The sequence below is a fragment of the Arachis hypogaea genome, chromosome 13 (assembly GCF_003086295.3).
Source record: "Arachis hypogaea cultivar Tifrunner chromosome 13, arahy.Tifrunner.gnm2.J5K5, whole genome shotgun sequence".
Taxonomy (NCBI): Eukaryota; Viridiplantae; Streptophyta; class Magnoliopsida; order Fabales; family Fabaceae; genus Arachis; species Arachis hypogaea.
This window is the reverse complement of record NC_092048.1, coordinates 101,173,529-101,245,617: the sequence shown is the minus strand read 5'-3', so window position 1 is coordinate 101,245,617 and position 72,089 is coordinate 101,173,529. Positions and strand designations below refer to the sequence as shown.

The 72,089-nt window shown below is 36.1% G+C and overlaps 3 protein-coding genes and 1 non-coding gene across 4 annotated transcripts; 3 read left to right on the top strand and 1 right to left on the bottom strand.

Annotated features, from left to right (window-relative positions):
• The first annotated feature begins 22,873 nt into the window (after positions 1 to 22,873).
• Positions 22,874 to 22,981, top strand: LOC112738450 (small nucleolar RNA R71). The gene has a single exon (XR_003169410.1). It is a non-coding gene; the product is annotated as a small nucleolar RNA R71 (small nucleolar RNA).
• A 7,869-nt stretch (positions 22,982 to 30,850) lies between these two features.
• Positions 30,851 to 31,849, top strand: LOC140177656 (uncharacterized). The gene is made up of 2 exons (XM_072210803.1): positions 30,851 to 31,075; positions 31,388 to 31,849. The coding sequence occupies exons 1-2, from the start codon at positions 30,851 to 30,853 to the stop codon at positions 31,847 to 31,849; spliced, it is 687 nt and encodes a 228-aa protein (XP_072066904.1).
• Positions 31,850 to 44,364: 12,515 nt separating this feature from the next.
• On the top strand, positions 44,365 to 45,488 carry LOC112732441 (sm-like protein LSM36B). Its single transcript, XM_025781161.3, has 3 exons — positions 44,365 to 44,594; positions 45,048 to 45,161; positions 45,263 to 45,488. Exons 1-3 carry the CDS (start codon positions 44,468 to 44,470, stop codon positions 45,307 to 45,309), a joined length of 288 nt encoding a protein of 95 aa, XP_025636946.1. The 5' UTR covers positions 44,365 to 44,467; the 3' UTR covers positions 45,310 to 45,488.
• A 328-nt stretch (positions 45,489 to 45,816) lies between these two features.
• LOC112732439 (nucleoside diphosphate kinase III, chloroplastic/mitochondrial) lies at positions 45,817 to 48,488 on the bottom strand. The gene is made up of 7 exons (XM_025781160.2): positions 48,210 to 48,488; positions 47,631 to 47,774; positions 46,972 to 47,009; positions 46,802 to 46,852; positions 46,539 to 46,706; positions 46,317 to 46,429; positions 45,817 to 46,222 (listed from the first exon to the last, which is right to left on the bottom strand). The coding sequence occupies exons 1-7, from the start codon at positions 48,289 to 48,291 to the stop codon at positions 46,099 to 46,101; spliced, it is 720 nt and encodes a 239-aa protein (XP_025636945.1). The 5' UTR covers positions 48,292 to 48,488; the 3' UTR covers positions 45,817 to 46,098.
• Between the last annotated feature and the right edge of the window lie 23,601 nt (positions 48,489 to 72,089).

Here is a 72,089-nt window from a genome sequence, read left to right as displayed (position 1 = left end):
CATATATATAGGATTGCATTACATTGCAGGAGTTTCTACATGTTCATACTTATTTATTTTATCCCCTTCAATTAAGCATGAGGACATGCTAATGTTTAAGTGTGGGGAGGTTGATAAACCACTATTTTATGGTTTATATTGTGTTTAATTGTGTGATTTTATTATGATCCTTACCCACTTATTCATTAATTTAGCATGCATTTATATTTCCTTCCTGAAATTATTACATGATTGAAAACTGCTTCCTAGGGACTTTTAATTATGCATTTTAATTCTCCTTTATTCCATTCGATGCCGTGATCTGTGTGTTAAGCGTTTCAGGCTTTATAGGGCATGAATGAGTTGGAGATTGGAAAGGAAGCTAGCAAAAATGGAAGGAACACAAGAAATTGAAGAGATAACCAGCGAGAAGTGACGCGGCCGCATGGCTCACGCGACCGCGCGGAAGAGGAGAAATCGCAGTCACGCGGCCGCATGGCTTACGCGACCGCGCGAAATGGAAAAGCATAAGCGACGCGGAGGCGTGGACGACGCAAGTGCGTGGCAGGAAAAAAGCGAATGACGCGTTCGCATGGATGACGCGATCGCGTGACATGCGCGATTTGCATAATCTGCAGAATTCGCTGGGGGCGATTTTGGACCCTATTTTGACCCAGTTTTCGGCCCAGAACAGCAGACTAGAGCCAGAGAACATGCAGAAACCAAACACAACATTCATTCTACAGAGTTTTAGTTTTAGATCTAGTTTCTTCTCCTCCCCTAGGTTTTCTCTAAACACATTCATAGTTCTTAGGATTTCAATTTTCTCTTGCTTTTGCATTGGGATATTGAGAAGAGTTATTACCTCATCAAGACTTCGTCATTCTAGTTCGTTTTCTTTACTTGGCTTTACTCTTCCATGTCCTTTGCTTTGTTTAATTTTACCATTGGAATATTTTTAGGATTATTTAATACAAGGATCACTTTTTATTTTTAATTGACTATTTTGATTTTTATTTACAATGTCTTTCTTTAATTCCTTTTCATATGCTATGAATTTTACATTCACAATGAGCGAGTAGTTCCCTAACTTGATGGGGAGTTGATTGAAAGGAACCCTTGAGTTGGAAAGCTTAAAAGACAGATTGTAATTGGATTTATGGTTGGATTGTCTTCTAGTCACTAATACCAATCTCTTTTAATTAAGTGGATTGCAACTTGTAAACAGACATAGCATTCCAACTTGTTTGACTTTCTCTTACCTAGTAAAAGATAACTAAACAGGACAACCTTTAATTGTCAATTAATCCTGAGAGTATTCCAACAATAATAGGGATTCCAACTAATCAACTCCCAGTCAAGGCTTTTATTTACATTATTCAAATTCTCCAATTTAATTCCCTGTTTACTCAACTCAAACCTTTTTGAAAACATCTGATTAATAAAATAGCACACTTTTCTGCAACTCGTTGGGAGACGACCTGGGATTTATACTCCCAGTATTTTAATTTTAATTTTCTGTGACACCTTTTTAAATTGATAAGCGGATTTCTGGCGAATTAAGAACTATACTTACAACGTTTATATTTTAACAATTTTTAATTTGCTAATTTCTGGTGCCATCAGACCCCAGCATAACCAACAACAAGTCCCACAGATCACTTATCCTACTTCCTCATCAAATGACGAGATGCTTCGTTCTCTTGCATAAGGACAACAAGACATGCAGACTACACTGACCTCTACTTTAAATGGTCTGAATGCCACTTTACAAGCTCTCGCCGCCCAGATAGATTCATTACCTACTTCTACTAACCAACCTTTATGCTCCAGTGGAATTCCTTCTCAACCCTTACCTAACCCCAAGGGTGGCATCAATGCCATCATTTTGAGGTTCAGAACCAGACTGCCAAAGAGGAATCAGGAGGAGCCAAACCCAATAGAACACGCCCTAATTGAAGGGTCAGTAGACGTGGAAGATGCTAAAATGAGAGATGTTGAAGAGGAAGATAAAGTACAAGACAAGGTTAAAGAAGAAGTAGCTCAGCCAAGGAATGGAGCACCAAAGGATGCAGAGGCTGCAAGTGACGCCATTCCTATCCCATTTCCACATCTTGCAAGGAAGTCCAAAAAGCAGATGGAACTTGATCCCAAAATGGTAAAAATTTTCAAAAAGGTTGAGGTAACTGTTCCCCTTTTTTATGTTATTCAGCAGGTACCTAAATATGCAAAGTTTCTGAAAGATTTATGCATACATAAAGACAAAATTAATGAATTAGAAACTATTCCTTTAGGTAGTTCTATATCTGCTTTAATGGGAGGTATACCTAAAAAATGTAGTGATCCAGGTCCGTGTATGGTAAACTATACCATTGGAGGTGTAATATTTTCTGATTGTATGTGTGACTTAGGAGCGTGTGTTAGTATAATGTCATTGTCTATATATGATACCTTAAGGCTTCCCCCCTTAAAAAGGTTGGCAGCTCGTTTTGTGTTAGCAGATAAAAGTATTATTACAGTAGTTAGAATTGCTGAAGATGTATTAGTGAGCATTAAGGGGCTCACATTTCCCATTGACTTCTATATCCTGGAAATGCCCCCTAATGACTCAGGAAGACCATCATCAATCCTGCTTGGAAGACCATTCCTGAAGACTTCGAAGTTCAAGCTAGATGCATTCTCAGGAACTTACTCCTTTGAGATAGATGGCAGAACAGTGAGTTTCAGTTTAAATAAAGCTATGAAGCACCCTCCGGAAGATCATTCTATCTTCCAATGTGACATTATTGATGAAACTGTAGCTGAAGTTCACCAAGAAAAAGAAGAAGAGAAGCACATGGAGCAAGGTCCAAGTGTGGGGACACCCTCTGAACAGAATGAAGACACTTTACCATTATCACTAGCCCCGGATGATCCAGAGCCTAGCCAAGAACAGAAATTGGAATTGAAGCCCCTTCCTCCACACCTCAAGTATGCTTACCTTAAGGATAATCAGAAGTTTCCAGTTATCATTGCAAGGGAACTCACTTCTCAACAGGAGGAGCAGCTACTTAGTGTGCTAAGGAAATATAAGAAAGCAATTGGATGGAGCTTGGCAAATATAGTAGGCATCAGCCCTCAAGTTTGTGAGCACAGAATATATTTAGAAGAGGAATCAAAACCCGTCCGTCAACCCCAAAGAAGATTGAATCCCACCATCTTAGAAGTTGTCAAGAAAGAAGTGACCAGGCTACTTGAAGCAGATATCATTTACCCCATCTCAGACTGTGAATGGGTCAGTCCAGTACAAGTGGTGCCCAAGAAGTCTGGAGTCACAACAGTGAAAAATGAGCATGAAGAGCTCCTGACAACTAGAGTGCAGAATTCATGGAGGGTTTGCATTGACTATAGGCGTCTCAACCAAGCTACTCGCAAGGATCACTACCCCTTGCCATTTATTGATCAGATGCCCGATCACCTGTCAGGTAAATCCCATTACTATTTTTTAGATGGTTATACAGGCTATTTTCAAATTGATATAGCTCCTGAAGATCAGGAGAAGACTACTTTTACATGTCCCTTTGGAACGTATGCATACAAAAGGATGCCTTTTGGCTTATGTAATGCACTGGCTACTTTCCAAAGATTCATTATGAGTATCTTTTCAGATCTTATTGAGAACTGTATGGAAGTATTTATGGATGATTTTAGCATATATGGCGATTCGTTTAACCTTTGCTTGGATAGTTTGGCTAGAGTATTATACAGGTGTTTTAGTTCAAACCTTGTATTGAATTTTGAAAAATGTCACTTTATGGTAAAACAAGGGATTGTTCTAGGACATGTTGTTTCTAATACTGGTATTTCTGTAGATCCAGCAAAGGTGGATGTCATTTCTAGTTTACCTTACCCCTCCTCCGTGAGGGAAGTCCGTTCATTCCTTGGCCATGCAGGTTTTTACAGGAGATTTATTAAGGACTTCAGTAAGGTAGCATTACCTTTATCCAGACTGTTGCAGAAAGATATTGAGTTCGAGTTCAGTGAAGATTGCATGCAAGCATTTGATAAGCTGAAGATCGCCCTGACTCAAGCTCCAATTGTAAGAGGACCAGACTGGAGCTAGCCATTTGAGATTATGTGTGATGCCTCCAACCATGCAGTAGGAGTGGCGCTGGCTCAGCGCGAAGGTAAGGATCCTTCCGTAATTGCTTATGCATCTAAGACCTTCGACGCTGCTCAGTCTAATTACACTACTGCTGAAAAAGAGCTTCTAGCTATTGTTTTTGCTCTGGATAAATTCCGAGCCTATTTACTTGGTACTAAGGTAGTAGTGTACTCAGACCATGCAGCTCTAAAGTATTTATTAGCTAAAAATGAGTCCAAACCAAGGTTGATACGTTGGATACTGCTGCTGCAAGAATTTGATTTAGAAATTAAGGATAGGAGTGGTAACCAGAATTTAGTGGCAGACCACTTCAGTCGCCTTGAGCACATTAAGGATGACTCCACTCCTATAAATGATGCTTTTCTATTTGATAGCTTGCATGCAGTATCTGAAGTAGTTCCTTGGTATGCACCTGTAACTAATTATCTAGTTAGCCATACTTTCCCTCCAAATTTTACTAAGCATCAGAGGAACAAGCTGAAAAAGCGAGTCTAAATATTATATATGGGATGACCCATATTTGTGGAGGTGTGGTGCTGACCAGGTAATTAGAAGATGTGTGCCCCAATCAGAATTCCAGTCCATTTTAGAGGCCTGCCACTCTTCTGAGAGTGGAGGACATTTTGGCCCTCAAAGAACAGCTAGAAAAATTTTAGACTGTGGATTCTAGTGGCCTACTCTTTTTAAAAATGCTGCTGCATTTTGTAAATCTTGTTTCCCATGCCAAAGGTTTGGTAATATATCCAAGAGGGATGAGATGCCTCAACAGATTATGCTTTTCTGTGAAATTTTTTATGTTTAGGGCATTGAATTCATGGGTCCATTTCCAAATTCTAATGGTTACCTTTATATACTGTTAGCTGTAGATTATGTTTCTAAATGGGCGGAAGCAATTCCTACCCGTACTGATGATGCTAACACTGTTGTTTCCTTTGTTAGAAACCATATTATTTGCTGCTTTGGATTACCACGAGCAATCGTGAGTGATCAAGGCACTCACTTTTGTAACAGGAGACTAACAGGATTACTGAAGAAGCATGGGATTGTCCATAAAGTAGCAATAGCTTATCATCCCCAAACTAATGGACAAGCAGAAGTGTATAACAGGGAGATTAAACGCATTCTGGAGAAGATAGTAAAGCCTCAAAGAAAGGACTGGAGTGCAAGGCTACAAGATGCACTCTGGGCATATAGAACAGCATACAAGACACCCATTGGGATGAGCCCCTTCCGCTTAGTGTATGGAAAGGCTTGCCACCTCCCAGTAGAGGTGGAACACAAGGCTTTTTGGGCTGTGAGGGAGTGCAACATGAATTTTGAAGAAGCTGGTGCTGAAAGGAAGCTGCAACTAGCAGAATTGGAGAATCTTCGCCTAGAAGCATATGACAACTCCAGGCGATACAAGGAGAAGATGAAGGTTGTCCATAACAAGCACATTAAAAGGAGAGAATTTAGACCAGGGGAGTTAGTTCTTCTTTATAACTCCAGACTGAGGCTTATGCCAAGTAAACTGAGATCAAGATGGGAAGGTCCTTAAAGAGTGGAAAAGGCAGAGCCATACGGAGTTTTCCACCTACGTCATCCTTCTAGCTCCAAATTCATGAAGGTCAATGAACATCGCCTAAAGCTTTATCATGGAGAAAAGATTAAGGATCACAAAGAACTAGAGGTCTTCCTCTTGGAAGACCCACCAACAGAAGCAGAATAAGCCCGAAGACCGTCCAACTTAAGGACGTAAAAGCAAAGTGCTAGGTGGGAGACAACCCACCATGGTATGATCCTTCCATTTCAGTCTTAGTTTTATTTTACTTTATTCTATTTTTTTTTTTGTTAATGACTCTTCTCATATTCTTTGCATATAGCCTGCATTTGCATTTGCATTCTGCATATAAAAAAAATAATGCACGCGACGTGCAAGCGTCGCTGACGCGTCCGCGTCATATGTGCATTCGAAACAAGGAAGAAAAGAAATAGAGAGTCACGCGGGAGCGTGGCTAGAGGCGTGCCTTAGGCACAAGCATGCCCATGCGAACGCGTGCCCTACGCGTCCGTGTCATTTGAAAACTCAGCCTCCCACGCGTGTTCGTCGCCCATGCGCACGTGTGACCCTGCAATATCGACGTAAAGAGGTAAATGGCAGAGAGTTATAATGGAGTGGGGCTGGAATGATGCTAGAAGCACAAGCCTATCACGCAAACGCGTGCCCCACGCGTCCGCGTCATTTTTCAAAAAGAGGTCATTCACGTGAGCGCGTCACCCACGCTCACGCGTCACCCAAAATTTTTGCAATACGCGAACGAAACAGAGAGTTGTGCATACGCAAGGCTGCTCTCGCGCCAATGGCACAATTTATTTCACGCAAACACGTGACCCACGGGTTCGCGTCACTGGAACATAGTGCTAATCATGCGAATGCGTGCACCACACGCCCGCATCACATGTGTCGCACATGTTATCCAAATCAGCGCCAGATATCTTATCTTTTCTTCCCCAAATCCTAATTTTTCCTTCTCCCTTCTTATTCCTTTCTTCTTCCTTCTTTCTTCTTTATCCCTTCTTACTTTTTACTTTTTTTCTCCCCTCTTTTTCACATCCATTCTCAAGGTTCTTTTCTTTTCTTCTTCTCTTTTTACTTTTCCATTATTACTTTGATTTATGTTTTCTTCTTTTTTTTTTCTTTTTATCTTCATTATCTATGTTTTCTTTTCTTTTTTTTTTGCATTATTTTAATTGGTGTTAGAAATTTATTTGGGTGATTATTTTCTTCTATAATTGCTTGTGGATTATTAAGGAATTGATTGACAATTAATATTATTTCTTAAGGGTTGTTTGCATGTTTAAATTTACTACTTCCAACAATATATTCACCATGCATGCTAAGTGTTTGTGAAAAGCCTGTATGGCATTGTGCATTATTTCTAAATTATTCTACTACTCTAATGCCTGTTTTTCACAAAACTCTTTTATTATTTTATTAATTGAATATAATTTTCAATACAAATGTGATGGTTAGTTTGTTACGAGTGATAATACAATTTAGCATTTGATGCTTGATCTATGCTACTCATGCCTTTGCCAGCATGCCAATAAACATCTTGCATCTTCTTGCCATCACATGCACTTGCTATATTTCCATTGATGAACTTCTCACATGTAGTCGCGACCATGTGTTAACGACATCCTTCTTTACTGTGCATTGATTATCACTTGTACCATCCTCTTCCTTGCTCTAACCCTTACCTTTAAAAGTTACTTATCTTTTCTCTTTTCAGGATGGCCACCAAGAAGGGTAAAGAGAAAGCTACTCCCAAACAACCAGCAAGGAAAGGAACAAAAAGAGCACTAGTGGCAGAGCCATCTTCAACAGCAGTAAGGCCCTCAACAAAGCGAATCAAGAGGATCATCAAGGTCGATGAAAAAGAAAAAGCCTTTCCATCAAAGGACACTGTGCGGTTCACTAACCGCTACTGTGAGCAGATGTTCCCTATCCTAGCTGAGAGGAATTATAATAATGAATACCTTCTCATCCTCCCGACCAACATTGTTGAATTTGTTGAGCCCCGAATTGAACGAAGACAAAGGGGATTCCTACGGAGACAGCCACGGCAGGTTAATCTATCATGGGTAGTTGAATTCTACTCCAATTTTTACATGCCAACCATGCAATCTGTCTATGTCCGTCAGAAGCAAGTTCCCATAACTGAAGAGGCCATTCAGAAAGCTTTAGATCTTCCCCCTGCTCCAGAAGGATTGGACGCATTCCAAGAAGCCTCTTTCAAACGCCAGACATACCAATTTGACTGGGACGCCGTTCTCAGAGTTATAGCACAACCTGGCAGCAGATGGATCTATGGATACCATCGATCCCGACCTAAGAGCATATTGGCTTCAGCACTCACCTTGGAGGCTCGAGTATGAGTACAGAGCATGTCCCATTACGTCTTTTCGAGCACTCACGAGTCCTCCTTCACAGCAGACATGGCTGTTCTACTCTGGTGTATCCTTACAGACCAACACCTCAATTTACCAAGACACATTCGGCATGCTATGGGACATGTACAGATTGCGGGCAACCTACCTTTTCCTGCCTTGGTTTCAGATCTAGTCTCAGCAGCCGGAGTCTCCTACAAAGCTGGGGACACTGGTGCACAAAATCGTGATCGTTCATTCCTTGATAACGGCGCCAAAAACTTAATACGCACGTTCATAATCTAAGTTCTTTGTCACAACTTCGAACAACTAACCAGCAAGTGCACTGGATCGTCCAAGTAATAAACCTTACGTGAGTAAGGGTCGATCCCACGGAGATTGTCAGCTTAAAGCAAGCTATGGTCACCTTGTAAATCTCAGTCAGGCGGATTCAAATGGTTATAGAGTTTTAATAATTAAAAGATAAATAAAACATAAAATGAAGATAGAGATACTTATGTAATTCATTGGTGAGAATTTCAGATAAGCATATGGAGATGCTTTGTTCCTTCTGAATCTCTGCTTTCCTACTGCCTTCATCCAATCCTTCATACTCCTTTCCATGGCAAGCTGTATGTTGGGCATCACCGTTGTTAATGGCTACATCCTGTCCTCTCAGTGAAAATGGTCCAAATGCGCTGTCACCGCACGGCTAATCATCTGTCGGTTCTCGATCATGCTAGAATAGGATTCAGTAATCCTTTTGCATCTATCACTACGCCCAGCACTCGCGAGTTTGAAGCTCGTCACAGCCATCCCTTCCCAGATCCTACTCGAAATACCACAGACAAGGTTTAGACTTTCCGGATCTCAAAAATGGCTGCCAATAATTCTAGCCTATACCACGAAGACTCTGATCGTAGATCAGGAGGCTAAGAGATATGCATTCAAGCTTGTTTTCATGTAGAACGAAAGTGTTTGTCAGGCACGCGTTCATAGGTGAGAATGGTGATAAGCGTCACATAATCATCACATTCATCATATTCTTATGTGCGAATGAATATCTTAGAGAAAAAATAGGCTTGAGTTGAATAGAAAAATAATAGTACTTTGCATTAATTCATAAGGAACAGCAGGGTTCCACACCTTAATCTATGGTGTGTAGAAACTCCACTGTTGAAAATACATAAGTGATAATAGTGTTCATTGGCTTAGGCCCCAGAGAGGGAACCAGAATAACTAAGACCCTAAAGGTGGTCAAAAGACTCTGAATACAATAGTAAAAAGTTCTATTTATACTAAACTAGTTACTAGAGTTTACAGAAATGAGTAAATGATGCAGAAATCCACTTTCGGGCCCACTTGGTGTGTGCTTGGGCTGAGCGTTGAAGCTTTCACGTGTAGAAGTCTTCCTTGGAGTTGAACGCCAATTTGTAACTTGTTTCTGGCCCTTAACTCTGCTTTGCAACTTGTTTCTGGCGTTTAACGCCAAAATAGGGTAGAAAGCTGGTGTTAAACGCCAGTTTGTATCGTCTAAACTTGGGCAAAGTTTGGACTATTATAAATTGCTGGAAAGCCCTGGATGTCTACTTTCCAACTCAATTGAGAGCGCACCATTTGGGTTTTTTTAGCTCCAGAAAATCAACTTTGAGTGCAGGGAGGTCAGAATCCAACAGCATCTGTAGTCCTTCTTCAGCCTCTGAATCAGATTTTTGCTCAAGTCCTTCAATTTCAGTCAGAAAATACCTGAAATCATAGAAAAACACACGAACTCGTAGTAAAATCTAGAAATGTGATTTTTAATTAAAAACTAATAAAAATATACTAAAAACTAATCAAATCATACTAAAAAAACTATGTAAAAACAATGCCAAAAAGCGTATAAATTATCTGCTCATCACAACACCAAACTTAAATTGTTGCTTGTCCCCAAGCAACTGAAAATCAAATAGGATAACAAGAAGAGAATATACTATAAATTCCAAATATCAATGAAACTTATCTCCAATTAGATGAGCGGGATTAGTAGCTTTTTGCCTCTGAACAGTTTTGGCATGTCACTTTATCCCTTGAAGTTCAGAATGATTGGTATCTATAGGAACTCAGAATTCAGATAGTGTTACTAATTCTCCTAGTTCAGTATGTTGATTCTTGAACACAGCTACTTTATGAGTCTTGGTCGTGGCCCTAAGCACTTTGTTTTCCAGTATTACCACCGGATACATAAATGCCACAGACACATAATTGGGTGAACCTTTTCAGATTGTGACTCAGCTTTGCTAAAGTCCCCAATTAGAGGTGTCCAGGGTTCTTAAGCACATTCTGTTTTTGCTTTGGACCTCGACTTTAACCGCTCAGTCTCAAGCTTTTCACTTGACACCTTCACGCCACAAGTACATGGTTAGGGACAGCTTGGTTTAGCCGCTTAGGCCAGGATTTTATTCCTTTGGGCCCTCCTATCCACTGATGCTCAAAGCCTTGGATCCTTTTTACCCTTGCCTTTTGGTTTTAAGGGCTATTGGCTTTTTCTGCTTGCTTTTCTTTCTTTTTCTTTCTTTTTTTCGCCTTCTTTTTTTTCTTTTTTTGTAAGCTTTGTTCTTCACTGCTTTTTCTTGCTTCAAGAATCAATTATATGATTTTTCAGATTATCAAATAACATTTCTCCTTTTTCATTATTCTTCAAGAGCCAACAATTTTAACATTCATAAACAACAAATTCAAAAGACATATGCACTGTTCAAGCATTCATTCAGAAAACAAAAAGTATTGTCACCACATCAAAATAATTAAACTAATTTCAAAGATGAATTCGAAATCATGTACTTCTTGTTCTTTTGTAATTAAAACATTTTTTATTTAAGAGGGGTGATGGATTCATAGGACATTCATAGCTTTAAGATATGGACACTTAAACACTAATGATCATATAGTAGAGACACAAACATAAATAAAACCTAAGGCTCAAAAACTGAAAAACAGGAAAATAAGAACAAGGTGATTAAGGAACGGGTCCACCTTAGTGAGAGTGGCGTCTTCCTCTTCTTGAAGAACCAATGGTGTTCTTAAGCTCCTCTATGTCTCTTCCTTGCCTTTGTTGCTCCTCCCTCATAGCTCTTTGATCTTCTCTAATCTCATGGAGAATGATGGAGTGCTCTTGGTGCTCCATCCTTAGTTGTCCCATGTTGGAACTTAATTCTCCTAGGGAAGTGTTGATTTGCTCCCAAAAGTTTTATGGAGAGAAGTGCATCCCTTGAGGCATCTCAGGGATTTCATGGTGAGAAATTTCCTCATGCTCTTGTTGAGGTCCATGATCTCTTGTTTGCTCCATCCTTTTCTTAGTGATGGGCTTATCCTCATCAATGAGGATGTCTCCCTTTATATCAATTCCATCTGAATTGCAGAGGTGACAAATGAGGTGAGGAAAGGCTAACCTTGCCAAAGTGGAGGACTTGTCAGCCACCTTGTAGAATTCTTGAGGTATAATCTCATGAACTTCCACTTCCTCCCTAATCATGATACTGTGGATCATGATGGGCCGGTCTACAGTAACTTCAGACCGGTTGCTAGTAGGAATAATTGAGTGTTGGATGAACTCCAACCATCCTATAGCTACAGGCTTAAGGTCCGGTCTTCTCAATTGAACCGCCTTGCCTCTTGAGTCAACTTTCCATTGAGCCCCTTCCACACATATGTCCATGAGAACTTGGTCCAACCTTTGATCAAAGTTGACCCTTCTAGTGTAGGGCCGTGCATTTTCTTGCATCATTGGCAAGTTGAACGCCAACCTTACATTTTCCGGACTGAAATTTAAGTATTTCCCCCGAACCATTGTAAGCCAGATCTTTGGGTTTGGGTTCATACTTTGATCATGGTTCCTAGTAATCCATGCGTTTGCATAGAACTCTTGAACCATTAAGATTCTGACTTGTTGAATAGGATTAGAGAGAACTTCCCATCCTCTTCTTCTAATCTCTTGTCGGATCTCCGGATACTCGCTCTTTCTGAGCTTAAAAGGGACCTCAGGGATCACCTTTTTCTTGGCCACAACTTCATAGAAGTGGTCTTGATGGACCTTTGAGATGAATCTCTCCATCTCCCATGACTCAGAGGTGGAAGCAATTGCCTTCCCTTTCCTCTTTCTTGAGGTTTCTCTGGCCTTAGGTGCCATTGATGGTTATGGAAAAATAAAAAGCAATACTTTTACCACACCAAACTTAAAAGGGTTGCTTGTCCCCGAGCAAAAGAAGAAAGAAAGTAGTAGAAGAAGAAGAAGATGGAGGAGATGGAGGGAGAAGGTGTATTCGGCCAAGGGGGAGAAGTGGTGGTTGTAATGTGTGAAAATGGAGTAGTATTGAGGGGTTTATATAGGGTGGGGGAAGGGTAGGTTTCGGCCATTAGGGTTGGGTTTGGGAGGGAAAAGAATTTGAATTTAGGAGGTAGGTGGGGTTTATGGGGAAGTGTGGATGGATGTGAGTGGTTAAGGGTATTTGGGGAAGAGGTATGGAGGTGATTGGTGAAGGGTATTTGGGGAAGAGAGTTATGAAAAGGTGTGAAGAGGAGAGAAGAAGAGGTGGGATAGGTGGAGATCCTGTGGGGTCCACAGATCCAGAGGGGTCAAGGACTTAGCATCCCTGCTCCATTTAGGCGTGCAAACGCCCTTAGAATGAATGTCTGACATTAAACGCCAGCTTGCAGCTTGTTTCTGGCGTTAAACGCCAACTCCATGCTCTGTTCTGGCGTTAAACGCCAGTCTGGTGCTTTTTTTGGCGTTTAACGCCAGCTTGATGCGTCTTTCTGGCGTTAAACGCCTGTTTGATGCTTCTTACTGGCGTTTAAATGCCAGTACGCTCTTCCTCTAGGGTGAGTGGAGAACTGAAGATTGATGGTTTAGAAGTTATAGTAAAATATCGTTGCAAGTATAGTTACTAAACCAAGCAATCAACCTTTCTTACAAACGTTTGGTTGTCACAAGTAACAAACCCCTTTAAAATTGATAACCGAGTATTTAAACCTTGGGTCGTCTTCTCAAGGAATTGCAGGGAGGTGTTCTTAATATTGGTTATGAAGATTGTAAATTGAGGGTTTTGAAAGTAAGAAAGCAGTATGTTGAATGATAATAAGAATAAAATAAATAAATATAAAATAGACTCTTGGCAAGGTATGAAAACTGGAAGTCCTATCTTAGTTATCCTTATCAATTGTGATGAGAATTGGATTTTTTCTCCCACCTTGTTAACCTTTAACTATGAAGGTAAGTTAAGTGGATGAATTAATTCTTATTCCTCAAGTCCTAGTCTTTCCTTGGGAAAAGTTAGAGTTATTGGAACTCGAATTAATTTTTGAAGAATTCCAATTTTCAATCAACAATGAGTTTGATAACTCAAGAGTCTCCAATGACTCAACCAAAGCCAAAAGGGAAAAATCTAAATTATTTATATAAATAAAGGAAAGCAATCATAATTCTGAAATACCTCAAATAGCACTAATAAAGATATCAAATATAACATGGAAAATTTCATAAATTAAATTGGAAAAATAAATAACAGGAACATTGAACCTATGACTGAAGATGAAATGAATTAAACTAATAGAAATCCTAAAATCCTAAATCCTAAGAGAGAGGAGAGAACCTCTCTCTCTAAAAACTACATCTAAAACTAAAATTATGAATTATGAGCTTATGATTATGAATGAATAGTTTCTCCCACTTTATAGCCTCTAATCTGTGTTTTCTGGGCCGAAAACTGGGTCGAAAACAGCCCAGAAATCGCTGGAGAGAAAAACTGCCACGCTGATTTTCGGAACTGCGACGCGTCCGCGTGGAGTGCGCGTTCGTGTTGCCTAGCGTCAGAGCAACTATGGCATATTATATATCAAATCGAAGCCCCGGACGTTAGCTTTCCAACGCAACTAGAACCGCATCGTTTGGACCTATGTAGCTAAAGTTATAGCTGTTTGAGTGCGAAGAGGTCAGGCTGGACAGCTTAGCAATTTCTCCAACTTCTTGTATTCCTTCCACTTTTGCATGCTTCCTTTCCATCCTCTGAGCCATTCCTGCCATGTAATCTTTGAAATCACTTAACACACATATCAAGACATCTAATGGTAATAAGAGAGGATTTAAACATAGAGAACTTAAGGCCAAACAAGCATGTTTTCAATCAAAGCACATAATTAGGAAGGCGAATGTAAAACCATGCAAATAGTATGAATAAGTGGGTAAAGAGTTGATAAAATCTACTCAATTAAGCACAAGATAAACCATAAAATAGTAGTTTATCAACCTCCCCACACTTAAACATTAGCATGTCCTCATGCTAAGCTCAAGAGAAACTATAAAGGTGAAGAGGGGTAGTAGAATGTATGAAATGCAACCTATAAATGCAACTACATGCTAAATGCTTTTATTTACTTGGTTAAGAGTAAATAAGTTCTTCAAGACAAAAGTAATTCAAATTCCACTAATTCAAATCATACAATAAAAAGCAAGTAAACTTGTAAGAAGATAGCTCATGAAAGCAGGGAACATAGAATTAAGCACTGAACCCTCACTGGTAGTGTATATCACTCTAGTCTCTCAAGTGTATAGGGTAATTCACTCTACTCTTCTATAGTCATGCTTTCTAAACTTTATTCTTCATCTAACCAATCAACAAATATTTAATATATCAATGCAAACATCATGAGGTCATTTCAAGGTTGTAATGGGGCTAAGGTAAGGGTGAGGATATATGTATGGCCAAGTGAGCTATAATATGAATCTTTGACTAACCTAAGCTCTCACCTAATATACATATACTCTATATAACTCTAGAATCATGCTTAGCTACCCTAAATTCTCACTTTTGCATCACATACTCATGTATCAACTTTTCTTTAATTTTATCACATATGCATTGATTTCATTAACTTAACATTGGGGTAATTTTGTCCCCTTATTTATTTACTTATTGAATATATTTTTTTCTTTTTCTTTTTCTTTTTCTTTTCTTTTCTTTTTCTTTTTTTTTATTTTTATTTATTTATTTTTTTTAAAATAGAAAAATAAACATAACTTATCAATGCACATAGATTTTTTATTTTTCTAGTCTCACATGAGTAGGTACCCAAATTCCCAATATTTTATCAAAGTAAAAACATAACACATTCCCTTATTAACCCATGTTCCCACAGTTTTCCCACACTTAATTGTTACACAATCCCTATCTTAAGCTAACCAAAGATTCAATTGGGATATTTAATTATTTTTCTGCTTAAGGCTAGTGATGTGGTAAAATACAGAATAAATAGGGATTAAAAGGCTCAAGGTGGCTGACAAGGGTGATTTAAAGGGTAGGCTTATTTTGGATAAGTGAGCTAAAATCAAATAATGGCCTCAATCATATGCAAGCATGTAACACATTAAACATTGGACATATAGAATGGAACAAAATAAAGATTACAATTATAGAGAAGTAAACACACAAGAATAAAATATTTATGGTTAAATAATGTAACCATATAAATAAGCTCAAAATCTCACAGGTTGTGTGTTCTTTAGCTTAAAAATCATGTTCCAAATACAACTTCAAACAAGTTTTAACACAAAAAATTTTTCAATTTAAATTAGTGAAATTTTTCAAAGATAGGGTCTTAAAAGAATTTTATTACTTTAACCAAGTAGTAACTAGATGCATAAAATCAAACAAATATGCAAATGCAACAACTAATTTAACAAAGAAAATTAAACATTGGTGCTAAAATATGAAGTGACTAACCCATGGAAGTCGGTATCGACCTCCCCACACTTAAAGATTGCACTGTCCTCGGTGCATGCTAAGATGTGCAGGTGGACGGGCTATTCCAACTGGCGCTTTTCTCTGAAGATTTTGCAGATGGACTTGTCTGTCTCCCTATGTAAACGTCTTTCGGTTCTCTTCCTGGTGGCCATCCTGAAAGAAAAAGGGAAGAAAGGTAACCCAATAATAAAGATAAGAAAATAAATAAAGTATGGTTGGGTTAATGCCAAATGATAAGGGTCTCATTTACATGGAAGCTTCAACATGTACGTGAGAAAACAATATAAGCACATGGCATACTAGTGGTGCAAAATTTACAACAAAGGAGAGGAAATGTGGGTAATGCAAGATAGTATAAGTTCATATCAATGCAAGAGAAGTACAAGTATCATAAAAGATTAGCATTGATTTAAATAATGTTACCCAATCAGAATAAAACAAGTCATAAGCACTAAGATAATACCAGAAAAGATATAACAGTTGAATAAGAACATTTGAACACCAATGGTAAAATAATAAATTTAGAAAAGAAAATAAAAATATACAAAATTAAAATGCAATGAATGAAAGTATGGAAATAAATAAAATAAAATAAAAGATAAGAAGAATGAGAAGGGAAAGAAATAAAGTAAGAAAGAAAGAAGAAAGAAGAAAAGATAGAAGAAATTAGGATTGGGGAAGAAAAGATAAGATAATTGGCTGATCTGGATAAGCTGTGTAGCGCAAGCGACGCGGACGCGTGGGGGACGCGGTCGCGCGACTTGCGCTTAAATTAATCGACGCGGTCGCGTCGGTCACGCGGACGCGTGACACATTTTGTGCTACTGGCGCGAGGGCAACCTCGCGCTTGTACAACTCTCTGTTCAAAATGCATTATTGCCAAATATCAGGGTGACGCGATCGCGTGGTCGACGCGATCACGTGAGTGGTCATGACAGGGATGTGACGCGGACGCGTGAGCCATGCGTCCGCGTGGTAAGGCTGGGCGTTCAGTACCAGTCCAACATAACTTTCGGCTATGCACCCTTTTCACGTCGATTTTCATGTCATGCGGCCGCGTGGGTGACGCGGTCGCGTGGGAGGCCAAAGTTCTCACATGACGCGGATGCGTCAGCGACGCGGTCACGTGGATTAATTTGTGCCAAAGACACGCCTCCAGCCACGTTATCGCGTGACTCTCTGTTCGATTTTTTTGCTTCCCAATGCACTGGTGACGCGGACGCGTCAGCGACGCTGCCGCGTCGCGTGCGTGCTTCTTTTTTTTTTAAATAATGCAGTATGCTGAATGCAATACTAATATGAATGTTATGCAAAACTCCAGGTTCAATACAATAAAATAAAATAAAACTCGAAAACAAATAAAACTAAATAAAAAATGAAAAAGGAACGGTCATACCATGGTGGGTTGTCTTCCACCTAGCACTTTTAGTTAAAGTCCTTAAGTTGGACATTTGGTGAGCTCCCTGTTATGGTGGCTTGTGCTTGAACTCATCCAGGAATCTCCACCAATGTTTGTAATTCCAATGGCCTCCGGGATTCCAAACTAGGCACGTAAAGCCTTTGAGCAGCTTCAAACAGATTCTTAGGCTCCCGGGGTGTTGGATGTCAGAACAGATTCCAGGATCCCAAATCTTGCTTTTACACCCATTTTTGTCGGGATCTGTATTTTTCCAGCCGGGTGATAAGTAATTTGAATTCTCACTGCAGCTACCAAACAGCTTCCTAGACCCATTCAATTGAGTTTTATACCAATCTTTGCGTTTAAACTTAAAGCTTCCAACCATAATGAACCTTGCAGGACAATTCTTACCACTGACCATTTTTCTCTTACTCTTAATGCCACAAAGAGCTCTAAGTTGACCATCCATCTCCAGTAGCCCATATTCAAGTGGGATTAGAAAGCTAAGGGATATGAATTTTACCCACTTGAATGTTGTGAAGGATGATGGCAACTTAGGGGGAGGAGTCTCCAATAACTTTGGCAAAGTGATTTCAAGCTCCACTCCCTTGTGCTCTTTGACAACTTCCACCTCTTTGCAAACTTCTTTAATTTCAACCTCTTCCTCTTGGTAGCTTTCTTCCAATTCAATCTCTTCTTCATTACTTATCAAGGGCATGGGAGGTAGTGCTTTTTATTCTTGAATTTCCATCTCTTGATCAACCTCTTCAAAGTCTTTAGCCATGATATGCCTTGGAGGTTGTACACCCTCCTCAACATCAATTTCAAACGTCTTTGAAGGAGGTTCTATGGCTGGAGTTTCCCATGGAGGTTCTGCATCTCCTAAGTCTTCAACCACTTCTTCCTCCTCAATGGCAGGCGTAGCTTCTTCCAATTGTTTCAATATAAAATCGTGCTGCTCACTGTCCACTGGAGTTTCTAATATCTCCTTCCTGCTACGTTCTTCATTAGATTGCCCACATGAGGCCATGGGGGTTCCTTGAGTGTCCGAACATTGTGAAGGTAATCGATTTATCGCTTGATCCAGTTGGCGAAGGGTTGCTTGAAGTTTTTCACATGTTTCCGTGAGACGATCCCTTGATTCTTGTTGCGCTCGGCTATCATAAGTAGGATCATAGTGCTCTTGGATTGATGGATATGGAGATGGCAAATATTGAGGTGGTGGTTCTTGGGAGTAATTGGGTTGGAATTGGGGTGGTTCTATATATGGTTCATATGGCTCATAAAGTGGTTGGTGTGGTGGATACGGGTTAGAATCATGTGATGATGTCTGGTAGTAGGGGACTTGTAAGTATGGTGGTCCAAAGCCATGTTAAGGAGGTGGTTCATTGGCATATGATGGGGCTTGTTGGTAACTACAAGGGGGTCCACCGTATCTATTGTCTTGACATGCATTCTGGAATGGTCGTGGTCCATGGTATCTTGGAGGGGGTTGTTGCCTAAAGGGTTGATCAGATCCTCATGGCTCCTTCCATCTCTGATTATTTTGACCTTCATGCATGTTCCTGTTATAATTTCCATTCCTTGCAACAACATTGGAACCAAACTCAAAGCGAGAGGGGTGAGAATTCATAATAGTAAATAAAAATTAAAAACAAAAATAAAAACAAATTTTAAATTAAAAGGTTATCGAAATTTAAATTTTGAAAATTAAATTTTTGAATTTTAAATATTGAAATTTGAAATTTTGAAATTTGAATTTTTAAATTTTGAAATTTGAAATTTGAAAAAGTGAACAGTATAAGATAAAAATTTGAAAAAGATTTAAATTTTGAAAAGGTTTGATTTTTAAAATTTTAAATCTAAAATTTTAAATTTGGATTTTGAATTTTGGAATTTAAAGATTGAAAATTGAAATTTGATTTTGAAATAAGATAAGATAAGATTTTAAAAAAAAATTGAATTTTGAAATTTTGAAATTTTAAAATTTGAAATTCGAGATTTGAATTTTAAATTTTTAAATTTGAATTTTGAAAATTGAAATTTGAAATTTTGAAATTTTGAATTTTAAATTTTGAATTTTTGAATTTAATGAGGAAAGAGAAAAACAATAAAATGATACCAAACTTAAAATTTTCAGATCAAAACGAAGAAAACAACTAAAGAACAACTTGAAGGTCAAGATGAACACGAAGAACAACTTGAAGGTCAAGATGAACACCAAGAACAAATTTTTTGAAAAATTTTTAATAACTAAATAAAAAACCAATAACCTCTGAAATTACGAAAAAGCAAAAATAAAAACAAAAATAAAAACAAATAAACAAGCAAAAAGCAAATATTTACAATAACCAATAATAAGGCACACGTTTGCAATTTTCCGGCAACAGCGCCATTTTGAAGAATTGAAGATTGATGGTTTAGAAGTTATAGTAAACTTTCGTTGCAAGTATAGTTACTAAACCAAGCAATCAACCTTTCTTACAAACGTTTGATTGTCACAAGTAACAAACTCCTTTAAAATTGATAACCGAGTATTTAAACCTCGGATCGTCTTCTCAAGGAATTGCAGGGAGGTGTTCTTAATATTGGTTATGAAGATTGTAAATTGAGGGTTTTGAAAGTAAGAAAGCAGTATGTTGAATGCTAATAAGAACAAAATAAATAACTATAAAATAGACTCTTGGCAAGGTATGAAAACTGGAAGTCCTATCCTAGTTATCCTTATCAATTGTGATGAGAATTGGATTTTTTCTCCCACCTTGTTAACCTCTAACTATGAAGGTAAGTTAAGTGGATGAATTAATTATGATTCCTCAAGTCCTAGTCTTTCCTTGGGAAAAGTTAGAGTTATTGAAACTCGAATTAATTCTTGAAGAATTCCAATTTTCAATCAACAATGAGTTTAATAACTCAAGAGTCTCCAATGACTCAACCAAAGCCAAAAGGGAAAAATCCAAATTATTTATATAAATAAAGGAAAGCAATCATAATTCTGAAATACCTCAAATAGCACTAATAAAGATATCAAATGTAACATAGAAAAGTTCATAAATTAAATTGGAAAAATAAATAAAAAGAAAATTGAACCTGTGACTGAAGATAAAATGAACTAAACTAATAGAAATCCTAAAATCCAAAATCCTAAGAGAGAGGAGAGAACCTCTCTCTCTAAAAACTACATCTAAAACTAAAATTATAAATTATAAGCTTATGATTATGAATGAATGGATTCTCCCACTTTATAGCCTCTAGTCTGTGTTTTTTGGGCCGAAAACTGGGTAGAAAATAGCCCAGAAATCGCTGGAGAGAAAAACTGCCACGCTGATTTTCGGAACTGCGACGCATCCGCGTGGAGTGCGCGTTTGTGTTGCCTAGCGTCGGAGCAACTATGGCATATTATATACCAAATCGAAACCCAGGACGTTAGCTTTCCAACGCAACTGAAACCGCGTCGTTTGGACCTCTGTAGCTAAAGTTATAGCCGTTTGAGTGCGAAGAGGTCAGGCTGGACAGCTTCGCAATTTCTCCAACTTCTTGTATTCCTTCCACTTTTGCATGCTTTCTTTCCATCCTCTGAGCCATTCCTGCCCTGTAATCTCTGAAATCACTTAACACATATATCAAGGCATCTAATGGTAATAAGAGAGGATTTAAACATAGGGAACTTAAGGCCAAAGAAGCATATTTTCAATCAAAGCACATAATTAGGAAGGCGAATGTAAAACCATGCACATAGTCTGAATAAGTGCGAGTTGATAAAATCCACTCAATTAAGCACAAGATAAACCATAAAATAGTGGTTTATCAGTGAGCTGTTTTTAATGCTATTTTTCATTCTGTTTTTGATTTTTCAGTAGTTTTTGTGACTTCACATGATCATCAACCTAAAAATAACATAAAATAGCAATGGAAAATAAATAAATATGATTAAATAACATTGAGTTGCCTCCCAACAAGCGCTTATTTAATGTCAATAGCTTGACAGTGAGCTCTCATGGAGCCTGACAGATGTTTAGAGCATTGTTGGGACCTCCCAACACCAAACTTAGAGTTTGAATGTGGGGGTTCAACACCAAACTTAGAGTTTGACTGTGGGGGCTTTGGTTGACTCTGCAGTGAGAGAAGCTTTTCATGCTTCCTCTCCATGGTTATAGAAGGAGAACCTTGAGTCTTAAATACAAGGTAGTCCTCATTCAGTTGAAGGACCAACTCTCCTCTGTCCACATCAATCACAGCTTTTGTTGTTGCTAGGAAGGGTCTTCCAAGGATGATGGATTCATCCTCATCCTTCCCAGTGTCTAGGATTATGAAATCAGCAGGGATGTAAAGGTGTTCAACCTTTACTAACAAGTCTTCTACTAATTCATAAGCCAGTTTCATTGATTTGTCTACCATCTCTAGTGAGATTCTTGCAGCTTGTACTTCATAGATTTCCAGTTTTTCTATTACAGAGAGTGGCATGAGGTTTATCCCTGACCCAAGGTCACACAGAGCCTTCTCAAAGGTCATGGTGCCTATGGTACAAGGTATGAAGAACTTTCCGGGATCCGATTTCTTCTGAGACAATGTCTGCCTTATCAATGCACTTAGTTCATTGGTGAACAAGGGGGGTTCATCCTCCCAAATCTCATTACCAAATAAACTGGCATTCAACTTTATGATGGATCCTAGATATTTAGCAACCTACTCTTCAATGATGTCTTCATCCTCTTCAGAGGAAGAATAGTCATCAGAGCTCATTAATGGTAAAAGGAGGTTCAATGGAATCTCTATGGTCTCTAGATGAGCCTCAGATTCCTTTGGTTCCTCAAAGGGAAACTCCTTATTGGTCAGTGAACATCCCAGGAGGTCTTCCTCACTAGGATTCACGTCCTCCTCCTCCTCTTTGGGTTCGGCCACACTAAGTAAGGTTATGGCCTTGTACTCTCTTTTTGGATTCTCTTCTGTATTGCTTGGGAGAGTACTAGGAGGAGTTTCAGTGACTCTTTTACTCAGCTGGCCCACTTGTGCCTCCAAATTTCTAATGGAGGACCTTGTTTCATTCATGAAACTTAGAGTGGCCTTAGATAGATCAGAGACTATATTTGCTAAGCTAGATGGATTCTGCTCAGAATTCTCTGTCTGTTGCTGAGAGGATGATGGAAAAGGCTTGCTATTGTTAAACCTGTTTCTTCCACCATTATTAAAGCCTTGTTGAGGCTTTTGTTGATCCTTCCATGAGAAATTTGGATGATTTCTCCATGAGGGATTATAGGTGTTTCCATAGGGTTCTCCCATGTAATTCACCTCTGCTATTGCAGGGTTCTCAGGATCATAAGCTTCTTCTTCAGAAGATGCTTCTTTAGTACTGTTGGATGCAGCTTGTAATCCATTCAGACTCTGAGAAATCATATTGACTTGCTAAGTCAATATTTTATTCTGAGCCAATATGGCATTCAGAGTATCAATTTCAAGAACTCCCTTCCTCTGAGGCGTCCCATTACTCATAGGATTCCTTTCGAAAGTGTACATGAACTGGTTATTTGCAACCATGTCAATGAGTTCCTGAGCTTCTGCAGGCGTTTTCTTTAGGTGAATAGATCCACCTGCAGAATGGTCCAATGACATCTTAGATAATTCAGACAGACGATCATAGAATATATCCAGGATGGTCCATTCTGAAAGCATATCAGAAGGAAACTTTTTGGTCAGTTTCTTGTATCTCTCCCAAGCTTCATAGAGGGATTCACCTTCTTTCTGTTTGAATGTTCGAACATCCACTCTAAGCTTACTAAGCTTTTGAGGAGGAAAGAACTTGGCTAAGAAAGCCGTGACTAGCTTATCCCAAGAGTTTAGGCTATCTTTAGGTTGAGAGTCTAACCATATTCTAGCTCTGTCTCTTACAGCAAACGGGAAAAGTATAAGCCTGTAGACCTCGGGATCAACCCTATTGGTCTTAACAGTATCACAGATTTGCAAGAATTCAGTTAAGAACTGAAAAGGATCTTCTGATGGAAGTCCATGAAAATTGCAATTCTGTTGCATCAGAGAAACTAATTGAGGCTTTAGCTCAAAATTGTTTGCTCCAATGGCAGGGATTGAGATGCTTCTTCCATGTAAGTTGGAATTTGGTGCAGTGAAGTCACCAAGCATCTTCCATGCATTGTTGTTGGGTTCGGCCATGTCTCCTTCTTTTTCGAAAATTTCTGTCAGATTTTCTCCAGAGAGTTGTGATTTAGCTTCCCTTAGCTTCCTCTTCAGAGTCCTTTTAGGTTCAGGATCAGCTTCAACAAGAATGTTCTTATCCTTGTTCCTGCTTATATGAAAAAGAAGAGAATAGAAAAGAAAATATAGAATCCTCTATGTCACAGTATAGAGATTCCTTATATGAGTATAAGAAGAGAAGAATAGAAGAAGGAAAAGATAAGAATTCGAACACAGAGGAGAAGAGTGGGTTCAAATTTTTAAGTGAAAGAAAGGTATTAGTAGATAAATAAATAAATAGAAGAAGATGAGAGGGAGAAGAATTCGAAAATTAAATAAAATAAAATAAAAATATTTTTGTTTTTATTTTAAATATTAGTTATAATTCGAAAATACGAAAAGGAATAAAATTAAAATTAAAATTTCAAATAATTAGTTAATGAAAAAAAATTTTTAAAAAGAGGTTAGTGATTTTCGAAAATTAGAGAGAGAAAATTAGTTAGGTAGTTTTGAAAAAGATAAGAATCAAACAAAAAGATAGGATTAATTGAAAAAGATTTGAAAATCAATTTTGAAAAGATAAGAGGTTAGAAAAGATTTTGAAATTGATTTTGAAAAAGATGTGATTGAAATTTATTTTGAAAAATATTTGAAAAAGAAATTTAAAAAGATTTGATTTTGAAAATTAAAGTTGATTACTTGATTAACAAGAAACAAAAAGATATGACTTTAAAATTTAAAGATTGAACATTTCTTACTAGGCAAGTAACAAACTTAAAATTTTTGAATCAATCACATTAATTGTTAGCATTAATTTCAAAAAATATGAAATAGAAATAAGAAAAAGATTTTGAAAATAAATTTTGAAAATTTCGAAATTATGAAAGAAAAAATGAAAAAGATTTGATTTTTGAAAAATATTTGAAAAAGATAGAATTTTTAAATTCAAAATTTGATTTGACTCATAAGAAACAATTAAATTTAAAAACTTTTTGACTAAATCAAACCAAATTTTCGAAAATTTATGAGAGAATAAGGAAAAGATAATTTTTTTTATTTTTGAATTTTTAATGAAGAAAGAGAAAAACAACCAAAAGACTCAAAACATGAAAATTATGAATCAAAACACATGATGCATGCAAGAACACTTTGAATGTCAAGATGAACACCAAGAACTTATTTTTGAAAATTTTTAAGAAAAAGAAAAACATGCAAGACACCAAACTTAGAAATTTTCAAACTTTAGACACTAAAACAAATTGAAACTGCATATGAAAAACAAGAAAAGACACAAAACATAAAAATGCAAAGATCAAACAAAGCAAATCATCAAGAACAACTTGAAGATTATGAAGAACACCATGCATGAGTTTTCAAAAATTTTAATGAAATTAAAAAGATGCAATTGACACCAAACTTAAAAATTGACACAAGACTCAAACAAGAAACATCAAAAATTTTTTTAGTTTTTATGATTTTATTAATTTTTTTGGATTTTTCGAAAATTAATTGAAAAAGGAAAAATAAGGACTTCAAAATTTCTAATGAGAATTCCAAGAATTATGCAATGTTAGTCTAAAGCTCCGGTCCAGGAATTAGACATGGCTTACTAGCCAGCCAAGCTTTCAGTGAAAGCTCCAGTCCAAAACACTAGACATGGCCAATGGCCAGCCAAGCTTTAGCAGATCATTACATACAAAAGCTAAATTGCTGAGAAAGACAAAGAAGCTCTTCTCTAATGATAGTTGAAACCTCGGTCCAAAGGATTAGACATGGCTTTACAGCCAGCCAGACTTCAACAGATCATCATGAAACTCTAGAATTCATTCTTAAAATTTCTGAAGCCATAGAATAATTTATTTATTTTATAAAAATATTTTTTTTTTGAAAATTTTTCGAAAATAAAAATAAAAATAATAAAAATAAAAAGCTTAAAATTAAAATAAAATTACCTAATCTGAGCAACAAGATGAACCGTCAGTTGTCCAAACTCGAACAATCCCCAGCAACGGTGCCAAAAACTTGGTGCACGAAATCGTGATCGTTCATTCCTTGATAACAGTGCCAAAAACTTAATACGCACGTTCATAATCTTAGTTCTTTGTCACAACTTCGCACAACTAACCAGCAAGTGCACTGGGTCGTCCAAGTAATAAACCTTACGTGAGTAAGGGTCGATCCCACGGAGATTGTCGACTTGAAGCAAGCTATGGTCACCTTGTAAATCTCAGTCAGGCGGATTCAAATGGTTATAGAGTTTTAATAATTAAAAGATAAATAAAATGTAAAATGAAGATAGAGATACTTATGTAATTCATTGGTGAGAATTTCAGATAAGCGTATGGAGATGCTTTGTTCCTTCTGAATCTCTTCTTATCTACTGCCTTCATCCAATCCTTCATACTCTTTTCCATGGCAAGCTGTATGTTGGGCATCACCGTTGTCAATGGCTACATCCCGTCCTCTCAGTGAAAATGGTCCAAATGCGCTGTCACCACACGGCTAATCATCTGTCGGTTCTCGATCATGCTAGAATAGGATTCAGTAATCCTTTTGCGTCTGTCACTACGCCCAGCACTCGCGAGTTTGAAGCTCGTCACAGCCATCCCTTCCTAGATCCTACTCGGAATACTACAGACAAGGTTTAGACTTTCCGGATCTCAAGAATGGCCGCCAATAATTCTAGCCTATACCACGAAGACTCTGATCGTAGATCAGGAGGCTAAGAGATATGCATTCAAGCTTGTTTTCATGTAGAACGGAAGTGTTTGTCAGGCACGCGTTCATAGGTGAGAATGGTGATGAGCGTCACATAATCATCACATTCATCATATTCTTGTGTGCGAATGAATATCTTAGAGAATAAATAGGCTTAAGTTGAATAGAAAAATAATAGTACTTTGCATTAATTCATGAGGAACAGCAGAGCTCCACACCTTAATCTATGGTGTGTAGAAACTCCACCGTTGAAAATATATAAGTGATAATAGTGTTCATTGGCTTCGGCCCCAGAGAGGGAACCAGAATAACCAAGACCCTAAAGGTGGTCAAAAGACTCTGAATACAATAGTAAAAAGTCCTATTTATACTAAACTAGTTACTAGGGTTTACAGAAATGAGTAAATGATGCAGAAATCCACTTCCGGGCCCACTTGGTGTGTTCTTGGGTTGAGCATTGAAAATTTCACGTGTAGAAGTCTTCCTTGGAGTTGAAAGCCAGTTTGTAACTTGTTTCTGGCGTTTAACTCTGCTTTGCAACTTGTTTCTGGCGTTTAACGCCAGAATAGGGCAGAAAGCTGGCGTTAAACGCCAGTTTGCGTCGTCTAAACTTAGGCAAAGTATGGACTATTATAAATTGCTGGAAAGCCCTGGATGTCTACTTTCCAACTCAATTGAGAGCGCTCCATTTGGGTTTCTGTAGCTCTAGAAAATCAACTTTGAGTGCAGGGAGGTCAGAATCCAACAGCATCTGCAGTCCTTCTTCAGCCTCTGAATCAGATTTTTGCTCAAGTCCTTCAATTTCATTCAGAAAATATATGAAATCACAGAAAAACACACGAACTCCTAGTAAAGTCCAGAAATGTGATTTTTAATTAAAAACTAATAAAAATATACTAAAAACTAATCAAATCATACTAAAAACTATGTAAAAATAATGCCAAAAAGCGTATAAATTATCCGCTCATCAGACACCAAGGCCATGCTTCCACGGGATGATCAGTACGTCCCTAACGAGAAGTATATCAGACCTCCAGCAGCTACTATTAACCGGAGCACAGAACCAGCAGAAGATATCCCTTCTCCTACTACATCACAAGCACCTTCAACAAACCAACTGCTCCTTCAGATAATTGAGAAGTTAGACCGGCTTGACCGGCAAGGAAAGCGAAGAGAGCGCCGTAACAAGCGTAGATTTACATATCTCAAGGAGCTACTTGTTGGTAACCACACACCTGGAGAAAACCCAGACACCCCGGACTCTACTTCATTTACCAGCACAGGCAACCATGATGGTCCCGATTGTGGAGATGCTGCTACCAGCCTCCCCCCCCCCTTTGTTCCTGACTGATGGCACCGAGGACGGTGCCAAGCTTTAAGTGTGGGGAGGTCAGTCAGTACTTGACTTCCGGAGGTAATTTCTCTTTTTTAACACCAATAAAATAAGATATTTATTTATTTTTCTTTTATTAGGATAGGATAGATAGCATAGTAATAGGTAATTGCATGCATGTTCTATGTGGTTGAAAAATAATAAGTTTCTTTTCAAGACCCTATTTTTGAAAAATTTCACTAATTTAAAGCAAAAATTTTTGTGTTAAATTTGTTTGAAGACAGTAAATTGGAACATAAATGATAGCTAAGAACACACAACCTGTGAGATTTGAGCTTAATTACATGGTTACATTATTTAACCATAATATTTTATTCTTGGGTGTTTGCTTCTCTATGATTGTAATCTTTATTTTGTTCTATCCTATATGTCTAATGTTTAATGTGTTATATGCATGCATATGATTGAGGCCATTATTTTATTAGCTCACTTATCCCAAATAGCCTACCCTTCCATTTACCTTTGTTAGCCACTTTGAGCCTTTTAATCCCATTTGTTCTATATTTTACCACATTACTAGCCTTAAGCAGAAAAATAAATTAACTACCCCAAATTGAATCTTTTGTTAGCTTAAGATAGAGATTGTGTGTCAATAAAGAGTGGGAATATTGTGGGAACATGGGTTAATAAGGGAATGTATCATGATAAAATATTAGAAATTTGGGTACCTACTCATGTGAAACTAGAAAAATTAAAAGTCCATGTGCATTGGTAATGCTATGTTTATTTTTATGCTTTAAAAAAATCCAAAAATATTCAAGTAATTAAGTGATTAAATAAATGAATAAGGGGAAAAAATTACCCCAATGCTAAGCAAGTTAATGAAAAGATCAATGCATGTGTGATACAAAGTTAAGAGAAAAGTTGATGCATGAGTATGTAATACAAAAGTGGGAAAACCTTGGGTAGTTAGGCATGAATTTAAAAGTATAGAGTGTATGTATAGGTAAGAGCTTAGGTTAATCAAGGATTCAATTTATATCTCACTTAGCCATATATATACCATCACCTTTACCTTGGCCCCATTACAACCTTGAAAAGACCTCATGATGTTTGCAATTGGTACATTAAATACTTGTTGATTGGTTAGGTGAAGAACAAGGTTTAGAAAGCATGATTAGAGAATAGTAGAGTAATTACCCTATACACTTGAGAGATTTGAGTGCATATACACCATCAGTGAGGGTTCAATGCTTAATTATATGTTCCCTGCTTTCATGAGCTGTCTTCTTACAAGTTTAATTGTTTTTACTGTATGATTTTAATTAGTGATATTCGATTTATGTTTGTCTTGAAGAACTTATTTACTTTTAACCAAGTAGGCAAAATTATTTTAGCATATAGTTGCATTCATATACATAGGTTGCATTGCATTACATGAGTCTTACTTTTTCCTACTCATTTATTTTATCTCCTTAAGCTAAGCATGAGGACATGCTAATGTTTAAGTATGGGGAGGTTGATAAACCACTATTTTATGGTTTATCTTGTGTTTAATTGGGTGGTTTCATCAAGTCTTCACCCACTTATTCATACTAATTGCATGATTTTATATTTCCCTTCCTAGTTTTATTCTATGGTTGAAAACTTGCTTCCTAGAGATCTTTAATTTGTATATTTTAAATTCTCCTTTATACCATTCGATGCCGTGATCCGTGTTTTAAGAGTTTCAGGCTTTATAGGGCAAGAATGGCTTAGAAAATGGAGAGGAAGCTTGCAAAAATGGAAGGAACACAAGAAACTAAGGAGATGACCAGCGAGCACTGACGCGCACGCATGGCTCACGCGAGCGCGCGGAACGGAGAAATTTGCAGCGACGCGTGCGCGTGCCTGACGCGTACGCGTGGATTGGAGTCTGCACAAAAGACGCGCACACGTGGACAACGCCTATGCGTGACAAGGAAAAAACGCCAAATGACGCGCACGCGTGACTGATGCGTATGCGTGACCTGCGTGATCTGCAAAATTAACAGAAAATGCTGGGGGTGATTTTGGGCCGCGTTTTGACCCGGTTTTCGGCCCAGAAACATAGAATAAAGCTAGGGAACAAGCAGAGACTCAACACACAGAGACATACACATTCACATATTCTCATTATGATAGTTTTTAGGTTTTTAGATCTGAATCTAGAGAGAATTACTCTTCCTCTAGGTTCTGTTTACATTCATAGTTTATTGCTTTTGCTTTTGGATACTGAAGAGTCATCACCTCCGTTGAAGATACTATTCTAGTTTGTTTTCTTACTTACTCTTTTATTTATTCCATATTCTTAATTCTTGTTTAGAGTGGTAATTGGATTATTTTCATGGATTGTTAATGCAAAGGATTACTTTTACTTTTAATTAATTTTGAATCCTTATTATATTTAAATTATCATGTCTTCTTCTTATATTTCTACAAGCGTTATATTCATGTCAATGGAGTAGATTCCCTACTTGACATGGGGTTAATTAAAAGGAGACACTTGAGTTGGAAGGCTTAAGTGATGGTTAAATTGGAAGTTGTTGGCTAGTTCTGTATTTACTAACGGTAGACCTTCCCAAGGGAGAGGACTAGGATTTGCGAATAAGAGTTAGCTCAATCATTTGACTTTTCTTTATTTAGTAAGGGTTAACTAAGTGAAAACAACAACCTTTTTGATACTACACTTAAGAGATCCCAACAAGGATAGAACTTCCGATTAATCATTCCCCCAGTCAAAGCTTTTTAATTTGAATAATATAAATTTCTTTTAATTTTCATTGCACTAAATTACAATTGTTTATTTTCTGTTAATTAATTCTCAAAACTCTCGGAAAACTCCTGATTAATAAATTAGCACCCTTTCTAGCAACTCGTTGGGAGACGACTTGGGATTCATACTCCCAGTATTTTTATTCTAAATTTTTGTGACAACCTTTCTAAATTGATGAGGCAGATTTTTGCTGGTTAAGAGCTATACTTGCAACGCTGTTCTATTATATTATAATCTCTTAATTGGTCTAACTTATGCCGCTTGTCAAACTCTCCCTGTTAAATACCTTGGAGTCCCCTTAGGAGCTAATCTGAGGTTGGTTAAGACCTGGAAGCCTATCATTGATAAGGTGGAGGAGAAACTAAGCCTCTGGAAAGCTAAGGTGCTAAACAAAGCGGGGAAGCTGGTGCTTATAAAATCTGTCTTGAGTAGCTAACCAGTGTATTACCTAAGCCTATACAAGATGCCGAAGGCGGTTGCAGAGAAGCTGATTTCCCTACAAAGAAGATTCCTGTGGAGTAAGGAGGACGGGAGACAGGGCATGGCGTTGGTGAAATGGGAGTTGATGTAGGCCCCTAAAAAATTCATTGCGCTGAGAGTTGGAGATACTATGATTCGGAACACTGCACTGTTGTTTAAGTGGTGGTGGCGTTTTGCGAAGGAAGAGTGCCCATTGTGGAAGAAGGTGGTCTGTTCATGTAATAACTTGAGGCTGAATGAGTTACTATCTACACAAGTGTTCCCTACTAGAGGAGGCCCTTGGAAGGATATTTGCCATATAGAATTTAAGGAGCAGACTCTGAGGGATAAGATTATTACAGGTCTGGCCATGGAGGTTGGTGACGGACGAAGGACTTGGTTTTGGGAGGATTTGTGGTTGCATTGTGGTTCCTTGAAAGATCGATTTTCCAGACTTTTCTCTGTTTCAAACCAATGTGGGTCGGTTATTGGGGATTGTGGAGTTTGGGATGGGCTAGAGTGGGTTTGGAATTTCCAGTGGAGGCGTGAGCTTTTTTAGTGGGAGTTAGAACTCCTGAGTCAATTACATGAGGTGTTGAGACATGTGAGGCTAGTGAATAATAGGGAGGATAGAGTCGTGTGGAAATATGATAGACTATGTATTTTTTTTATTAACTCCTTAGTGCAGGTGCTACAAGAAGGAATGCTATCAGAGGATGTTGCCAGATACAGCTTCAGGAATACCATCTGGAAAGGGCTGGCTCCACCAAGAGTGGAGCTATTTGTGTGGTTTGTCCTGGTTGGCAAGGTGAATACAAAGGAACGGCTAAGCCGTCTCAGGATTATTAGCCAGGATGATAAGCGTTGTGTCTTGTGTAATAAGGATGATGAACAGGTCCATCACTTGTTTCTTGACTGTGATTTTGCTTGGCATGTGTGGAGTGCATGGATATCTGCGTTTGGCCGACCCTGTGTCTTTCCAGAGCTAGTGAAGGACCATTTTCTGAGTTGGACAGATGAGTCGAGAAGAAAGGAAGACCGAAAGCAGCGCCTGAGGTGCTTCTGCGCGATTATCTGGCATATTTGGATGGAGCGAAATAGAAGGATTTTTCAGAATGAAGTAAAGGCGTTGACGAGATCATCTCAATGACTGTCCTGAGTTGTGACGAGTGGAGGGGTATGCATCCCTAGGGTTGTTGATGGCTATGCCAAAGATGACGTGGGGATGTTGGTTCTTTGGGGTAGGATCCTTCGAAAGTGGTCTATCTTCTAGCTTGGCTTGATCCTGTATGCTTCACCTTAGTGTGTTGAGCTCTTTTCCTTTTAAAAAAAAAGTAGTAACTAACTTTATACCATTACTAAATCCTCAAATTTTAACTCTATCTCAAAATGCTCTATAATGCATAAATCCTTAATAAATAAGTGATTCTATAATATTATAAGTTTAATTACAAAAAAATTCTTTTATATAAATCCAACGAATATATATATATATATATATATATATATATATATATATATATATATATATATATATATATATATATATATATATATATATAATAATATAACGTTACACCTAAACCTTTAACCCTAATCATAAGTCTTTCACATTTACATTTATCTTATGAATAATTAATTAAATAATATTATGAACAATTTACAAAATATATCAAAATAAATACGATAACTATGTCATAGTGTATTATAATAAAAAATAGTAATCATAATTATATATACATTGAATATTGTTAGAAAGGTACGTAAAAATATAATAATCAATATATCTATTACTTACTATGTAATTATCTAAACAATATAAACAATACATTTATTTTATTTATTAATTAAAAAGCTTACAAAGGACTAATTTTTATATCTGTTTATTAATATAATTAACAAAAAATATTAACTGTTTCATTTAATAATATTATAACTCAAATAAAATTAATTCACTATAACATACCTACGTCATACAAGTATGGCCTGGCTTCTCTATTGTTAGCATATGAAAAATTCATAACATCATTACTCAATACATTATTTCTTCTAAACTAGCGAGAATAAAATTTTTTTTCAACTATTTTTCTAACAATCAGAATTTTCCTTTCCTGATCCACTACTCTCTCACTCACCAACTTTACCCAATAAGCCAACACTTCTTTTTATGGCTTCAGTCCTTCTACCAAAAGAAAGAAGTTTGTTATTATCCAAGAGATAGAAGCCCATCACTTAGTTATTATTTTAAAAACTTGGGTCGGCTATACATATTAGCCACGTAACCATGCCTTGGCTCTGGTTTCGCAGCCTCCAACAATTCAGCTGCACTCTATGTCTCTATGCGTCACGGACCAAGTATTCTCTCAGTACAAGGGTACTGCAGGTTGCAAGCTCTCCAACAATAAATAGAACTAGAGAGCATTCTAATATTCTTAAACAAATCACAACCATTCATATTATTTTATTTTACATCCCAACGGATCACATTATTAAAATTTCAGACTTCCAATAAAGTAACTGCCATACCTAAAAGTTTTCCTATACTTTAATGGTTATATTAAGCTTAGTGAAAGAAAGGAATAACATATGTTATAATGTGAGTTCTACCGTGTAGAAAAAATATTCTTTCTACACCTATAGAAAGACACATGTTGATATTGAAAGAAAATAAGGAACTATGCACACAAAATTAGACAGTATATTCTACAAAATTGAGTTTTACTAATCTATAAGTTTGCAGTTTGGTTAGTTTTATAATAAAATGTTCTATGTGTTAAGTAGATGTTGATCCATATAATTATCATATTAATTATTCAATTGTATTTATCAATTTATTTATGCATTTTTTTTCTTAATAGGTGTAGATATTTATTATATCTTTTTTAAGTCATAAAAAAAAGAAATATTTTAAAAAAGCTATTAAAAAAAATACAAGAATAATACGACAGATTCAATTCACATTCACATGTATATTGGTTATTGAATAGCCCTTGTTAATTTTTATTAGGTCAAAATCACTTAAATATTTTTAACACTCAACATAAATGTATCTTAAATTCAACAAAAATATGAAGCTTATACCTATTCGGCTTTTCCTTTCACAAAATTAAAAATTAAAATTAAAAGTAACAAATGCCTCCTAAACAAGGAGTAAAATAGGAACTTATCAGAGTCATACTTTCATGTACTTGTAGATAAATTTAAATCTCAAACATCAAAATTTAAATAATTTAATGCATTTAAATTATGATTTTTTAAATATAAATGTCATGGGAATGTAAATTTTTTTTATTTTTTTTGTACATGACAAAATAAAAGTATGCATTTTCTGTCATAGTCCTGCAAACAGTGATAGACCCAGAAAATTTTAAGAGCGAGGACAAAAATATATATCTTAAAATAAATTTTGTTGAACATTGTTAATTATATTAAAAATATAATAGAGATATAAAATTTAAAAAGAGTTAGTAAGGAACAAACATGTTTTAAGTTTAAATTTTAGAAATAAAAAAAATATTTTTTTATAAATTATATATAATAAATAGTATTTTAAATAATAAAAAATGTTTTAAGTTTAAATTTTAGAAATAAAAAAATATTTTTTTATAAATTATATATAATAAATAGTATTTTAAAAATAAAAGTGTTCACTATTATATTTCTATTATATTTTTAATATAATTAACAATGTTCAACAAAATTTATTTTAAGACATGTCTGTTTCTCATTAACTCTTTTTAAATTTTATATCTCTATTATATTTTTAATATAATTAACAATGTTCAATAAAATTTATTTTAAGATATATATTTTTGTCCTCGCTCTTAAAATTTTTTGGGTCCATCACTGTTGCAGGACTATGACAGAAAATGCATATTTTTATTTTGTCATGTACAAAAAAATAAAAAAGAATTTACATTTTCATGATATTCATATTTAAAAAATCATAATTTAAATGCATTAAGTTATTTAAATTTTGATGTTTGATGATTTAAATTTATCTACAAATACATGAAAGCATGATTGTGATAAGTTCCTATTTTACTCCTTGCTTAGGAGGCATTTGTTACTTTTTATTTTTAATTTTTAATTTTGTGAAAGGAATAGCCTAATAGGTATAAGCTTTATATTTTTGTTGAATTTAAGATACATTTATGTTGAGTGTTAAAAATATTTAAGTGATTTTGATCTAATAAAAATTAACAAGGGCTATTCAATAACGAGTTAATACTCAAAATCGTCCCTGAAAGATACCCCGATCTCCATATGAGTCCCTGAAAGATAAAGTTAATCAAAAGAGTCCCCGAAAGTTACGCGAGTTAATCAGGTTCGTCCTTCCGTTAACTCCGCTGGTGACCTGGCTAACGGTTGCTGATGTGTGTGGTTAGCTTCCAACGTGGAAGAGGCACACGTGTCATGAGCTATTGCTGACAAGGTAAGTTTAAGAAAACAGTTCAAATAAGTCCCTAAGTGTTTGAAACCTAATCCTAAATTCCACGATAAATAGGTCGCCTTCATCAATCAGGTGGCCATATGCCTAGGTTCGTGTTCAAATTGGTGGTTTCGGGCGACGATGGATGCCGAAAATGGAGGCCGTGGTGGCAGTGTGTCGTTGTTCTTGAACGGCAGTAATGGTTCCAGCGCCTCAATGCGAAGCAGGAGGAAACCCCATGAGGAATCATGTTTCTGTGGGTTGAAGGCTGCGATAAGAAAGTCTGGGACAGCGGAGAACCCAGATAGACTATTCCGTGCATGTCCAAGGTACCGGGTGAGTGTTGTGTAAGATTTTAATGGTTTTTTTATGTTGTTTTGTGTGTTGGGATTTTGTTTAATTTTTTATTTTTTGATTTCTGAATTTTCAGAAGGGCAGTCACTGCAACTACTTTAAGTGGGTTGAGGATGATGAGTATGAAGGGATGGGCCAAGGTGGAACGAAGAAAGATTATGGGGCTGAGCTGCAGGTTGATAGTGACTGTGATGAATGGAGGTTGAAGGTGGCATGGAGACTGGGCAGCTTGGAAGCTGAAGTAAAAGCATTGAAAATGTTAATAGTTTTCCTGTTTGTGGTAGTTGTGCTTAATGTGATTGTTTGTAGTTTGTTGTGTCGTTCCAAGTAAAGCAAATTCGAAACACTTGATGGTGTAATGAGATGAATCCATTGAATGAGAATAGATGTTTCATTTGGTGTTTTTATATGAAGACAACACAATCCAATTCAAAGGTTCCAAACTAATTTGGATGACTATTAAAGTAACATGTACTAAGGAATGGACACAATCAGTAGTGAAAGTAGTGTTAAACATTGAGTAGTCAAAGTACTATTAAATATTGAGTTGCCATAGAAGGCTAGATGTCACATTTCCTTAAGGACCAAAAGGTTTAACATAGGAAACAGACCACATCAAAGTCATAAGCTTTTACATAAAGATACATAACCTAAAAAGTATCCTAGACCAAAATAAAAGGGCATAGTACAACTTTCAGTGACATAGATAACCAAAATGTACATAATGTAACTCCAGTTGTCCTGTGCAAAAAAACATAAAAGCATCCTCACACAAAAAAAAATAGAACCACAATACATTTCAACACTAATCAAAGTCATTTATCAGTCTTTCTTGGGGGCTTGAAGGTGGGAGTAGGAACGAAGGTCATAAAGTCGGCCAGTTTTTTAGCAGTGGCTGAACTAGTCCCCTTGATTGTCTCAGCAGAGATAGCGACTGGTGCGGCTACAGTAGGTTTAGGAGACGACTGAAGTCTGGCTTTCCCTTTAATGACCTTTAACTTGGATGGCCTAGCAGTGACTTGTTCCTACACAAATTAATGGTACATCTAGATTTAGATTTAGCTTATTAAAGAAATGAGATTAAATAACAAAATAACAAATGTTTAAAATGAATCACGTATGGCAGATTACCTGTTGTGTTTCTTGGGTTGGTGGTATACTGTCACACTGGCTAATATCAATTACTGTTTGTGATGGAGCTGGATTAGGTTCAGCTGGGACAGTGCTTGCTTCAGGGGCAGCCCCTTATGCAGCAGGGGCAACCAGAGCTAGTTGCAGCTGCAGCTGCCTAGCATGCTCCTCAGCTTCGGTAACTTTCTTCTTTGCACAGCTTCGCTTGTTGTGTCCTATCTCATTGCAATACATGCATCTGATAGGGTTATACTTCCTCTTCATCTTTGTTTTTGACCCAGTGGGTTGTTCCTCTTTGTCTCTTCTCCTTTTCTTCGTTGGTCTTCCAGGCTTTGCCTTAAATGGTGGTGGGATGGGAGCTAGGTGTGGAGTTTTTTTCCACAGATCCTGACCTTTCACTGGATTCACATTGAAGCAATAAGTTTTCCTGTACGCTTCCATTTTCAACCAATCGTGACAATAGTCTTCAGCACGTTTATCATTCTTATCCTGTATAGCTGAGATTGCATGCATACACGGCATCCCTTACATAGAGAAACCAATCATTATTTTGAAGTCGTGCATAAAAGAAAATTACAGTAACTAAATGGTGAAATTTTTACCTGTTAGTTGCCAAAAACGACAACTGCATGTATGCTTTCCCAGGTCAACCACCATATTGGTTGGCCAGCCATGAACTTCATAAAGTTCTTCTTTTTCATCACCAGACCATTGAGGAGCCCAGTGGCTAGACAACGCTGTCATGGCTTCAAGTCTGCTCTGCTGAACAGGGGGGAGAATCCCTTGATAATTCTCTAGCTTCTTCCGATTGTCAACAATACTCTTCATGATGATTCTTCTTACTTCCTCAGCTAATGTCAGAATCGGCTTGCCCCTATCATGCTTGATTTTTGCATTGAAAGACTCGCAAGCATTGTTGCATATGTTATCCACCTTTGGCAGTTCACTGAAGTGGGCCTTTGTCCATGCATCTTTTGGCCATTTGTCGAGATATTCCCATGCTTTTTGATTAATTACCTTCACTCTGTTCATGTTTCTGTTGAATTCAACTGTTGTCCTAGACCGAGCACATTCCCAAACCATGTCCTTCAGTTCAGTACTAGACCACTGTTTTGAGAAATTGCGCCATAAATACCAGACGCAGAATCGATGGTGTACCCTGGGAAATACTTCCTGAACAGCTGGTATTAACCCCTGCAAGTTAACACAGACACGACAAGATAACATGTCAAATTCGTCCCTACGATAACTTCATTAAATCAAATACATCCCTCAATGTTACTTCATTAAATCAAAATAGTCCCAGTTTTGTCCTATCAAAATCAATAAAGTGCTCACCTTCTGCATGTCTGAAATAAAGCACCATTTGTTCTCTCTGTAGTCTCCCAAGTTATTGTGCAGTAACTCAAGGAACCACTTCCAGTTGTCCTTGTTTTCAACGCTGACTATGGCATAAGCAATCACAAGTATGTGATTGTTAGCATCCTGGCCACAAGCTGTTAAAATCTGACCCCCATGTAGTGTTTTCAGAAACGCTCCATCAAGACCAATTAAGGGTCTGCAACCAGCCTTAAAACCCCTCTTGCAGGCATCAAGGCAAACATAAAAGCGATCAAACAGGGGAGGACTCTCAGGCATGGGGATGACAGACACTTGAACTGTGGAGCCGGGGTTACTAGTCAGCAACTCATTGGCATAGTCCCACACCAACCCATATTGAGCTATCTCATCACCCTCGACTATTTTCCTAGCGGCTTTCAAAGCTCTTGTAATGCATGTGCTATTGAGATAGACGTTGCACTTTCTAACAAACCAGTCATAAACCTCTCGATGCTTCATGGTTGGGTGTTTTCTAAGCTTAGGTACTAGTTTACTCAGAGTCCAGGTTTGGGTTGCAGCTCTGTTTTTCCTCCTTCTAGGACAAGTGTGATTATCTACTAGTGTCTTAATTTGCCAAGAACCATCTTGCTTATTACATGCACAGTAAACTACCCAGGGACAATCTTCAGACTTACAGACAGCCCTAACTCTAACTTTGTCATTTTTTGAAAACAGAATATTTCTACCCCACTGGATTGTATAATCCATAGTTGCTTGCATGAATTCAGACTTGGACTTAAATACCATACTGACCTCGAATTTCAACTCTCTAAACTTTGTCTTGTCATTGAACTGAGGGTACACAGCTGGTGATTCTTCATCAGACTCCAACACCTTATCAGAATCCTCTGAATGCCAGGAGTCAGCATCTGAGGCAGCATCACTATCATCTAAATCTGGTAACAATAAACATTAACACATTAGAAACCCTAACATTTGCATAATAATTTACGAAACAACTAACCCTAATGGAATTAACATACCAGACTCAGAACTTTCTTCTTCTTCAGACCCCTCATAGTTGGAATCATCAGTGTCTATCTCTTTATCAGCTAGTCTTTTCTTAGGGGGCTTCTGCTTTTCTCTGACTTTAGACCTGCTGTCCCTTTTTTCACTTCTTTTTCCCTTCCCAGAGTCACTGTCACTCTCACTGCTATAGAGCTTGTCTCCTACAACTTTTGGAGGCCTATACAGTTCATCTTCAGTACTCTCATAAGAGTCATGAGAGTCAGTGTCATCTTCCTAGAGGGGAGCTTCCTTCACTTGTCTTCCACATCTTGTGACTCTGCAGCCACTACTATTTTGTTTGTCCTTTGCCCCTTGTGAGTTATTGCCTGCCTCTGATGATGACTTTGATTGAGGTGGGACTGATTTGGCCTGATAATTGGTCTTCTTGGCCTGAGAAACAGGCTTCATGGGCTGAGCAGTTGTCTTCTTGGGCTGAGATGTTGTCTTCTTGGGCTGGTGGGCTGCTTTATTGGGCTGAGACATGGGCTTCACATTTGGTTGATTGGGCTCAGATATGGGCTTCATTGTTGGATTGGGCTGTGACTTGGGCTGTGAGGTTGATCTGTTGGGGTGAGAGGTTTGCTTCTGGGACTGAGGATCAATTGTTGTGGGTTTCTTCACAGGTTGGTCACTGCACTTCCCCTGTTTCAACCCTTCTGCTTCCACATTCACTACTTCATCCTCAATCTGGCCTACTATACAAGGCTGAGAGATACAATGCTCAAGGTAGATATTGATCAGATTGTGGTTTCTCCTGCAATCCTTGCACATGGCAACCAAGTCTGCGTCTGTGACTAAGCTTCTTAACCCTGATGAAAGAGGAACTCCAGGATCTTTCCACCAACAATTTCCAGCTTCAATGTAACCCAACTCCCTATAATAACCCCTTACATAGAAGACGTCAAGTGTGTCTCCGTCAACCCCCATCAACACCTCTGTATTATCGGGTTCGTATACCATATCTCCTTCCGCATTCTTCTTAAACAGCCCCCATGGTGAAACACAAAGGTCATCGGAGGACCTTCCATCTACAAGCAGAAACAACAAAACCTCCTTAGCCCACACAGATTGCAACTGCCTATTTTCAATCATAACATAAGAAACCCTAACCCCAAAACAAACATGCAACAACGAAAACTAACTACCATTAACATCAAACATCCATAACACAATATCATCACAACGGCATTCAAAGCAATGCATTCTGACTTTACACAACAGTCACACAAACCCCTACCCCTAATCAGACAGAGATATACAGAACGCCACCCCTAAGACATCAGGCTACAAACTGACTTCAAAAAAAAAGAAAAAACTTTAATGCTTACCTCTAACCGTCACGCTTGCTTCTTCCACAATCAATGTTGCTAACAGCTGACGACCGCTCTTCTCAGTACCAACAGCTACTCGGCTTTGATCGTCAACCAACGACGACAAACATGGCTGGCGATGTTCGAATGCAACTTGAAGGGGTTAGGGCATGGCTTGAGGGAGACGAAACAATTTGGAGCCAGACGTGGAGATACTCGTTAAGGAAGAGGGTGAATCCACTCTGCAACGTTTTGAATCCAATATCTCCACAAAACGACGCCGAATCATGTCTATCTGGACATTTCCTCAAAACGGCGTCGTATTCCTTCTCTGCCAGCATGGAAGTTAACGTGCCACGTGAGCAGACGTTAGCCATGTCATCAAGCAAATTAACGGAAGGACGAACCTGATTAACTCGCGTAACTTTCGGGGACTCTTTTGATTAACTTTATCTTTTAGGGACTAATATGGAGATCGGGGTATCTTTCAGGGACGATTTTGAGTATTAACTCATTCAATAACTAATATGCATGTGAATGTGCATTGAACCTGTTGTATTATTCTTGTATTTTTTTAATGGCTTTTTTAAAATATTCCTTTTTTATGACTTAAAAAAGATATAATAAATATCTACACCTACTAAGAATAAAATGCATAAATAAATTGATAAATACAATTGGATAATTAATATGGTAATTAATATGGATCAACATCTACTTAGCACATAGAATATTTTATTGTAAGACTAACCAAACTGCAAATCTATAGATTAGTGGGACCCAACTTTATAGAACATGCTATCCAGTTTTGCGTGCATAGTTTCTTACCCTCTTCCAATGTCGACATGTGTCTTTCTATAGGTGTAGAAAGAATTTTTTTTTTTACATGGTAGAACTCACCATGTTATAAAAGTATTTTAATAGATTACATATTGTTAATTTTTTTTAAAAAAATTGAACCTATTTTAATAAATTGCATTTACTATCATTAAAATCTAAAAAAATATATATAAAAAGTTGATAGTAAATTTATTACTTTGCGAAAGTGTTTATTTGGCTGTCATTAAATTGATAGAAAAAAAAATTTTAATAAAAAAATTTATTTATTTTTTATGTGATTGACAAATTTCTAATAATAAAAACAAAAATACTAAAAACAAATAAAAATATCCTTTTTGAGAAGTTATAATTTATATTTATTTTAAAAAATCTTAAAAAAAGATATTTTCACTTAATAAATAAAAAAAAATTATATTATTATACTCAAATATAATTAATAAATAAAAAATTTTTTATATAAAATATCTAAAAAAAATTACTTTTATTCTTTTAGAAATTCACCAAAATAAATCTTGAATATTAATAGGATTATAAATTTAAATATTTTATTCTCACTAAATTATTAAAAAGATAACTAAATTTTAAAAAATTTTAAAATTTTAAAATTAGTTTTTAAAAAATTTAAGTCAAATATATTAATCCCCGTAAATATTAAATTCTGTTTATTGTATATAGAAGCCGTATTATTTAACAAAAATAATATGAAAACTTATGTTAGTAAATAAATTTTTTTCAAACTAAAATGTCCGACCAAAATATTCTTAAAGTTAGACTCAAATAGTTTTTGATATTAGCGTCATACATTAAAATTGTTATTGAAATTCTAATTGCACCAATTACATCCATAAAATTGACAAAAGTGTTTTACGTTAGTCCCGGATCCATTATTTTTCATTAAAGACATGATAACATGGTTTAATGACGTGGATTATTAATGACACATGTCACTCCATGATTTGACCATGTGTAATGGTATGATGATGTGTTCACCAGTGACACGTGGCAGGCTGATGTGAACGGTTGTGCCACGTGTCACAATGCTATTTAACCACGTGTTCGTTTGTGCCACGTGTCACAACAGTATTCGTCCACGTGTCATCCGCTATGTCATCATTGTAGATGCACTAAATTAGTCTCTCACTTTGTATTAAGTAACTCATTTTAGTCATTGAAATTGAATGTCTTGGACCAAATTAAATGTCGTGCACCAAACTAGTCACTTTACTAATTTTTTCTATAAATTTAAAATTCTCAATATCTTTAAATGCATTAATTTCAATTCTATTTTTTACATGTTATTTAAATACAAGTGCTTTTATAAAATAATTTTTCTCTTGCGAGTACTCCTAACCGCTGTCTTGGAGTTGACGTGAAGACATTTCGAGTATTCCCACTACCATCTCCGACCTCTTTCGTCTAGACTGAAAGTCTGAAGAGGTCGGAGATGGTAGTGACGGTACTTGAATTACCTTCAGTTTAGCCCATTTACACACAACAAAAATGTGTATTTCATAAGAACTGAAAAAAAAAGGCATTTTAATTTTTTATTTCTTGTTAAAAACACATATTTTTTTATAAAAAAATGTGTCTAATCAATCATATAATTCTTTTTTTATAATAACATACTTATATATTACAAATTTAACAATGTTAAATTATTATAAAAAAATTATATATTTAAAACTAAAATCTTAAAAATTTTTATAAAAGCACTTGTATTTAAACGATATATGAAAAAATAGAATTAAAATTAGTGCATCTAAAATATTAAAAATTTTAAATTTTTTAAAAAAATGAGAAAAAAAACTAGTGAAGGAACTATTTGGTATACGACATTCAATTTCAAGGACTAAAATGAGTCACTTAATGCAAAGTGAGGGACTAATTTGGTATATCTACAATGATGACACGTAGACGGATACTGTTGCGGCACGTGGCACAAACAGATACGGGGCCAAATAGAATTATGAGACGTGGCACAACTATCCACATCAACATGCCACGTGTCACCGGTCACATCATCATACCATTACACGTGGTCAAACTATGGAGTGACACGTGTCACTAACAGCCCACGTCATCAAGCCATGTCATCACGTCGTTAATGGAAAATGGGTCAAGAACTAATGTGGTGCACTTTTATCAATCTTAAGAACGTAGTTGGTACAATTAAAATCTCAAAGACGATTTTATTTCATGACGCCAATCTCAGGACCATTTTAGAGTTTAACTCTATTCCTGGAAACTAATATAAAATATTGGTCTAAAATTAAACCCAAAATATATGATTTATATTTTCGCAATAAATAGTGTTAATGTGGGTTCTGAGTTCTGACTTCTAAAATTCCTCTACTTATTACTCATTTTGGAGGAAAAAAGAAAATCAGTTCCGCTGAGCACAGTCAGGCTTGCTTATCCCTTCGTCATAGTACGCTGACGACCACCGTCGCTAGCACCGGCAACCTTTTTGTGAGTCCTGAATCTTTATTTGGGTTAACAACCAAAAACACTCCCGAATTATTCAAACGCCGACAAAAATGCATCTAAATTTTACTATCAACAAAAATGCCTTCAAATAATTTAAAAATATGATAAAAATGCCCAATAGTAAATATATATTTTTAAAAAATGGCTTAGAGATTGAATTTTGATGTGATTTTTTGCAAGCATGATCATAAAAGTGAGATATTATTATCCTTAAAATTTGGTGATTTTTTATTAAGTATGTTTGTTTTTATTAACAACCAATAATACTTTTAAAAAATCACAAAAAATATATAGTTAGCAAAAAATCACTAAATTTTAAGAAATATATATTTAATTTTAGATATTGTGCAAGATTATCTAACATTAAAGATGTATTTCTCAAAAATACATTAAAAGTTGAATTTTGATGCGATTTTTTACAAGTATAATTAGAAAAATGAGATATTATTATTTTTAAAATTTGGTGATTTTTCGTTAGTATATGTTTTTTTGTAATTTTTTATTAACAACCAATAATACTTTTAAAAAATTACAACAAAAATATACTCAGCAAAAAAAGTTACCAAATTTTAAAAATAATATCTTAATTTTTTAATTATGCTTAAAAATATTATATCAAAATTTAATTTTTAAAATAATTTTTAAAAATAAATATTTATTGTTAAATATTTTTGTCCCGTCCTAAAATTATTTAAAAATATTTTTATCTGAAAATAAAATTCTAATATATTTTTATTTATTGTCTTGATCGGAGGTGATTGAGGGTTGAGTTGGTTGTTGCTTCGAAGATACTGTGTCTTTATTTGTATTTGGAAGGTTCTAGAAAATGAGTGGAGCAGCGGAGAAAGAGAAAGAGAAAGGATCTGGAACCACAAAGACCCCTGCTGATTTCCTCAAGTCCATTCGCGGCCGCCCCGTTGTTGTCAAGCTCAATTCTGGCGTTGATTATCGTGGTCGGTATTCCTAAATCCTAAACCCTAATTCCCAATTCTCACACAATCTTCACTTTATTGGCTATACATATTGTCGGTGATCTCCATAAACACAACTGCAATTTCAATTTCAGTTTCAATTTGCAAATCAAAATCATTACTCTAGTTAGTATCACAATTCACAAATTGGCTGAAATTTGTTCATTTGTTTGCGTAACCTTTCCAAAATATTCCCTCCGTCTTCGTTGTAGTACAACCATTTCTCATTTGAGGTGCTAAGGACACAATGTAGAACTAGAGTTGGGAAATTGAATTGGAATTGCGGAACCTGTCTCTTGAACGCACCAAATAATAGGCCTACAAATTCCCTGTTTTGAGAGTTGCGATCATGAATGTATTTTGATGGCCTTACATTACGAGTTTTGCTTCTGGGTACAGATTAGTTACTTTTACTCCTTGTGGTTAATCTTGTAGGTATCCTGGCTTGTCTTGATGGCTATATGAATATTGCAATGGAACAAACAGAGGAGTATGTCAACGGGCAACTGAAGAACAAGTATGGTGATGCCTTCATTCGAGGGAATAATGGTACCAATGCTTGACATATACAGTTCTTTACTCATAATCTATAACTGAATACTGTTATATGATTGAAATATAATTGAAATACCTTCCTTTCTTTGATGCAGTTCTATACATTAGTACCTCAAAGAGGACTCTAGCAGAAGGGGCGTAGCGTATCATCTCAAACGCTTTTATTTGGAAGACATTCTTTTGTGTTTGAGTTCAACAGATAAAGTATGTTTTTTCGCTTCTGTTGAAATCATGGAACGGGATTGAAATCACGTTGAAGTATAATCGAATGCAATATTTCTGAATATTGAAAGAAATTGAAATTAGGATCCCAATTTTCAATTTTCAATTTTTTTTTATCGTTTTGGAATTACGTAACTGATATGATATACATGAATTTATCAACATAACTGAATACCTAAACATACAATTACTTCTGTTCAGTTTGATCTCTGATTTCCTTTATAGGATAAACGCAAGATCCCGTTTGTTATCTTTTATTTTCATTTTTAGCGGTTTTATTAAAAAAAAAAAAACTGAGAAGAGAGGTGAACTAGAAAATAAAAAGAGCCGATAGGAATCTGTTGATTTTACTTGTTTCGTTATAAAATGTTGAGAATTAAAAAACCGGACTTGAGAATATAAACAGAAAATAAATTTTCAAATGGTATTTATCCTTAAATGATCTGTTTTCTTTTTCTCTCGCATAAATTACCTGTTTTGGTTTATTGGTAACGTGAAGCAAATAAATAGTCACAAATTGTCTTCACTCTTCACCCGACAGGTGAAATCGAACAATTATTAAGTTCCTAATATTAGAGTGAAATGTAGGAGCTAACATACTATATCCAAATCCCGCTTATTTGTAGCTTGAAGTGATGAACATGATTTACTTCTCAGCCTAATAAGTTATTCCAAAAAATACTGGCTCTCTATCTGAGGGAAAAAGGAATCAGTTGACACCATAAATCCATTTCTCCGCATTGCTAGTGAAACTGACCAACTCTTCTGGCTTAAACCACAACTTAATCTCATTCTTTGCAGTCTCCGGACCATCACTCCCATGGATGATATTTCTGCATAGTCACATTATTATGGAGAATGTATTGTTGCATCTGTAAAATGTACAAAGAAAAACTAGGTAGTAAGTTCCTTTAAAAAAAACAGTACCTTCCAACGACAACAGCCAGATCACCCCTAATAGTTCCGGGCTCTGATTTTTGAGGATCTGTGGCTCCAATCAGTTTTCTGCCATAGGTAATAACTCCCTGTCCTTCCCACACCTATATATCACATCCATGTTTTTTTTTGGAAAACATGTTAGGAACACTCGCGTGGTTGTCTTCGTTTTTCAAGGACATAGATTTAGTCAATTCTAAGTTTGTAACTAACCATTGCAATGACAGGACCAGAGCTTAGGAAATCACACAGCCCATTGAAGAATGGTTTATCTTGGAGGTCATGATAATGCTTTTGGGCAAACTCCTTTGAAGGGATGATTACTTTAATTCCCACAAGCTTGAATCCTTTCCTCTCAAAACGAGATATGATCTCTGAGATCTGCACAAAAAGAACACCTTATACTAATTAAGTGGGGACCTATTTGTGCCATGTAGGGACAAATTAAAGTTGTGAAAAATGTATACTCAATTTACCAGGCCTCTCTGCACCCCATCAGGCTTAATGGCAATGAAAGTGCGCTCCAACTGAGTTGGAAAAGGTGAACACATTATTAGCACATAAGAATTGTACCAAGCCAGAAAGAAAGAAAGGAAAGACGTGAAGAAGACATGAAGATGCGCAGTAGAGAAGATGTTATGTTTACCTCCGCAGCATGCACCTCTTGATCCTGAAGCATGTAAGCTACAAGTCATAGGAGAAGAAGAAAAGTGAAAAATTAGGTGTTGAATGTCTGGCTAAAGGATGGCTACTGTAATATTTTGCAACATTGATAAATTCATAGAATAGCGCAAACCGTTGGTTGACAAACTACCATGATAAAACAATGTATATATCGTGGTCTGTGGATATTGATGCATGAATATTGATATAAAAAATGAAATGGAAAATGTTAATTCATGGTTAATTCTAGTTTGGATATTCCTTTATAATGTTGGGGTGTGAATATTGAGGGAGGTAGTAAATTCTATACTACATCCATAACCTCAATTTGACCACCAAGCACTGCAATTGATGTAGAAGAGGTCTCGGAAGATACATTGCTAAAGTTAAGCAAGGTACAAGGCTCCTCTTCCGTCTTTTTCTTTTTTTTTTTCCCAACAAAAATAAATTATGGAGTAATCATTGTTATGCACTATGCGGTGGGGGATAAGGGATTGTATATTTGTAACAAGTAGCAAAGTATAATGCATTTATGTCTCCCTTCATGGAATTAAACAGTAGGCAAACACTGAAATGATTTCAAGTAAGAGTTATTCTATTCTATTAATGCACAATTTAAATTAAATTAAATTAAAATTAAACCTGCAGCAGGAAGAGCCAGAGCTCCAGAGACCCATGATGAGGATGCAGGGCCAGAATCAGCACGTGCCCTGCCATAGTTTGAAGCAAAAAATGGCATTTTCCTGCTCAATGAAACAGCTCCAGCTGATGCTGCTGCGCGTCCTTCTGCAAACATCAACTCATTCATCTCATCAAAGAGGAAAATACTCCAATTTTATTTATTCCGCAATTTAGAATGATTAAGCATAACCCTAAAGAAACAGAAATAAATCAAGGTCTGTAGTGTTAATCAGAGATAACCGCTCACACTGGAAGAAAGATCTCGTTGCACCAAATTATTATTTTAATGGCCCTTAAATAATGGCAATATAATGTGAATAAATTACGAAACTAAAAATAGGGGGAAAATTGAGAATAGAAGAGATCCATAAAAGTGGCGACAAGAGAAGCACGTTGGGGAAATGAAATCAGCGTCAAAGAGGTAATCAAAGCTCAGATAGATCCAATGAAGGAGTATAGGGTATTAGCATATAATGAGTGATAAACAACATGAATGAATAGGATATGATAGGAGAGGATTGAAGGAGTGTAAGCACGAACCTGAATAAAACCGAGAGCCTTTGGAAGCAGAGAGAAGGGACCTTGCGGCTCTCGATGCGGATTTGCAGACATTTGAGGCCATCTCAACTCAGAGAGAGAGAGAAAGAGAGAGATGATATGGTATGAGTGAAGGATGAAGGATCAACTTTGTTGTGTGTGCCCTGTTAAAGAGTGAGAGTGAATGTGAGTGAAGACGCCACTGCGTCGGTCTCTCGTTAAATATTGGTTGGTCCCAACTCCCATATGCTCGTATCTCGCGTTCCACGTTTGTTTTAGATCAAGTGGAGTGACGATGACGTATCCGCGGGCTATTGAAGGTACGGGCTTGGGCTTAGGGATGTCAATGGGGCGGGATGGGGGCAGGGGATGCCTCCTGCTCTCCATCCCCGCTCTCAGATTTGCTCTCCATTTTCGCTCCCATTTTTCGTCGTGGGGGAATATTGCTCTCCATCTCCATTCTCCATCTAAGTTCTAACTAATTATTAATTTTCATATGAATAGAGGTGCAAGTATCTATCTTATACAAAAATTGCAAGATTTTATACAAAAAATTTAAATGATACCATGATGGCTTCTTTCGAAATAACGCAATGGGGGGACGCAACGACGAGCCAAAGGACAAAGCAGTGGATGAGGCGGGAGACGCGGCAACAGAGAGGAGAATGGACACGACGGCAGAGTTACGAAAGGGAACACCGCAAATAAAAATTACGACGCGGTAAGGGTGATGGCACGGTGAGGTGTGATGATGCGGTGAGAAGGGTGACGAGCGGGTGGCTGCAGAGAGGTTGGATGGAGTATGGACAGCCTTAGGGATCTCTAAATTGAAGAAGGGTTATGCAAATAAAGATTAGGAGTTTTGGGTTTTTATATATATGTGTGTGTGAGAAATGACTAAAAAACATATATGAGAAATAAACTATTAAGGATTGTTGAGTTAAGAAATTAACTAAATTAATTAGTGATGACAAACATTATTTTTGGACAAAATAAATAATTAGTGTTGAGTGTTAATAATTATATGTTGCTAATTATTTATAAATTATTACAGGCCAAAATTTAATCAAGCAGCCCAAATTGAAATGAAAATAAAAATATCAAGGCTAATGGGCTGGTTAATCAAGTGGAGCCCAAAAGAAACAAAGCCAAAGAAACCAACGAGCTGAATATGCCAACCCAAGCCTGAGTTGCTTACCCAAGTGGATCCCACCAAGCTTCTAATACAAGATTGAAGACTTCACTCTCTCTTATTGCTTCGGTCAGCAACAAAACAAAAGAAAGAGAGCTGTGTTCCTCCTGCTACTTTTATCAGAGAAGAAAGAAAGAGAAAGCTTAATCATAAAGCAAAGATCTAATCACCCATCAAGTTGAGTTAGAAATTAAAAGGTGATTTATTTCCATTTGCATGCAACTTACTTTCTTCACTTCATCTCAAATCTTCTGCTTTATCATTTTTGGATAAATGGAAAAAGTATTCTTTGATCTTCACTGCTGTGCATCTACGGTCATATATGTGTCTTGGGGACAAGTTATTTTTCAATGGCCAAGATCTTGGATTACCATTGAAAATGTTTGTTTCTACTGCTCTGTGTCTTCGGTCAAGCAACAAGGAGACAGTTTGGAAATTCCTAATTTGGGAAAATGAAGAAAGCAATCTCTGTTTACCATTGCTGTACATCAATGGTCAAGATTGTTTCTTGGGGACCAAGAAGTATCTCAAGAGTTCAGATCTGGGTTCACTATTGAAAATAATTTTCTTTGCTTCCCTGAGGCTTTCGGTCAAGAAAGAAGGTCAGACTCAAACTTCCAATTTGGGGATTAACTGTGAAAAAGGTGATGTGGTGAGTTGGTGAAGCACAGTGCTCAAGGTGTTGACCTTGGAAGAAGAACCCAGCAACATGCAAGGAGATAAAAGAAGACCTTCTGCTCATTCAGGGGCAAGGAGAGAAAACCAGAGTGTGAGAACAGTGTTCTGTTAAGAAGTTCCTCTACTTGGATAATGCTTTCTTTCAAAGAAGCATTCGGCCAATACTGAAGAACTGCATCTGAGGTTTGCGAATCTGTTTTTGCACATAGCAAAGAGGCTGCTGATGAAGTCAATCTCCTTCATGTTTTACAGATTGTAATGTACTTTTCTATGTTTATCTTTTTTTAATTTCTTGTGAGAAAAGGCATTGTGAGAAAGCTCAAGTAAAAGCCATGAGTGGAAAAAGGCTGAGTAAAACACTTGAGAGAAAAGCCTAGAGTAGTTTTCAGATTTCTTTAGGTATGTCTATGTCTTGTATCTTGTACCTGTGAGGTATCCCTTTCTTAGTTGGGTTAGCACTAAGAGTGATTAGTTAGGTATTAGTATAGCCAATGTCAAGTTAGGTTAGAATTTGAGTGTGAAAGGATTGGGTCAATCCTGTGAAATTGGCGTATGTAATACTGTTAACTATAGTGAAATTCTTTCATAGTTGTGGAGGAGACTAGATGTAGGTTGCATAGCACAAGGCAACCGAACCAGAATACATGCTGGTGTTAGCTTTTCTCTTCTCTGCTGAGTTCTGTTTTCTGATATTCATGAAACAAAAATAAATTGTCTCATAAATTTCCGCTGCTGAGTTCAAACAGAACCTGAATTGAAAGTTTGTTTAAAAGGGTAATAACAGCAACTAAAAGGAAGGCATAGATTCAACCCCCCTTCTCTAAGCCTACCACAACCTTCAAGAATAATTCAAGGAATTCATAAATTTCGGGGAATAGCGGGGACGGGACGGGGATCCCGGCTCGGATTCCTGCACCTGCTTCGGGGAAATTTTGTCCCCCATCCCCATCCCCGCGGGAAAAATTCTCCACAATCAGATTCCCATTTGGGGCAGTCCCCGCAGGGATTCCCACGTCTTGGAAAATTTTGCCATCCCTACTTGGGATATTGTTGCAATTCGTGTCAGTGGACGCTTTGATTGGCAGATTAGGTCATGAAAATTTTAACTTTGAATTAATTAATTTAAACAAAATATTAATTTGATCTTTTAAGATAATAAATAAAATTTTATTAACTAAAATTTAAGATAGGGGATTGTGGGTTTTGGGATGGACTCGAGTGGATTTGGAATCTCCAATGGCGAAGGCAACTGTTCCAATGGGAGATGGAACTTCTCCACCAGTTTCATGAAAGGCTAAGGCCGGTGAAGTTGGCAGATGGTGCAGAGGATCATATGGTGTGGAGGTTTGATAGTAAAGGGGTGTTTTCTACTAGATCTGTTATGCAGGTTCTTCAAGCAGAGACTATGTTAGATGAGATCACGAGTTACAGCTTTACAAGTTCAGTCTGGCGAGGTGTGGTACCTTCGAGAATTGAGCTGTTTGGATGGTTTGTGCTGGTTGGTAGAGTGAATACTAAGGAAAGATTGAGTAGGCTAGGCGTTATTATTCCCAGTGATAATATCTGTGTTCTGTGTAAGAAGGAGATAGAAACGGTCGAACATTTATTCCTTCTATGTGATTTAACATGGCAGGTGTGGTGCAGTTGGTTGAGGAGATTTGGTGAGGCGTGGGCTATCCCTGGTACCATTAGGGAACTGTTTGAGAGTTGGACTGGTAGGCATAAGAAAAAACAAGTGCAGAAAAAGTGGCTGATTGGGTTTTTCACAGTGATTTGGAATATCTGGATGGAATGTAATGCTAGGATCTTCAATCATAAAGAAGCAGGTGTTGAGATCGTAATAAGGAGGACGTTTCTAAGTTACAAAGAATGGACTGATAGTAATCCTTTTGGCAGTTGACAGGATTTATTTAATTTTATGTAACTATTGTTAGTAGAACCCTTTGCTCCACTGTACTGTGTTGAGCTTCTTTTGTTTCAAAAAAAAAAACTAAAATTTAACGATGATATTTATATGTACTGTTACTTATTTTACGTATTTATTTATGAAAGATAGATATAATATATTTTGAAACAAAACTTCACTTATTTTGATAAAATTTGTGATAAATAGAGAACAGTTGATAAAATGGTATATGAAAACTCAAAATATAATAAATATTTTACTGTCCAAAACTACATTATTTTTATGCTCATGTGACAGTAATGAGACATGCACCATTGTAAATAATAAAATACATGGATAATTCTATTTCGTTTCGCACTATCTTGTGATTGAATTCATTAATAACTCTGATTTTGTGATTTTGAGTTATTGGGTTCAATTTATTATCGCTTGTTTTGAGTTGATTTTGTGATTTAATTTGTTAATAATTCTGATGATGGAATTTTGAGTTGTTAGATTTCTTTTGAGTTGATTTCTGAGTTAATGAGTTAATAATAGTATAATACTGATTTTGTTAATTTTTGTTTATTCTGAATTATTGATTTTTCTAAAGTTTTGAGTTAATTTTGTTGATGGTTAATTGTTTTTGTTGTACGTTGAAGATGGAACAATCATAAAGTGATTAACAGTAGTAAGACAATGCTGTCCGTAATATTGTTTCTTTTGGTGGTAGAACATTATGTGTTTGTTATTTATATGCGCTTTGATTTTCTTTAGTTATAAATTTTGATATTTGAAGTTATTTATGAATTTTAATGATAAATTATGGACAATTTATTATGTGAAATTGTGAAAATTTGAATTTTATTAGTTTAGAAATGATTGAATTTAAATATTTGAAATTATATATTGAATTTTTAATAATTTTATTTAATATTTAATTAAATCGATTGAACTTCGATTGAATCTTAGAACCATTAAATTATTGAACTAGTCACCCTACTGGTTTATTAACTAGTTCGGTTCTCAATCTCACAACCTTGATTGTAACCATTGTTTTCACTCTTAAAGAGAAAACCCTACTGGTTTATTAACTAGTTCGATTCTCAATCTCACAACCTTGATTGTAACCATTGTTTTCACTCTTAAAGAGAAAATTACTATATCGATAAACCTAGAGAAGAAAAAAAGAGAGCATGACATGAAAAGAGAGTATTTCATAAAAAATACTTTATGAAAAGAGTATCTCACTATTTTATAATCAACTAAATTTTAGTCATATATACTATTCCAAATACATGAACTCATGAATAATTTCTATCTTAATTCTTCTCGTGACATATACTAATTTTAGTGTCAGAATTCTTGTAGGTACACTCCACTATTCTCCCGTTGAGAACTTGAAATAAGAGGATGGTAACAAAATTATGTCTCCAACCTATTTTATATAATTTTGTTTAGATAATTGCTAAATTCAAAAATAAAAAAATACTTCTGAAGGTTCAAAATCATAATTTTTAAACCATTGATGTATCAAATTTTGAATTCTACATTGATCATCTTTTTTTTATCACTTATTGAAAGATTAAATTTTTAAACATCATCCTTTTCAATTAAATTGTTTTTCATTTATTAAAAAAATAAAAAAGATAAAAAAAAAAACAAGATCACTTTCTCAAAATAATTTCAATAGTCTTGAAAAATAGTCTCACATTATGGTATCTTATTACAAATAATTTGAGCATAATGCATGCCCATAATTTGCACAATACACACACAAAGAATATGAAATATACAAAAGGAAAAAATACTATGTGATTGGTTCAACGATTCAACCTTAAAAATTATAATTTTTTGTCTATGTTACTGTTTTATATACTTATTTTTTCAGAGCCAATGAAAATTCATCCATGCTACCACAAACTAGAAGCACAAAAAAGAAGTTGGAATCCTTTTATTATCATCTTTCGAGTGGAAGAAGCGAAAGGGGTTGACAACGTTAGGCTGTAAAAAAAAAAAAATTTAAGAGTTATAGTTTAATTTTTTCTAAATAGCTCTCGTTATTTATTTAACATTATTTTGTAAAATTAGAATTTAGATTTTATTATTTAAAATTTAAGAGTTATAGTTTAAAATTAAATTAAAAATTAATTTAAAAAATTTACATGATATTACTAAAAAAATTAATTTCTTGATTGAACTGTTAAACTCTTTTATAAAATATTTATTTATATTTAAATTATTATAAAAATCATTGTTCAAATTTAATAAAATTTTCAAATTATTTTTTCAAATACACGCATAATAAATTAAATCTCAAAAAGTATTATAAAAAATTGACTAAAAATTATTAAGAAGTTTGTTTTGTAAAATATATTGAAAATTAAAAAAAAAATTGATCCGGCTATTATAACTCTAATAGCTCAGTTGTAATCCATCAATAATTCAGTTGACAACAGATTATTTTAGATGACGAGTACTCTTACTTTTGAGCTAATTTTTCTTTTTTAACTCTTAAATTAAGTTTGGTGTTAGTCACCAATCCACTTTTTGAGTGTGAAATAATGCCACATCTCAGGAAGACTAGGACGATAATGCTTGCTTTTGTTAGTTTAAGGAAAACAGGGGTAATTAAGTGACTTTAGTAGTTAGGTCAATCATTTACCAGAACGGTAGGACTCCACGCGATAGGAATCTGATGTCTCCAAGGTGATGATCCTTCTCATCTACAGGAACTCAGTTAATGCCTTAATGGTCTCTTTGGTTAGTTCGGTTGCTTGCTTTTCTTTTACATTAACTTTTTATATCCCACTTGTGGGAAGAAAAAGAATTCAATTAAAAAATAGGGATCAATTTCTACTAATAGTGTAATTTTTAATGGAAAGGGGATTTGATACTGGTACTTTTGATCTTTGTCAAATGTCAATTGCAAGGTTCCTTGTTATTCCTTGCAAAAATAGCTTCCTTACGAGGTCAGGCTAAATAAACTGTCTGTTAATCTGTTATACCGGTTGTAATAACAACAATTAAATGCTAATAATTCACATTGCATCAAAGAGAAGCAGCATGACAAGTTTGGCACTCCAACGACAACGAGGCGTAAACAGATACTGTTTGGTTGAAGGGGCAATTCGCTTTCCCTTTATGGATTCGTGGTCCAAGGAGAAGGTGACGAAGAAACTTTCGCTCACCTGGAATTTTTAAAAATTAGATTACGATATTTATTTATAATTTAAAACAAAAATTTATTTAATTATTTTTAATTTTAAAATTTAAATATTTATTTAAAAATAATTTATAAATTGATGAATAAATAATATTTTTTTAAAATAATTTTATTGGATTAAAACTGATTTTTAATTATCATTTATCCTTATTTTTATTAGAAATTATCAATTTATTTTCGCTCTTTTTTTTAAATCAAAATCCTAACTTTAATTATACACAAACACACTCCCTCACCCTTCCTTTCCTTCTCGGCAGCCACTACCCGCCTTCCCAAAGCTCACACCACACACACAAAAACATATACAGTCGAGAGAGAAGAGAAACAGAGGAAGAAGAACGTTGCCGACAGAAAAAGAGGTTGTTGCCGCCGCCAATCCAATGAGCCACCCCATTTGTTGTTGTCTTTCTGTCTGTCGAGCCTCCATCACACATCGTCGTCATTGTCGTAGGGAAAGAGGAAGAAGATGCGAGAGAGAGAGTGCGCCATTGAGCCACGGGTCGCCGCCGCTGGAGAGGATCGTTGTTGCCATTGTTGAGGGAGAAGAGAGAACTCGAGAGAGGGAGGCAAAACGCGAGGAGGAAAGAGGCCGCCGTCGTTGCGCCTCTACTGCTGCCGCGAGAAGACGCTGTCGTGGCGGGCATGGGGGACCGTTGCCATTGCTAGTGGGGCCGAGCCTGTCACCGAACTGAGCTGAGGGAGAGGAAAACACGATGGAAGGAGAGCCGTCCACCACCGCCGTTGCTGTAGCCGCGCCACCTGTCACAGGAAAACGGCGCTGTGGTCGTCGAGAAACGTTGCCAGAACTGGCTTAGTTAGTGCTACTATCGCTGGTAAGGGTGTTCTTGCTTCTGGTTTCCTTTCTTTTGATTTACGGGATGTTGTTGTCACTGCGTTGTTGCTGCAGTTGCCGCTGAGGTTTTCCATCAACATTGAGTTGCTGTTCTGCCTCGTCCTAGTTTTTCGTTACTTTTGGCAGGTTCTTTTCTTGTCGGTGAGGGCCGTCGGGGCTGCTGCTGCTCCATTCCTTTGTTCCTTTTAGATTGCAGTAAGTATTTCTGTTCTAAAACCCTCACTGTTAATGTTCTGTTATAATCTGTTGAAGATTTTGAGGTATTTGATGTCATAGGGTTGAGTACCATTATTGCGTGCTACGTTTGTGGCTAATGCTGCCGCGAAAAACGGTCGGAGCTGATGCCGCTGCTGTGAAATAAGAATAAAAAGGGAGTTTGTGGCGTAGTTGAGTCGCGTTTGAGGTAGTGTTTTTCATAAAACTTATTTTATACTACAAAATTGTTATAAATAGATATTGATGTGAAAAATATACTTTTGTGATCACGTGAGTCTTATGGATTATACTGATTTGTTTTGAATGGATGTGATTATTTACTTAATTGAATTATTGATTGCTTGAGTTGGTATGCAGTTGTTGATGAAAATTGATTTGAATATTTATACTGAAAAGTGGTTTTATTTTGGAAATTCGATTTATATATTTATACTAAAAAATAGTTTTGTATTGAAAATCCGATTTATATAATTATATTGAGAAATGGTTTTATGTTAGAAAATCTGGTTTATATACATATTCATATTGAGAAAAGTTTTCGTATTGAAAGTCTAATTTGTACGTTTATATTGAGAAATGATTTGATTTTGAAACTGTTGAGAAGGATTGAGAAATGTGGTTTGGACAGAACCTTTGAAGGGTGGTAAATTCCTAGTTTTAGAGGAGGTATTGTCGAAATTTTTATAAGTATTTAATTGAATTTAAATAAGTGAGATTGACTAGTAAAATAAAATTATTTTTAAGTCTCTTGTGGGAGAAAATCTTGAACTAAAGAAATGAGTTTTTGTTTGATTAATTTTGGTTTAAGGATTATGTTATTGAGGAGTTTTAGAAAAAAAAAAAAACTAACATAATAGAAGTGAATTAGAGATTTAACTTACTTTGGTTTGGTTGATTATAAAAAGAATTATAATTTGGGTATTTAATTGAATGGAAATGGGTTTTATTGAATTGATATGAATTAAAGAGTGGTGTTTTGAGGATTTTAATGAACAATAAAGTAATATAAGTGAGTATTTTAGAATAAACGATTTTCGAGTCTTTGAGAAAAAGTTTTGAGATTGAAAAGAAGTTGAAGTTGGTTAATTTGACTGAACCATTCTGTTTTAAGAAGTTTTAGAGGAGTTAAAGTATTTGAACTTGATTTGGTGAAAATGAAATGGATTTCAAGACTTTTTGAAAATGCCTTAACTTAAAAGTGAAGATGAAAATTGTTTTGGGGAAATTTTTGTAAGTTTGGTTAAAAATGAGATTGGTTATCACTCCCTTAAAGTTTAGAGATCTTACCGTGAAGTTTAATTAATAAATTCCAATTTAAATTCATTAAGTGTTTGATTTAAGAATAAATAATTTTTTTAGTCTTTTGAAAGATGTTTAAACTTAAAGTGATTTTAAAGTTAGCTTGGAAAATTTTGGTTAAGTGCGAATTGAGTTTTATAAAAGAAAGACTGATTTTAAGTGAAGTTGCTTTGGAGATTTTGGAAAATGTTACAAAAAGTGGTATTAGTTTTAAAGGAAAATGATTTGAGAAAAAGATATCCTTGGCGTGAGGTGAATTAAATGGATATTGCTATTGAAAGTAAATGGGCCAAGAATAATTTTGACTCAGGATAAAGATGTGTATAAAGACACATGTTTTGTTTATGACTATGAATTGAGTCTGATTGTGATCCGATTCACTGTGCTGGCAAGGGTTGAGGTTAATCCCGCTTGCATACTGACTGATGTTTACTCTTGGCAAGGACGTGGCAAGGACGGTGGTGAATCCCGCTTGCACATTGAGCTGAGTTTTGCTCCAAACAAGGACGGTGGTTAATCCTGCTTGTTCGCGATTCCGAGCACAACGGTGGTTAATCCCGCTTGCTCGAGATCCTGGGTAAGGACGGTGGTTAATCCTGCTTACTCTTGTGGTTCTCTCTCTGGTTGCAAGGTGATAAGGCACTAATCCCCCGATCTATATGGCACGACCTCACTAGGAGAAGGTGGTAGGGCACTCATCCCCCGATTTATGCCCCTAATGTCTGCCTCCAGGAGAAGGTGGTAGGGCACTAATCCCTTGATTATATGCCTTTTAGAGATGCGCAATAAAGAGATAATATCCGAGTTAGCTATCGGATGTGTCGGGTTCTGGCAGTTAAACCGACACGTGAGCTCATGGCCAGTAGGATAGGCATGCATCATATGCATCTATGTGACATTGTTTGGATGTGCATATTGTATTTGGTTTGCCTATGTGAATATTTTTGTTTAACAGCTAAATGTCATGCTTACTGTAATTGCTTTTGATTGTGTTTGAACTTCATTACTTGTGATTTTGACTAGTTGGTTTGGAATATGGTGGTTTGAGTGGTGATTTGATTTTGTTTTAGGTCCGAGGCCGTGATTTGATTTTGTGTTAGGCCAAGGGCCGTGATTTGATTTTGTTTGGGCTGAGGCCGTGATTTGGTTATGTTTGGGCCGAGGCCGTGATTGGATGACTTAGTGATAAGTGTGGTGATAATGGTTCTTTGATAGGTAGTGAAACTTTTTGGATATTATGTTTGATTGGCTTTCTATAAAGTTAAAATACGAATTTGAATTTTTGATAAGTAATTGTCGATTTTCAAAAATATTCACAAGACGAGCGATGATCACTGTAGTTGAAAACGAGTTTCTTTTATAAAGGTTACGGAACCAAACTGGTCAATAAACCGGTAAGGTCAATGTTTCAATGGTTTATTGATTCGACAGGGGTTTAATCGGTATAACTAAATATTAAATAAAATTATTAAAACACCTATATATAATTTTAAATATATAAATTCAATAATTTCTAACTCGATAAAATTTAAATTTTCACAATTTCACATAATAAATTATCCATAATTTAATATTAGAAGTTCACAAACAACTTCAAGGTTCAAACATCAAAGTTTATAACTAAAAAAAATCAAAATTCACATAGTGACAAACACACAATGTTTTACTATCAAAAGAAACATTAACAAATAAATTTTGAACTAATCAAAGACACAACTCATCATAAATCATAATCATCATTAAATGTTCCAATATCCCCATCATAAACAGGTAATCCCAAGCCACCATCTTCAAAAGTACCACCAAAAGAAGCTGTATTTGAAGAATCAATCACAACATCAGACATATCCACATCAACTTTCACATATCCTCCATCTAATAAAATAGAATAAAAAACTAAGAAGAAACCAAAGTTAACACTTAACAACATATATTTTTAGTAAATGAAACAAATTTTGCTATTTCACTCACCTTTAGGATATGAAGACATAGCATTATTAGTGTAAATTAAACTTTCAATGCTTTCAATGTCTCCATCAGTAAACTCAGGATCATCTTCATCCGCCATTACCAAAAAATCTACCGTGTCAATATTTTGAATGTCAATTGGATCATAATTTCTCTTCTTGCGATACAACTTAGATTGAAGGCGTAGATTATAAGTCACATAAACGATGTCACTTAGCCTTTGATGCTCTAATAAGTTCTTCCTCTTTGAATGGATTTGTTCAAAAAGGCTCCAGTTCTTCTCACATCTAGATAAGGAAGATGTTTGATGAAGAAGACGCATTTCCATTTTTTACAAATTAGGAGCACTCCCACCGTGTAGCCTCCACCGTTCATCTACATCATATAAAAGTCAAATATCGGTTATCACTCAATATTTAAAAAACCTTCAAAGTAAATTTAGCATAGAAATAAAATAACTTACCAGGTTCGAGTCTCTTTGTCGCTATCAAAGCACTTTCCCTCCCAAAACTTTCTTTTCGATCTCGATACAATTGTATCTCTTGCATTGCAGCAACTGAGTCATCGCAAAGTGAGTCAATATCAAGTAAATTAAGTAAAGACATCAAGATATTTGCCTTCTCAACAAAACTCTCATTATAGAAGAAGACTGGATTCAGAAAGTAAGCTGTTGCATGGAGATCACGCTTCAAATGCTTATCCCATTGCATTTTCAAAATACTTGTATAAGGCGTGTATGCAGCTTTTCTATTTCTAAACATTGTCTTGATAGCACTTTTGACTCTTTGCATGCCTTTATACACATATCCCAGAGAAGGTTTCTCATCAGCATTAACAATTCTCAACAACTTAATAAGAGGACCAATAATTTTTATAATAGTAACACAATCTTGCCAAAATTTACTATCCAAGATAATTGAGCTAACCATCTTTCCATTGGCACTCTTGGCTAATTTATGAGAAGTGAAATATCTGTCCACCATCAATGCTTGCAAATCTTCCTTATGATCATATATACTTTTTTAAAGTAATGAAAACGGTGACAAAACATGTAACTCCCGGTCGAATAATTTCTTTTCAACTTTGTCTTTTTCTAAGCCAAGATAAGAAAATCATATGATTGTAAACAAACAAAGTCACTTTTGAAGCACGAGAGGCAAGGTCAACTATGTGAGGAATACTTTCTATGTCTTTCAAAATAAGATTGATGCAATGAGTGGCACAAGGAGACCAAAAAATATTTGGATACTTTTCATGAACGAGTTTTTCAGCAGATACATAATTTGTAGCATTATCAGTAACCACATGCACAATGTTACTAGACCTAACCTACTCAATAACCTTAGTAAACAATTTAAACAAGGTATCGGCAGTCTTTATCATATCAGAAGCATTAACAGACTTAACAAATGACATACGAGCAAGACAATAAACTAGAAAATTAATTAACGTACATTACCTTTGATCAGTCTAACCATCTGCCATCAGTGTACAACTGGTGCTTTTCCATGAGCTCCTATAGCTTTCAACAAGCAACTGACATTCTTTCTTAAGATCAGCCGACAAATGAACTCTCATTTCATCATATGACGGTCCCTTGAAACCAGGTCCAATTGCAGCAATACCATCCAAAGCAGGTTGAAAGTAAGGTGATTGAATTGCATTGAATGGAATACGCGCATCAATGATCCATTTTGCAAGCCCCAACTTAACCTTGTGCACAACTTGTTTATTGGCTAAGACACTTTTCAAAGTTGGTTGAGAGCCTGGCGTAGTCCTTCCCTTAAAATAACTTCCAATTGGAGTAGCAGCAATAGCTCTTCTCTTTCCTTTGTCTCCCATTATTGCAGGAGCTGGAAGTTGTACAAGATTAGGCAATTCACACTCTTCTTGCGCTTGTGTTTCCATATCATAACAATCACTTGCAAATTTCTTTTTTTTTACCTTATTATGTTTGTTTTCCTACAAAAGCCTTTTGAATTAAAGTTTAACATCTTCGGTCACTTTGTTACAAACTTTAATTTGTCTAAAAATTTTTACAAGGTGATATTTCATTCTATATTTCCCTCATCCATTGTAAGTATTCAAATAGAAAATACATGTATATTTAGCCTTGTTATTTTTGTCAAACTTCACAGTAAAATATTACCAAGTTGGATCAGATTTACCTCGAGAAAACCAGTTTGAAATTCTTGAACAGCATTGTCTTGTGGCTGTGGGATCACTTTGTGATTTTTCTATCTGTAACATACAACAAAAAAAGTCATGAACAAAATTAACTCATCAAACAAATTTAACAAAATCCAATTATTAACAAAATCAGAAAATCCAGCTAATCAGCAAATCAATTACTAACAGATAACAAGAGTAAAACCAGCAAACACAAAAGAGATGACGATGAGACGGTTGCGAAGTACAAACACAGAATTATCAAAGTCCAAGTCATAGTTCTTACTAGCGGCGAGGAGGAAGGGGAGTGACAGCGATGACAGAGGAGACGGCGACACCGGCGAACACAGAAAGAGAGAGAGCTCTGCAATGACAACGACACGGTGCTGCAGAGCTGTGGGGGTTACGGTGGTCGAAACCGTCGTTTCAGTGGCTGCGGGCTGTGCGATTGAGGGGCTAGGATTCTTCTTTTGATTTCAAAATTTTACTTCAGTTTTAGAGAGGAGAGGAGAGGAGTGTGGGATTAGGTTACGGGTAATGAAAGGGATTTAGGGTTTCCTTTTTTTTAAGTCAAAACGGCTTTGTTTGGAAGGGTTTTTATTGAATTGGAAACCTTTCAAAAAATTGATCGGTTCTGACGGTTCACCAGTTAACCGCCAATTCAACTAGTTTTGTATCCGGTTTTTTGCCAGACAGTTTATGAGCCTAACCGAATTGGTCTGGTGAACGATTTTTGGCTAACTCGATTGAACTTGTAAGAACCAGAGTTTTTCACGTAAAACTGTTTTAATAAAATAATTTTTGTGCCCGGAATAGATTCAAAATTTAGAAGTTTTAATTTGAAAATATAAAGGAGAAATTTGATTTCAGTGAATTTTTCTGAGTTGGAAAATGTATATTTTTCGAAAAGTTTTTGTAAAAATGCGTACTAGCGCTTAGGCCGGCAGTACCGGCTCTAGTCTGTACTGTCTTTGGATAAAAATAAGATTTTAAAATTTTATTTATTATTTTGAAAGGACAAAAAATAATTTAGTATTGAAAATCGGGCACTAATCTTAAAGGTTTTGGCCCAAAGTGGGCCAGACGGACCAAAAACGCTAACGGGTTGGACCGGGCCCAAGGCCCAACGTATATAAGGCCAACTAATGATCTCTAGTAGCGGGTTTTGGTGATCTCTAGTAGTGGGTAATTGTTGGATTTTACCCCTAATCTTGTTGGATAAGGTAAGTCTCTTCAAACTCTTGTGGTTTGATATTTTTGGTTAGCCATAGTGTTGATTTTTGGTATGTTATGTATATAGCTTGATAGTTGGTGAGTTTTAAAAGTGGTGTTGGTGCTTGAGACTTGTTGATCTTATTAGAATCAAGCTTTGGGTGTTCGCGCATATTGGAAATCGGCCAAGGTATGGTTTCAGTTTTCTTTATGTAATATGTAATGTTTCTGGAAACTTAGGCTAGTTGACCTTAAGATAGGATTGAATTGAATGTATATGTTAATCGAATGTGAATTGTGATTTAGTGATTGATATGATAGTGTATGGAGTGGATATGGTTGAGGAGTGATATTATATGTTGATGGTTGTTGATGTTGAGAAATTTGATCATGAATGTTGAGATTTGTTATGGTTGTTGAGAGTTGTTGGTATTGTTGATGAGTAATTAATGATGATCAATTGGAACGTTATTGGTGAATGAGGAGAATTATGAGTCTTTATGATGATTTTGGATGTTGTTGAATAATGATTATGATGTGTGATGATATAAGTTGATGATTATTTTGGGGTTTTGAATCTTGTGGTTGGTGTTGATATTGATTGGTGGTTGAGGAATTTGGATGTGATATTATGTTGAATTTAGAGTTGGAATGAGGTGAGTATTAAATGGTATAATGGTTGAGAAAGTTGGAATGAGAGGTGTTGATATTGATTGTGTAATTGATAAAATCGTTGAAGGAGTGGTTGGTATGAATGTTGGGTTGCTTTGGTGTCACGACCCAAAATGAGTCATGACTGGCGCTCAGGAAAATAATCCTATAGCAAGCCTAACATAGTCAAATATATGTTCAATAAGCAAGTACAAATATTTTACAAGTTCTAAAATAAATAGTTATATATTTTTAACAAAAAAATAAATAAATAAAATAAAATAACTAAGAATGGTTGGTCCTACCTGTGACATATGGAGCATATACTTCTAGGAATTGACAAAGAATAGGTACTCATTGCAGACCGTTACTCTTGAATAGAAAGTCTCACACAGTTAAATATTTGTTCTTGAAAAATATTTTTAGAAAAACGGGGTGAGTTTTACAACTCAGTGACTAAACAATACATCTATAATTAACATGAGACTATACAAACATTATCATTAAAGTAATTTTAATTAGAAAGTAATAGTTGATAATAATAAGTGAATCAATAAGGGGGTTCTCATACAGAAATCAAATCAAAAGTCCACACTTGGGCGGCTCCACCTTTATGGGTAGCCCTTTCCTCTTGTGTGTCCTAACAGAATAACAGATCTAACGTGTGGCCTACACATTAGGCTAGCAACACCCCTGCTAGCTGGAGTCTGAGTTAGATGCATCTAAGTTAACGTCATAACCGCCGTTAACTACGGTTTTCTAATACGAGCCTCCCAAACCAATTCAAAATATATAATTTCAAATACAACAAATATTTGATCTTTCAAATATATAAGGTATCGAATCAAATCATATCAAATCAAATCAAATCAGATAATACTTTTTCATCAGAAATCTTTTCTCAATCATACTTTTTCAACCATAAGAGATTTCAAATATATTTCACAATTTTTAAAGTGAGTGTCAACAAATACTTCAATGCTTCAAAAACAAATATTCAAATAAAATCAAACATTTTAGAATAATGCAAAACTTCATCAAAAATATATATAGTCTCATGTATAGTTCCAAAAGTATAAACTTCATAAAAATGAGTTATTTAATTCTAATAAATCAATTATTTTAATCAATTCAAAATCGTTCAAAGCAAATATAGCTATAATTCAAAGATCATAATATATATATATATATATATATATATATCAAAATAATTGTAGATGCACAATCAAACAATCATAAATGTAAAGCCTACTCACAACGTAGTCCCTAGGGACCGAAGATACCAAACCCAGAGTGCCAAATTCAAGGTAAGGAGGATTGAAGTGGAATGGAACGAATGAGCGTAGAATTTGAACCGGAGTAGCGACAAGATAGAGCTGGTTATAGTTCTCGATTGTTGAAACTATAATCCAAACGCACCGACGGAACCTTTCCTCTCAACCCGAAATTGCGGCAGGCACAACCTCAGCTCCAAATCACTTTCTCAGCAACTACAACGACTCAGACTTAAGGGAAACAAGTAGCGACAGCACCGGTGGTGGTTCCGGCAACAACAGCACCATACCCATTGACCAGAAACCCCGACAGCGGCGGCGGCAGAAGAACGGCGACCTCAATGTGACTTCCCAGCGGCCAGAGGTGCAGTGGCTCTTGCGGCAGCGGTGAGCCACTCCAACAACCCCTTGTGCAAGCTCTCTTCCCCCGGCAGCGACCCAGACGACGACGACTCTCCATGGACGGCGGCGGGTCTTCGGCGGCGGTGCAGCTCCAGTGACGACGGTGCATGGCGGGACAGCGTTCCTCTCTTCCTTGAGCTCTCTCTCTCACTAGCGCTCAAGGACGACGGCGAGGGTGGCTTCAATGGCGGCGGTTGCAGCTCGCGACGACAGAGACGCTCCTCCGCGACGGTGCAGTTGGCAACGATGGGCATGAACGGCAGCAGCGACCTCCCTCTCTTCTCCGCGTCAGTGTAGGCGCGTGTGTGTGGGGATGAGCGACGGCGTGAGGGTGAGCGAGGGGAGTGCGTCCGTGAGTGTGTATTTCTACGAAGAGGGTGTGTGAGGAGCGGGGTTGGGAGTTCGACGGCTAGTGAGGGATTGAGGGTTGAGAGAGAGTGTTTTTGTGTGATTAGGGTTAGGGAAAAAGTAAAGGAAGAGTGCCCCACAAATTTGTTTTTTTTTTTTTTGAGCTATTACATTCTTCCCTCCTTTAGAAATTCGGTCCCCGAATTTCAAACCAACTTACTATTTATTTTGCCTCTTCGGCAGTACAAGTCACATCTATTTCGTACAACTAGACCCTGATGCAAGAAATGATGCATTTAGGAATAAGGAAAGAAAAGAACATTGAGACAACCTTATCCGAAAGAAGTATGACCACATCATGACACCATAAGTTTAATAATTTGCACAAATAGATAAGAACAAGGCTAAAAATCAAGCTATCTGAGCAAAGTTGTAGGAAAGAACTTAAGCACTTTAACTATATAATATTATATCCAGATACAAATTGAACCCAATGCATAAAGAAAAATATTTTGCAGATATTATGCAACGATCAAATGCTGTACATTTTCTTAATATTCACATATACAATGTAACAAAAGGAATCGATATGAAGCACCATCAATCACAAAGAACAAATTGCATAATTAGAATGATACGAAAAATTTCAAAAGCACACTACAAACTCTAAGTGGAGTCCAAATAACATAGCCAAAAGTGTAAAACATATAGAGTAACACAAATTCCAACAATACACCCAAAACATAAAGCAATAATTAAAAAGCACAATCATATGAGATTCCAAGAGTTCGAGTTCAATTATGTGGTGGATAAGGATGAGAAAAAAGAGAGGCAAGGTGAAGAATTAAGCATAATATACATGGCCAGATTCCAGATTTAGAGACAAACATAACCACCACATCAAACCAAGCATGCAAGATATAGCCAGCAAAACATTTTCAAATCATATTATGCATATTAACCTTAAATGTCAAGTGATAAGAGGTAGGAAGGTTAAACAGAAGGAAGGAATTTAATCGATCTACAAGGCTCTTTAAGGGCATTGTGAAAGCAGCATATTAGTATGAATAGTTTCGCTTACTCAAACATAGCATTGGCCCTAGCCATCCTTTAGGTTAGCAATCGACAATCCCAAATAATAAACTAACAAATGTGCTACATATACACCAATTGATAAACAAACAAAATGCCATTAGTTGGGAAACAATACCACTAATCTAGCAAAGTTTTGAATTTCATTACTCAACCACCATTACAATGCAGCGCACTTAAGGAGTAATAAAACCACGGATTTAGTGAAGCTCAAGAATATCGATAGGCGACAACATATTTCAATTAGTTGCAATCATGAGCAACTTGAAACCAGCAAAGTGATGTCTCAAAAAAAGTCATACAACATAGGATCAGTTAAGCAGCAGACTAATGAATCAATGTGACTGCCTCAAAAATTCGATCATGTTAAGAACTTTGTAAAGCCTATATATCTTTGGAAGAAAAATGGTTGATACAACAATTTAAAATAAATTTTACTTAGATCATGATGTGCAAATTTAAAGAATAATAGTACAACTGATAATCAAACCCTTAACGTATGAAGAAATGTCAACCTAAGATGTGGGCTATGAACTAAGGCAAAATACTAGTAGTAAAACAGTCGATTTTCAGAATTTCTAATAGACAATATTCAAAATACACTGTGATTGTTACCAAGGAAAAAATTGGCCAAAAAGGAACAACTTAACACAAAACCCTCAATGCAGAGACTCTTTAATCAATTAAAATCCTTATTGGGCAAACAAAGTAGAATCCGCGACATAGTTAGATAATCAACAAAACCATGGGGTAATAGAAAATATTGATTCTGCAAATAAAACAAAATCAGAAAAAGAAAACCCCCCTTTTTTTTTTGAAACCATCAGTAAGAAGGAGTAACTTAATACAAAGCCAGCTACTAAATATCACCAAAATTCAAAACTACATAACAAAAACAACAATCCTATTAGCCAAGATAATCCAGCCAAAAGTACAAAACTAATTTATCTCACTGCCTTTCACTATTAAAACAAATGAATCAAAGCTCAACAGGCTGTAAAAGGACAAGCTGATAAATTTATTACACTAGAGCACATAGTCTGCAATCACACAATCACCAGAAGCATATAAAGCATCTGCACCCAATAAGCGATGATAGATCTGAATCAAACATCCATTCGCTAACTCAATTCATTTCACAACCATCATTTGAGAAAATTATATAGTAACAAAAATAGTTTATTGACAAAAACATTTATGATGCTTGGCATTACTTAAAAACCAAAGAAATCGTCGGTGTGTCACTACAAAGTAACACAACACAGCTTTCAAAATACGTACAAAAGTATAATTGTAACTTTGTAAGGGCAAAGGCCATAGAGGTAAATAAAAAGATGTACCACCACAACTAAAACCACGGGCTAGGAGCATTTTAAGGGAAAAAAATAAAAAAACAAGCCAAATCCACAAACAATTTGGGCAGAGCAAAATAAAAATTCACGAGTATGAATAATAGACATAAAAAGGTTTTGCATGTACAACAACCATTTAAACTAGAGAAAAGGGAAGAAAAAAAAAACATAATTAGACACGGCATGTGAACAGATAAGCTAAACCCATAAATAAAGCAAAGCAAAATGAACATTCATCAGAAAATTGTAAAAAATGTGCCACTCTAAAGATAGAAACACGATAATCCTATATATAAGAAACCGTCACATAACACAGATTATATGATAAGCACAATACTTGATAGTTTTGACATGTTAAAAATTAATTAGGTTTTTTTTTTTTTAAAAGAAAACAATGTAGAAAAAAGAAAAATAAACAAGGCAAGGTCATTAAACATTTTTTTATTGAGAATGTGAATGCAATACTAAACATTTTTACATAAATCTTATAGTGCTGACTAGAGTAACTAACTTTTACGTTAAGCATCATATAATGGACCACCAATGAGATAATATTGAGTAAACTTTAGAACAACATGCTGAGAGAGTTGGAACAACTTTTCTAGTCAATAAAATAATTAATTTTGAAGGGAAAAAAATTCAGATGCTCAAGTGTGTCACAAAAGTATTGTACAGATCACAAGTTTATCATGACAAACTTCAATTCGAAATTATCAAGTCCTGATCGTATCAAAGAAATCAAAACATTTATTAATCCGCCATATATAACTACAAATCAGGCATATAATCTCCAACAACAACACAAGCAATTAAGAGGGTTTATTACCGCCTTTCAATAGAAATTTTTACAAGATAATAACCAAGATTACCTAGTTACAGTCACATCAGTCACCAATTCAGCAACAAATAATAAGATTAACTCCTATACAGCAGCAAAAACTAATAACCTTATGGATCTCTCAAATAATTAACCAAAATCATTTACTTGTTAATTACTGTAATAATCACTAATCAAATGACATGAATCAGCAAACAAGTATCTAATCAGTGGCTACCACTCATAAGCAAGCTACAATTTATCACATTTAAAATAATCATCAAATGCTTCATAATCACCATGATCAGTCCACAAGCTCAGCAAACAAGCCTATAAAATTAGAAATCACATATAATCTAAGAGACGTATTCACTTAATAACATATAAACAAGAAGATTCTACCTGAGTGAAGCTCAAATGTGTTTTTCATACAACCAGTTATACTAAGTATAGAACTTTAGCACTCAATTTGGTTAACATCCAAATATTAATATCAACTATGGAAATTTCAATGATCTTGGACAAAGACAAAACTTTCTCAAAGAAACTCATGCTGTGGATTTAGTTTCTTTAAAATCAATTATCTATCATCCGTATTATAGTTAGCAAACTTATTTAACATTTGTTTAACTAGAAACTAAATAAACACACATTTCAAACGGATCATAACAATTAAAGATCGAACAGAACCTAAAACAATATAATGATTTAATGTCTTAAAGTAGATGAAAGTGGGACTAAATATCAATTCATATTATGTACCATTACTCAAAACATTCTATTTCGATGAAAAAATTTCACAAACTTTAAATCTATTAGAGAATAAGTCGAGATTGGGTACAAAGGGAAGGAAAAGAGTCGCAAGAAGCGGCAGGAAAGGAAAAAGTAGCAAGAAGAGGCTGGAAAGGAAAAGAGTGGCAAGAAACGGCAGAGGTCATATGTTACAACCAGATGACAACAACGACATAAAGGACAAGAATGACAATCCTATAGGCCTCTGATAGTGCCACAATTCGTACAAATAGGCGCGCTTCTATTTATACAATTGTGATCCTACCATAGGACACTTGCTCCATATTACACAGATTAAACCTAAGCTCTGATACCACTCTGTCACGACCCAAAATGAGTCATGACTGGCGCTCAGGAAAATAATCCTATAGCAAGCCTAACATAGTCAAATATATGTTCAATAAGCAAGTACAAATATTTTACAAGTTCTAAAATAAATAGTTATATATTTTTAACAAAAAAATAAATAAATAAAATAAAATAACTAAGAATGGTTGGTCCTACCTGTGACATATGGAGCATATACTTCTAGGAATTGACAAAGAATAGGTACTCATTGCAGACTGTTACTCTTGAATAGAAAGTCTCACACAGTCAAATATTTGTTCTTGAAAAATATTTTTAGAAAAACGGGGTGAGTTTTGCAACTGAGTGACTAAACAATACATCTATAATTAACATGAAACTATACAAACATTATCATTAAAGTAATTTTAATTAGAAAGTAATAGTTGATAATAATAAGTGAATCAATAAGGGAGTTCTCATACAGAAATCAAATCAAAAGTCCACACTTGGGCGGCTCCACCTCTATGGGTAGCCCTTTCCTCTTGTGTGTCCTAACAGAATAACAGATCTAACGTGTGGCCTACACGTTAGGCTAGCAACACCCCTGCTAGCTGGAGTCTGAGTTAGATGCATCTAAGTTAACGTCATAACCGCCGTTAACTACGGTTTTCTAATACGAGCCTCCCAAACCAATTCAAAATATACAATTTCAAATACAACAAATATTTGATCTTTCAAATATATAAGGTATCGAATCAAATCATATCAAATCAAATCAAATCAGATAATACTTTTTCATCATAAATCTTTTCTCAATCATACTTTTTCAACCATAAGAGATTTCAAATATATTTCACAATTTTTAAAGTGAGTGTCAACAAATACTTCAATTCTTCAAAAACAAATATTCAAATAAAATCAAACATTTTAGAATAATGCAAAACTTCATCAAAAATATATATAGTCTCATGTATAGTTCCAAAAGTATAAACTTCATAAAAATGAGTTATTTAATTCTAATAAATCAATTATTTTAATCAATTCAAAATCGTTCAAAGCAAATATAGCTATAATTCAAAGATCATAATAGATATATATATATATATATCAAAATAATTGTAGATGCACAATCAAACAATCATAAATGTAAAGCCTACTCACAACGTAGTCCTTAGGGACCGAAGATACCAAACCCAGAGTGCCAAATTCAAGGTAAGGAGGATTGAAGTGGAATGGAACGAATGAGCGTAGAATTTGAACCGGAGTAGCGACAAGATAGAGCTGGTTATAGTTCTCGATTGTTGAAACTATAATCCAAACGCACCGACGGAACCTTTCCTCTCAACCCGAAATTTGCGGCAGCCACAACCTCAGCTCCAAATCACTTTCTCAGCAACTACAACGACTCAGACTTAAGGGAAACAAGTAGCGGCAGCACCGGTGGTGGTTCCGGCAACAACAGCACCATACCCATTGACCAGAAACCCCGACAGCGGCGGCGGCAGAAGAACGGCGACCTCAATGTGACTTCCCAGCGGCCAGAGGTGCAGTGGCTCTTGCGGCAGCGGCTAGCCACTCCAACAACCCCTTGTGCAAGCTCTCTTCCTCTGGCAGCGACCCAGACGGCGACGACTCTCCACGGACGGCGGCGGGTCTTCGGCGGCGGTGCAGCTCCAGTGACGACGGTGCATGGCGGGACAGCGTTCCTCTCTTCCTCGAGCTCTCCCTCTCACTGGCGCTCAAGGACGACGGCGAGGGTGGCTTCAATGGCGGTGGTTGTAGCTCGCGACGACAGAGACGCTCCTCCGCGACGGTGCAGTTGGCAACGATGGGCATGAACGGCAGCAGCGACCTCCCTCTCTTCTCCGCGTCAGTGTAGGTGCGTGTGTGTGGGGATGAGCGACAGCGTGAGGGTGAGCAAGGGGAGTGCGTCCGTGAGTGTGTGTTTCTACGAAGAGGGTGTGTGAGGAAAGGGGGTGGGAGTTCAACGGCTAGTGAGGGATTGAGGGTTGAGAGAGAGTGTTTTTGTGTGATTAGGGTTAGGGAAAAAGTAAAGGAAGAGTGGCCCACAAATTTTTTTTTTGAGCTATTACATTTGGTATGGTAAAAAAAATGGGTTTGAGTTGGTCTTGAATTGAGAGCTGTGGTAAAATTGAGTTTTTAGTATTT

Excerpts from the sequence above, each read along its gene's own strand:
- LOC112732441 (XM_025781161.3), top strand. The coding sequence starts at position 44,468 with ATGAGTGGAGCAGCGGAGAAAGAGAAAGAGAAAGGATCTGGAACCACA. Across the intron at positions 44,595-45,047 it reads TTCTGGCGTTGATTATCGTG|GTATCCTGGCTTGTCTTGAT; the intron begins GTCGGTATTCCT and ends TTAATCTTGTAG. Across the intron at positions 45,162-45,262 it reads CTTCATTCGAGGGAATAATG|TTCTATACATTAGTACCTCA; the intron begins GTACCAATGCTT and ends TCTTTGATGCAG.
- LOC140177656 (XM_072210803.1), top strand. The coding sequence starts at position 30,851 with ATGATTCGGAACACTGCACTGTTGTTTAAGTGGTGGTGGCGTTTTGCG. Across the intron at positions 31,076-31,387 it reads TTACAGGTCTGGCCATGGAG|GTGCTACAAGAAGGAATGCT; the intron begins GTTGGTGACGGA and ends TCCTTAGTGCAG.
- LOC112732439 (XM_025781160.2), bottom strand. The coding sequence starts at position 48,291 with ATGGCCTCAAATGTCTGCAAATCCGCATCGAGAGCCGCAAGGTCCCTT. Across the intron at positions 47,010-47,630 it reads TCTGGCTCTTCCTGCTGCAG|CTTACATGCTTCAGGATCAA; the intron begins GTTTAATTTTAA and ends TATGACTTGTAG. Across the intron at positions 46,223-46,316 it reads CTGGCTGTTGTCGTTGGAAG|AAATATCATCCATGGGAGTG; the intron begins GTACTGTTTTTT and ends GTGACTATGCAG.